Here is a 72089-nt window from a genome sequence, read left to right on the forward strand (position 1 = left end):
TGGGAAGAAATTGACTGGTCATTCTTTCCCCCTAACCAGTTCTTGACCTGTCAGGTGGGGGAAGAAATTGACCAGTCAGTTCTTTTCCCCCCTATCTGTATTTGACCTGTCAGGTGGGGAAAAATTGACTGTCAATTTCTTCCCCCCACCTGTACTTGCTGTCAGGTGGGAGAATTACGGTCATCTTCCCAGCAGTACTGACTGTAGTGGGAAATTAACATCATTCTTCCCCCCCATCTGTCTTGACATATGGGGAAGAATTGACAGTCAGTCTTCCCTATCTGTACTTGACTAGGTGGGGGAAGAATGACCGGTCAATTTCTTCCCCTACCTGTACTTGACTGTCGTGGGGAAGAAATGACGGTCAGTTCTTTCCCTAGCAGTATTGACCTGTAGGGGGGAGAAATGACGTCGTTTTCCCACGTATTATTTCGGGAGATTACGGTCAGTCTTTCCACCTAGCCAGTACTACAGTACGGTGGGGGAAGAAATTGACCGGTCATTTCTTCCCCCCAGCAGTATCACTGTAGGTGGAGGAAAATTGCAGTAATTTTCACTCCCCTAGTATGACTTCATGGGGGGAAGAATGACTGGTCAAGTTCTTTCCCCTCTGATGTCAGGTGGAAGAAATGACGGTCGTTTTCCCCACCGTCTGACTGTCTGGAAGTGACAAGTTTTCCTGGACTTGGGTGGGAAGAATTGACCGGTCAATTTCTTCCCCCACTGACAGGCCAAGACTGCTAGGGGAGGAAGACTGTTTAATTTTCCGCCTGATAGGTCATTACGGTAGGGGGGAAGGACTGACGGTCAATTTCTTCCCCCACATGAAAGGTCAAGTACTGCTAGGGGGAAAGACTGACCAGTTATTTCTTCCCCACCTACATGACAGTAACTGGCTAGGGGGGAAAGAACTGACGGTCAATTTCTTCCCAACCTGATAGACGATAGGGGAAATGAGGTCATTCTCCAACTGAAGGTCAAGTACTGGTGGGGGGGAAGAATTGACCGTCAATTTCTTCCCACACATGACAGGTGAAGTACGGCTGGGGGGGGAAGAACTGAACGGTCAATTTCTTCCCCACCTGACAGGTCAAGTACTGACTAGGGGGGAATGGATGACAGTCAATTTTCCCCACTCAGAGCAACTGCTAGGGGAGATGTTGCTTTCTCCCACTAAGGATATGCAGCTGGAGGAAGAATACCAGCAATTTCTCCATACATGATAGGTCAGTACGGCAGGAGAGATGACCGTCATTTCTTACCCCACCTGACAGGTCAAGTACTGTCTAGGGGGAAGAATGACGCAATTTCTCCCGAAGGTCAAAAAACGCTTGGAGATGACCGGTCAATTTCTTCCCCGACCTGACAGGCCAAGAACAGGCTAGGGGGAAAGAACTGACTGGTCAATTTCTTCCCCCTCCTGATAGGTAAATTACTGGCTAGGGGGGGGGGGAAGGACTGACCGGTCAATTTCTTCCCCAACATGATAGGTCAAGTACTGGCTAGGGGGAAAGAACTGACCAGTTAATTTCTTCCCCCACCTGACAGGTCAAGTACTGGCTAGGGGGGAAAGAACTGACTGGTCAATTTCTTCCCGAAACTGATAGATCAAGTACAGAATAGGGGGGAAAGAACGGACTGGTCAATTTCTTCCCCCACCTGAAAGGTCAAGTACTGGCTGGAGCGGGGGCGGAAAGAATTGACCGGTCAATTTCTTCCCCCACCTGACAGGTGAAGTACTGGCTGGGGGGGGGGGGAAAGAACTGACCGGTCAATTTCTTCCCCCACCTGACAGGTCAAGTACTGGCTAGGGGGGAAAGGACCGACCAGTCAGTTTCTTCCCCCACCTATCAGAGCCAGAACTGGCTAGGGGGGAAGAACTGACTGGTCAATTTCTTCCCCTACCTGAAGATAATGTACAAGCTAGAGGGGAAAGAACTGACCAGTCAATTTCTTCCATCACATGATAGGTCAAGTATAGGCTAGGGAGAAAGAACTGACCAGTCAATTTCTTCCCCCACCTGACAGATCAAGTACTGGCTAGGGGGGAAAGAACTGACCGGTCAATTTCTTCCCCCACCAGACAGGTCAAGAACTGGCTAGTGGGGAAAGAACTGACCGGTCAATTTCTTCCCCCACTTGATAGGTCAAGAACTGGCTAGTAGGGGAAAGAACTGACCGGTCAATTTCTTCCCCCACTTGATAAGTCAAGTACAGGCTAGGGGGAAAGAACTGACCGGTCAATTTCTTTCCCCACCTGACAGGTCAAGTACTGGCTAGGGGGAAAGATCTGACCGGTCAATTTCTTCCCCCACCTGCCAGGTCAAGAACTGGCTAGGGGGGGAAGAACTGACCGGTCAATTTCTTCCCCCACCTGACAGGTCAAGAACTGGCTAGGGGGGAAATAACTGTCTTGTCAATTTCTTCCCCCACCTGACAGGTCAAGTACTGGCTTGGGGGGAAAGAACTGACCGGTCAATTTCTTCCCCCACCTGACAGGTCAAGTACTGGCATGTGGGGAAAGAACTGACCGGTTAATTTCTTCCCCCTCCTGATAGGTAAATTACTGGCTAGGGGAAAAGGACTGACTAGTCAGTTTCTTCCCCCACCTAACAGAGCCAGTACTGGCTAGAGGGGAAAGAACTGACTGGTCAATTTCTTCCCCCACCTGAAAATAAAGTACAGGCTAGGGGGTAAAGAACTGACTGGTCAATTTCTTCCCCCACCTGATAGGTCAAGTACAGGCTAGGGGGGAAAGAACTGACCGATCAATTTCTTCCTCCACCTGACACGTCAAGTACTGGCCAGGGGGCAAAGAACTGACCGGTCAATTTCTTCCCCCACCTGACAGGTCAAGTATTGGCTGGGGGGGGGGAAACTGACCGGTCAATTTCTTCCCCCACCTAACAGGTCAAGTACAGGCTGGGGGGGGGAAAGAACTAACCAGTCAATTTCTTCCCCCTCCTGATAGGTAAAGTAACTGGCTAGGGGGGAAAGACCTGACCAGTCAAATTCTTCTCCCACTTGACAGGTCAGAAAAAAGTATATGCTAGGCGGAAAAGAACAGACCGGTCAATTTTTTTCCCGCACCTGACAGATATTGAATAGTAATGGCAATCAAACAGAAGTTAAAAAATTTGATTTGCCAAAAAAAAACATTGATTAAAAGTTACAAAAAAAGAAACATATAGGTTTATTCAAATGAAAAATAATACCTATTTCATCTGAAATTTAAATGGAAAATGAATAGACACTTTTATCCCTAATAACAATATGGAAAGAAACCAGTACTTAAAGGGAAAACTTGACTAGGGGGAAAGAACTGACTAGTCAGTTTTTTCCCCGAGGAAAAATCTGACTAACTAGTCAGTTTCTTCCCCTTTCAGAAAACTAATTCTAAGGGGGAAAAAACTGACTAGGGGGGGGTGGGGAAGAAACTGACTTTTTTCCCCGGGAGAAAGAATTGACTAGTCAGTTTTTTCCCCGGGGAAAGAACTGACTGGGGGAAAAAATTGGGCTGTTACACCGGTCCGCTGTAAATGATTCCATTGAAATGTTCTTTCGAGATTACATGAATTTGATAGTCATGTAACACTTTCTGAAACATTTTCACTCCTTCAATCCCGCTTGTTCCAGGTGTCGCATTAGCCAACTTGTGAAGTTCTCTAGCCAGGTCTCCTTGTATTTTATTACCATTTCTTACACTCCCCCATATTTCGTGTTGGTCGAGTTTAGCCTTTGCTGTCACAATATCCCTGGCACAGCACAAGTTATCGGTGTTTCATATACGTATGATACACCTTTTTCTGTCAGGAACTTCAGTATTCACGTTGAGGTATTGTTAGGAAAGGTATGATAATTTGGTAATCCAGCGAGGGAGTCTGTACTGTGAGCCTAACCAAATCTTGGCTTCTCTTGTCAAGTCCTCAAAAAGAGCAAAAAAAACCCTCAGCTTTTTCAGAGTTGACAGCACATCCTCCGCACTTCGATGTCTTGAAAGGTGACTTTATATGTAGAGGCCGTGGTCCTAAAGTTCGGTATACGCTGTTCCTTGATCTTTTTTATGGTATAAAATCTCTGGTATTATCCTCTTTTCTCAGTCGTATTATATAACCGTTGCCTGTGGTGTGATCGGAAGTTCTTTTTTTCCTCCACCCTGTTGGTGAGCATGCTCCTTGTGCCTTTGGAGGGTAAATGGACGACTAAATGCCTGCCCACATTCATCACAGTGCACATTGTTCAAACTACCGTGCCTCTTCCTATGCTGGTCCAAATTGCTTTTCCTGGCAAACATTTTCCACATATATCACACGAGTGTTTCTTCCAGTGGTTTCCCGTACGTTGGTGTTTAAGTAACTAGCATTGTTCACACTTGTAAGTCATCTTTTGTATCTATTGGGGGAGAAAACAACAGTTTATTTTATATTTTTAAAGTATTTAAATAATTGTTTTGGGGGAAAATGAGGGAACAAGACGGGTGGGTTATTACTAATACATAATCAATATGAGTTCAATAGATACTACGATGTTTTGAGGAAGGATTAAATCATAAATAACCTCTCTGATGATTTATTAAACGGAAACACCCTATATTTATTTATTTCACGAATTTACTTTTATAAACATTAATATTAGACGCGTGCCACACTTGTCAAACAGGTGTTAACAAATAATGTAGCATTTAAATAAATACACCATACTATTATATTGACCATAAAGAAATCATTCGGCAGTTTAAGCTACCTATTCAATAACCACCCATGTGGATAAAAACGTTCGTCTGCTTTTAGTTTAAAGATGTAGGAGCGAATTAATTCTAACGTTAAGAATTTTTTCATACCCTGTGAGCTTGAAAAGACATTAGTTTCCAAGACAAACAAGAGAAGAAAAAAAAAACAGGTCACCGAACTCGTTTTAATTTTATAGGGCATTTTCTTCACAAACTGTTTAAGCATTTCAGAAATTTTGTAAAATTGGAAAAATGGTGGTACTGTATATGTCACAAATTGACATACGGGCCTTATTGTATCTGTAGTGTAAATGCAGGTATTGCATCATCTTTTTGTAAATTTTTGAGTTATTGAGGTAAATGTCAGATTTCACGCATAAAATACCTTAAATGTTTTTCTGTCTTTCATAACTTAAATTTCCATGTAAATTTTATTAAATTCGGTTCAGTAATAAGAAAGTTGATATTTTATAAACTTCAGTTATTCATGTTTTTATCCCCAAAACCACTACAACGGGCCTCAAATTGTCAATTTCAATCCGCGCCAAAGTAGTCAGATTTCCCGGCTATATCATGATTCCCGTGGAAAAGCAAATAGTCGGAGTCCACGGCTTAGCCGTGAGTCCAATGAAATTTAGTATTTGGCGGGACATTACCCTACAAATAGACTGGACTAGATATGCCTAGCGCTCACCACATTCCGACATTAGACAAATCTATGTCAGATTGATTTTTCTTGCTAGAAATTTATGCTCGATCGAGGTAAAAAATTTATTTGTTAGATTTTTGTATGATTTTTGCATTACGATTTTTATTTGGTAAATGTTTGTGCATTCTACAGAATTCTGTAACATTTACTTTTCGGCATGTGATTTTGGCTAGCTTCGGTATGTCAGGATAATTTATTAAATTTTTCAGACTTTTGTAAATTATTTCGAAAGAGGAGTCTAAAATGTTTCGTTTATATAAGATGTAAGATTTGTACTGAAATCTGTAACATGATAATTGTAAAGTACTCTGTTTCAAAAACATATGTCAAACATTTCGTTGTTATGGAACGTCGATACTGCATTGCACTGTAATGTATAAATCTTTATGGCAAGTCTAGTACCATGTATGTAATTTATATTATTGTAATATGAAATATTGTGCCAGTCTATAGCATATACATACAATGTCCGTTTTGTTGTATGGCATTTGATGCGATATCGATACCAACTATGATATAACGTTTGATTTACATTGGATTTTGTTAACTTGTAGTTGTAAATAATAGCTGCAGTTTATCATTTCCATTACTATATTTTTTCATCATAAACTTTTCATATCTTTTTCATACTTTAATTTTAGACTTTTAAGTAATTAATTTTTGTAATAATGGAAGTAATAAGTGACGTATTTCAATCACGTGACGTCTGAACTTAGTAGCACATATATTTTGTATAAGTAGCACGTATTATTTATGGGAGCCTACGGAGGTATGGTGTACCCAAAGGAGCAGTTTTATGCCCTGACTTATTTGTTTTGCTACGGTGCTTACCATATGTTACATATTTTAGCTTCTTCCGCCAGACGATTTTTACCTGGTGATGATGTCACAACCCGGAAGTACAATACCCGAGGTTCATTTGTCTTCACTCGCCTAGATGTGATTTTCCCAGCGCAGAGCTTTCGTCCCATGGTTGTGCCGAAAACCGCAAAGACGCTGATTTTTGTTATCCTCTAAAGTCAGCTCAGGGATGCAATCACCTACCACCACAGGGAGCCAAAACGGAATCAACGTATTCACGGTTTAAAGGGACTTTATCTGAAGATATGTTATATTTTTTGTGCTACTTAAAGTTCGAAATTTACTGAAACAACTGTGCCACGTCACGTTACAACGGAATTGTCAGTGAACTTTGTATCTAGAGATACTGAACTCTGATTTCTTTTTTTTTCTTTCTTATAATCATTTTTTTCTATTTATCATTTTTTCATTGTTAATAATCATTTTTTGTAAATAAATTTGTAAATATTGTAAAGGGTGTTGATTTGTTCTGATAGTTATTGTCGCCGGTACGTCCATCCTTGTCACAGTATAAAACATATAATATCCCACTTAATATTATAAGAATTTCAGGTCTTACAGATAAATATGAATACAAGGTGATGTCAGTATTATATAAGCATAACTGTCACTAACAAATCTCTTTCATTTTTACATGTTGACATAAATACCCCACCCACTTTATTTTCAATTGAAAAAACGTATTTAGATCTACAAAAAAAATCTGAGGTAAAGATTTTCAAAAAATTTGCAACTTTAATGACACACAAACATGCTTCAAAATGGAAAGAAAAAAGTTGGAGTCACCGTGCATCTAAGAGATTTATTTTGAAAAAAACCTTGATAAAAACTGGTAAATTTTGATATTTTTTGTTCTTTTTTATTTAATTTATATTTTCTAAATATTATAAAGTGCAATCTTAAAAACTTTCATTTCAATGATAGCTTATCATTATATGTATCAGTCAGGAAAATATCAAAACCAAACCTGGTCTACTTTAATATATATTTGAAATTACCTACTCCTACCCCATTGTGAATCTTACGTCAGTTTTAGGCAAACGCCAGCCAAAAATAAGGGTGATATTTTTTTCGCAAAAAGTAGAATCTAATTGGTTAAATGGTACATTATAAGTCATATTTTAATTATTTAGCATTACTTTTTGGCAAAACTTTTGTTAGAAAGCAATATTCGAAGAAACATTTTTCAAAATGGCCGATATCCTGAAACGAAAAAACGCTCGTTCATCCTTAAATATTATCCCCCTTTATAATAAGAGAGGTTGTATGGTTTTACCTTACGCGTAAAGTGTTGTTTTTTTTTTCGTGTGCTTATCAATACTGGCGGTCCGCTCTAGAGTCTGTTTGTTTGTTTTGTGTTTAACGCTGTTTTTCAACAGTATTTCAGTCATGTAACGGCGGGCAGTTAACTCATTCAGGCCTAATCCCTTGAAAATCCGTGATATGAGATAAGCGCTCCAAGTCGGATCCCTTATTAATGCGTGATGATAACGATATAGCGTAAGTCGGGTCCCGTATTAATGCGTGATCAACCCCTTGTTAAAAAACGTTTGATTGGTTTAAAATTATAAACACAAAGGGCTTTCCCAAATATTTAGCCAATCAGATAAAAGCTTTAACTTCGCAATGATGTTAAAATTTTTTTTCGATTGGACAAGTATAATCTGTTTTATTCTTATGTAAATGCGGGAGTTTCAAAACGAAAGAAAAACAAAAATTGTAAACATGGCGAGCTTTCATGACAATGATTTTTCGGATATAGACGACACAGAAATGGAATATATGATGGGATTTAATGAAACCGTGAATGATTCAGATATTTCTATGTCTAGTGACGATGATTCTGACGACGATGTGCCTTTAGTTGACTTAATTCAGGGACAGAATGTGAACCGACGTGACGAGGAAGTGGGTGGGGTACAAGAATGGAGTGCAAATTTTAGACCGATAAATGTTAACGTTTTTAGTGGAAATCCGGGACCTTCCGCGATTATGGATGTAAATAAAACTGAAATGAATTTTTTTTAATTTATTATTCACACCCCAGATGATTCAACAAATCCTGGATGAGACCAACAAATATGCAACAAAAAAGCAGCTGGAGAAACCTGATGATAAATGGAGGAACGTTACATTTAGTGAAATAAGAGCCTATCTTGGATTTCAGATTGTGATGGGGATTATTGCAGCACCAAATTTGGATATGTACTGGAGTAGTGATCCTATGTTTAGTCCATGTGGAATAAAAGAGAGAATGACACGCGATCGGTATGATAAAATCAGTAAGTACTTCCACGTAGCTGACACATCATGCAATCCGGCACGCGGACAACCAGGCCATGACAAACTTTCACATGTTCGACCGATTCTTGAAGCCGTGCGTGTAAATTTGATGGCCAATTATAAACCGCACCGTGAAACGACAGTTGATGAGGCTATGATTGGATATACCGGTCGCTTAGGATTCAAACAATATGTGCCAATGAAGCCGACTAAACGTGGGATCAAAGTGTGGGTAAGGGCGGACCCTCACAATGGATATGTGAATGACATTCAAGTGTATTTAGGTCAGGAGAACCGTGACGGAGACAAGGGTTTAGGGGAACGAGTTGTGATGGATTTAGTAACACCAATTTTGAATCGCGGACATCATGTGTATTGTGACAATTATTTCACTACGGTAGGACTATTCGAGGAATTACAACAGCAAGGAACTTACGCGTGTGGAACATTTAGATCCAACAGACGAGGAATTCCGGACGAAATAAAACAGCAGAAGCTGAAGGAACAAGGGACATCTATCACGATGCAGAAAGGAAACATGGTTGCGACAGCTTGGAGGGACAAGAAGACCGTATTCATTTTATCTACAAACTTCGATCCAACAACGCCGAAGACAACAGTTCAACGAAGGCAGAAAGACGGAAGTCAGAAAGATGTTTCTTGCCCGGAGTCCGTACGAAATTACACAAAGTACTTGAACGGTGTTGACCATGCGGATCAGCTACGGGCAATGTACAGTCTAGCGCGCAAGTCAGCCAAGTGGTGGAAATATCTTTTCTGGTTTTTAGTTGATCTTGCCATAGTCGGAGCCTATATTCTGATGAAGGAATCATCAAATCACCAACAGAAGACAAGAACAGGAAAACCTAAGCCACTGACACAACTGGATTTTCGAAAGAAACTCGCAAAGCAGCTAATTGGGGACTTTATGCAGAAAAGGAAACGCGACGTGCTCAAAGAAAATACTCAGCTACAATGCAGGATATGCTGGCCGGCTAATTTGGGAAAAAGGCGAACCTGTAAGATGTGTTCAAAAAATGGAAAGCGACGCGAAACACAGTATGGTTGTGAAAAATGCGGAGTGAATCTTTGTGTTGAGTGCTATAAGCCGTACCACGTTGAAAAATTTCCGGAGCGATTTGGGAAATAGTGCTCAAAACCAGTGTGTAAATAAATTAAATCTCTGAACATCAAGAGGGCTTGTAATTCATTAACAAAATAATAAATAAAATAAATATAAATATAAAAATCTATAAATTTACTGCTTAACTTCTCTATTTACAACAGCATCTGTGTATGTATAAGCCGCATCATGAAAAACCTTACATAGTGTATTTCGGACCAGTATGGATCTAGATCAGACTGCGCGTAAGCGCAGTCTGGTGTAGATCCATGCTGGTCGCAGACGCGTTATGTTGGTTTTCTCATGGCGCGGCCCCTATATGGTATCATCATTACCTGTCAGTCAACAAGAATGGCATTTGATGTAAATATGTTTCATTATAATGTCTATAAATTATTTAACATTTCTGCATTTTAAAAATTCAAAATAATTACATGCCGTCTTGAAAGTGTGCTAAATTAGAAATGTGTGTTTATTGAGCCAATGCAGTGTCGCGACTAGTTATGCGAAAGTGAAATTGTGCGCGTTATTCATTATTCGATATGTGTAAAATACAGGAATATATAAAGCGCAAAGGAAAAAATATATAGTGAACATCAAGGAGTTGGTAGAAAATTTAAGAATTAAGCACCCCCTTCCCTACAAAAACCAAAAAAAAAAAAAAAAAAAAAAAAAAAAAAAAAAAAAAAAAAAAATACACATACATATTGTACTTTACTGTATATAAGTGAAATGATTTTATTTGACAGCATGCCCAGATTTTATTGTAAATAATGTACATACATGTATATATATACATATATATATATATATATAGCTTTTTTACATTTTTTTCTATATAAAATTAGAATAAACACTACCAGCTTCCTTGAAAGTGTGTTATTCAATGAAAATAAAAAGAAAATAAGTGAAAAGTCTGTGAAATCAGGAAAATTCAGTGTAATTGTGCAGTGTTTTGTGTTTATTCAAGCCTTGGAATTTAATTAAATACAAAATATATTGGATTAACTTACATCACAAGAAATTTACAAGTATGCCCAATATGCATATGAAGTTTGGTGAGTCTGTATTTCATAATGACCCAGTTACAATCTTTTTTGCATGGCATGTGCATGTTGTTCAAAATCCTTGTACAGGATTTATCAGTTTATCACTTTTGCTGTAGACTCCAGCTATAGATAAACCCTTAGACTCTTATCAGAGATAAGTTATCAGGCCTGAATGAGTTAACCTAACCAGTGTTCATGGATTCTGTATCAGTACAAACCTGTTCTCCGCAAGTAACTGCCGACTTCCTCACATGAATCAGAGGTGGAGAGACTAATGATATCGACCATGTCGTTAAATAGCCGAACTACGCCGCGAGGATCGAAGTCGAGATCACGTTATATGTAAGGGGGTTAGTGCTGAGGTATTGATAATTAATACATTCATAGTATTTTCTTATCCGTTGGTGTTAAGTATAGACGAATGTTAGTAATGACTCCTGTGCTGAAAGTTGTTGTAAGTTCTAGTGAGCGTCGCTCACTTATTTGAAGATAATTAGGGTTTTATGACAAGGAAAAACGTTTTAAGGCGGAAAACTACAGGGTCATGGATTCGGACATGGAAAGTCTAGGAAGGATACAATAATTAGGTGGAAATGATATCGCATTCAAAAGTTTAAAATAAATTCATAAGCACGATTTCGTTTCCGTTCAGCACGCGGAGGTGTGCGTATCGTTAAAAATGACTCACAATAAATGTCAATTTTGTGATAAGAAGTATGCATGGCTTCAAGATTTAAAAAAGACATATAAAGGTCAAACATCCAAGTTCATACAGAGAACAAAACATTATCAGTCAGCAGCAGCAGGAAAAGCAGCAGCAGCAGCAACTTCAACTTCATAAAATATTACAAGAGGACCCTAAGAGCTTTTCCGCTTGCGGAAAAACACTTTTGTGATGGACTTGTTGCCGCACCATACCACTAGAATCCAGTCAGACATACAGAGAATAGTGTGGCTTTACAAAAGGTGGCAGCACCTGTATACAGTAATTATCAGATCCGTGTTACCGCAGGTGGAATCCGTTCAAGGCATACCTGCAGACTTGGTGGACGACGATTTCTTTGATCCTAGACTCAACAACTTGCTCATTTTAGACGACCTGTTTAGTGAACCGGAAATGATAGGATGATTACCGATTAATTCACTGAGGGATCGCAGCACAGATCTCTATCTGTGATTTCCATCAACCAGAATTTATTTGCCAACAAGGATCCGACTAAAAAAGCTACCGAAAAATTTCAAAAAGCCTTCACCAAAGCTACACCGAACCCTTACGGGCATTTGCTCGTGGATTTGAAACATTTTACGCCAGAAAATGACAGGTTGAAATATGCCATAGAATGGACAGAAGACAATTTGAATCAAGACATAAACGTATTGACCAGTCAGATGCAAGAGCGCACAGAAGACTGTATAAAAGACCAAAACGCTGGAAGCATGGGTCATTTGTTAGTTGGAGTTCAAACTGTTAACATCGACGAAGAAAATATAATGGCAGATAAAGGGCAAGCCTGTGACGATTGTGGGCTCTTATTTGATTTAGTGCACGATGTTCAGAGACACGTTAAAAGTGGTTGATGTCCAGAAAACAGGGAATCCCCAGCTAAAAGGGCAAAATTAGAAGATGAAAATGAAATTGATGATGGCGTCGAAGATAATGATGGATATAAACATCTGTGGCACCTTGCTCAAGCATGTAACAAAGACAGGTTCAGTAAATTATACGATCAATATATTGACGATGGAGAAGACGAAGATGACGCCACAGACATGTCAACACAACGGACACAGCCATACGCAGAGAAAAATTTCTATGAAAGATACAAGTCGTTGCTCGAAATATACTGGTTTCCACTGTTGACAAATGCTACCCATCGTGTCATATTTGAACTAATTGACAATCTCCGGAGTAGAGAAACCAGCTTGACATCTGCGGTGAAAAGAGTCTTGAAGAAAAGCAGAAAAATCTTTGAAGAGCTGGATGTGGAGATGGAAGAAAGTGATAACAGCGATGATGACATGGAATAAAATCATGTTAACTTGGCAATTTGTATCATTCGTTCTTTGAACTGTGAAGACATGGCACCTTTTGAGGAATATTTGAGAAAAAAATTATTTCGATCCATCACATCCCGGAAGTTTCAGTGGACCACAAAAGTTATATAAAACTGTGAAAAGTGAAAGAAAATATGACATAGGAATGCAAAGAATAAGAAAATTCTTGCACAATCAAGAAACCTATAGCTTACATAAACCTGTGAGAGGACGGTTCGAAAGAAATCATGTCGTTAGTGCCGGAATTGACTTATGGGAAGCAGACCTCTTTTACATGAGCAAGTTCAAGAAATATAATGACGAAGTTAAATATATATTACTCGTAATCGGACCTTTAGCAAAATGGTCTGGCTTAGACCTTTAAAATCTATAACTGGAAATGAGGTCGCAGAAGCATTTGAAGACATATTCTCAAAGTCTGGTCGAACTCCTCAGCGTCTTATCACTGACAAAGGTATGAAAAGTAGTCAAACATCAACATTTAGATTTTAAACAACTATATTTTATAAATATACCTTTTCAATTTGAATGACAATTTATAGATATTAAAGTTCACTTTTCAAGTACTGATATTTTTTAGGTAAGGAGTTCAGAGCACAGCCCGTTAAAGTATTCATGAAGAAACACGACATCATTTACTCTCCGACGCAGAATGAGACAAAAAGTTCAGTGGCGGAACGGGCTATATTGACGTTAAAATCAAGGATCAATCGTTACTTTATAATTACGTATAAGGACGATTACAGTTATCTCCCCATACTACACGAGATAGCTGGGAATTATAACCAGACCTATCATAGAACAATTAGTACAACACCAGCAGATCGTGGGCTGAGCGCGAAACTATTGTATCTTGTTCTTTATTCAAATACAGTTACAATAGATTCGCGCTCAGCCCTCGAGATGTCAATCAACATATTTCGTGCAGAACAAGACACACAAGACATCAGAAAAGCTCAAACGATTTGAATACAAAACTGGTGACTATGTAAGGATTACGTATTTGAGAAATGAGTTTATGTGTGCATATAATCAAACGTACAGTGGAGAATTGTTCAGAATTTCAAAACGTTATTACAGAGGAACTTTGCCTGTATACAGGCTGAACCATTTGCAAGATGAAGAAATTAAAGGAACTTTTTATGAAAGCGAATTGCAGAAAATGGACTAAGATCCATACCAGGCATTTAAAATAGAAAAAACCCTCTCAAAACTAGAGGCAAAGGACAAAATAAATAATACTTTGTGAAATGGATAAACTATCCGAAGAAATGTAATAGCTGTATCAAAGCCAATGACATTGTGTGAATAAACATGTGGTACTGTAGTTAACTTTGCATGCTTTTCTAACATTCTTGTGGAAATACCCGTTGATTATATTTAAATAAGTTAGAAATAGAATGTAAAAAAAAAAAAAACAACAAAAAAAAAAAAAAAAAGAACAACAAAAAACAAAAAAAACTTTAACGTGTACTTTTTAAATTTTATTCGTCTTTTTGAGGACAGACTAATATTACAAAGCTGATATTGTACAACTTCACGCTCATTGATTATGAATGGACTGCGTTTGAATGATAAAATATAGCTAGGAAGTAAATTTGGAATATAGGTTTCTTTCGTGTTTTCTGAAAAGATTAAATTGCCTATCTCCATGGGAAATTCAATTTTAGAATAGAACGGCGATAAATTGACTCTACCGAGTGATCGAGTTTGTGTAGGATTTGCTGCTCTGATTGTTTGAAGTAAGTAAATGCTGTTATTTCACATTTATTTTTGATATTACTGTAAATATCATTTTTGACTTTTAGGTTTTACGAAAACATTATAATTTTGTGTTAATATTCATGTAAATTAAACTTAGTCATTTTGTTTTTGCTTGACAGACATGTGACTATTGAAAACGCTTTATGTACTGACTTTTGTTATAGTTATAAGAATGTACTTCATGCAATATTTTACTCTATATGAAATTGTGGCTTTGAACAGTTACGACTGTGTTAAAGCGTACATATCTTAAATTTGATGACTTTTATGAAGTAAAATGTTTGCCACTTTGTCGTTGTATTGTGACTGCTCTTAATAGTTAATTCGCTGAAGCTCCGAGCTGTATATTAAGTTTTTGTACAGGCATACGCGCTTCTCTGGTTTGCGCATAGTTAACGGGTGTTGCCTATACATGTTGAAAATGCTCGTCTATTATTGATTACTTGTTGACAAAAGATTTAATTTTCCGAAAAAACCTAGATTCATATTGCATATTTAGAGTGATCACTGTCCTATTCCACTACGATAATACATGTATTTCAACAGATGATTGTATTACGAAGCGAATGTACAAAATAAAAGTTTTATTAAATATAAATGGTCTTATGATAAATAAAGATGAATTTAGTTCTAGACTTACAACAAAGTTGATATTGTTACATTAACAGAAAGTACAAATAAAAGAAATAGATTATTCAATAATAATCTTAGGAATACGAAAATAACCGGTTTTACAGAACAGGGTTTTCTAAAACATCTATTACTATCAAAGTCATTTCGTTTAGTGACTTGCCTAGGGTAAAATAAGACTTGTAATCAAGCAAGAAATATTTTATGCTTTTTTTATCACTTTTAGAAAATATGATATTAATGCTGAAAGGTATATATAGGACCGTTGTCAAGGTAAAACGTAAACTTTACCAGACTTCTAAAATTAATGAGAAAAGGTATGGTTTCCACAGCCTAAAGAGTTCTGGAAATATCCTAAATATAGAAAAAGTGTTAAGAAATACAATTCTGTTGGCTTATTTTTAGTGTTTTCGAGCTTGGTTATGGTATATTTCAGTCTACTGATGGTAAAGATGAGGATTTTATATCTGGGCTTGATTTGTAAATAGTTTGGAAAATAAGCTGATTTGTTATTATCAGTACTGAAGAAATTATCGGGGCTGTTAAATTAATGAAAAAATATCCTGGAAATAATGTTTTAATATTTTTTTTTTATTTAGTCTGTTGATATCCTATCTTCACATGTTTGTGATATATTTGACTGTTTTTAGATAGTGGTTAATTTTCTGGATCGTAGACTGAAGGCGTAATTGTACCACTCCATAGAAAGGGTAATATTGACAATACGTATTACTATTGCGGAATTACATTAGTAACAAAAGAGTAATGAATTATTGTGAACAAAGTTTAACGTTTATCCAAAAATTCCGTTTGAGGGAAGGAAATTCTACTATAGATGCATTGCTTATTTATTTTTCTCTCTGGTACTGTTCATTTTATTGTATAAGGGGTTGTGTTTGTATACTATGAGCCTTGGAATTTGTTAATAAGTATTTACATCATGTCGCCCATACTTTGACCAGAGTGAAATACAGATATTTTTGTTTGAAAAATAGAGATTTTCAGGTAACAGTTCTCTTGTATCTACTTATAATGTTTTTAAAGACATAATTCTTGTATATAACACTCCTATAAAACGGAAAATACCAGAAAAGAAGATTACAAAATGAAACAACAACAAATACAATTGTTGGATGAATAATGTAATATCTTCTTTAAGTTTTTCAAGACAATATTCATTGATATATCAATAGCCGAGACTGTTCAACATTGACTAGCAAACTCAATCAATAAATACCGTAAATAGTCCTACGCGCTGCAGATCAATTTTCATAACTTTACCCAAATTCAGCAAACAAACATGACAACTTGAAAGATGAGCGTGCGTTTCATAATTACAGGTCGATTTTACGGTCTTTGACATTTTTGCTCATTATAATATTTACAAACGGAAGTTAGAGAGAGCACTTGTGTATTGATCAACAAAATCTTTTTATACGCATGGACGATATAGCAATATTGAATATGGTAACATAGTAGATTAGGCGACAGTTTTGTGTTTACAAGTAGAGAGACAAGTTATGAGAGATTTTCTTTTCAGGATTTTTCATTTTCGATAAATATAAGTTCTCGTGCGTGGAGTAAGAATTAACTTTTATTTGTATACCTTAAAAGAAACTGATTATATAAATTTATCACCAAAGAGCATGTATTTTTTTCATATGAAAACGTTCTAAAGTGTGTGTCTATCACAACATTGTGTTGATACCGAGTTTCGAGATTTGTCCAGGTAAACATATCAACTACAAAAAATTTCCAGGTAACAAAAATACTCACTGGTCGATTTTTCCTCAAGTGATTAAACATTTGATAGGAATAAGCTATAGTTTCGTAGAATTTTACCTTTCAAAGATTGATGAAAATATTCAATAAATTAAAATCCGCCAGAACGACGTTCGAGGTTTTCATCCATCAGCGACGATCAGTTTTTACCAAGAAGGGGGCAAAAGAAACTTAATAGATTTCAATAAAATATGATATAATTGCTTTATCTACCGTGATTTAATTGATAATGTAAAAAGAAGCTGCAGTCTACTATATTAGACATTTCGAATTAAGACGAAGGCTGTCTCAACATAATCTAATCATATTATGTGCAGCAGCAAATGCATGCCTATGACGGTGATTAGGCGTGGCTTATTATGCCACCTCTTTGCGGAGGGTGGGGATATAGATTTGGCTCTGTCTGTTCAAATGTCTGTCTATCCGTCAGAGAAAGCCTGAATTACACATATGGTTTAAGTATTTGATCTAACGCAATTACAATTTACTAAAATGTTATTCAACATTACAAGTTGTACACCTGAGACAATGTGCCTGAAATGAGAGCTAGAATGATCGTCCTGTATCCTTCGTCATCGTACGACGTTAAATGTTTCAATTTTAACACGCTATAGTAGTCACATTACTGATCTAATCGTTATGCAACTTGGTCAGAAAATTTGTCTTAACAAGAAGTCGGATGAGTTTGAAACTGGGTCAGAAAGTAGGTCATTATGTCAAATCATACAATAATCTTGTTAACACTATAGGTCATATTTTCTATTCTAACAATGTTTTCAGTGATTTGGTTCAGTTACCGGGATACCAAATTTAGAACTTGACCTAGATTTCATGCATCTGGACCGTTTTTACATTGATCAGGTAGGATTTATGACCACTAAAGTGTTTAGAATGGTTATTTTATAATTTGACATAGTTTTAAACCCTAGACAACTCAGTTACAGACTTCACATAGATTTTATATTAAGACAAACATTGACCAGTTTTGATATAGTCCATGTAGAATAATATGGCCAAAGGTTTTCTATGACTTAATTTCTAAGGTTTTCTATGACTTACATTTAAATTGAAAATACTCTAATGTTGGATTTGATCTAGACATCATGAAGACAAAAGTTCGGACTGAAATTTCATACAGATAAAGTAGAAAATATTGCCTGTATAGTGTTAAAATGTCTTTCTGTGATCTAGTGATCACAGATTTTGAACCCAGATGAAAGAGTTTCAACTCCACATAGACCGTATATAAAGGCACAAATTCTCACTAACTATATAGATCATTTAGAATTTTTGATGGTGGAGGAAGACCCCAAGTGCCTCATCCGGCACTATTTCTTGGTTAACTTGATATTAATTTATCGATATATTTTTTATACTCACGAGGGCCATTCTATGCCGTGAAATCCAAGAGGTGAACGCTGCAGAGTAGTCTCCTCTCGGTATGGTCTCAAGTAACTAAAAAATACCATTCTCAAGTGCTTTATTCGATAAATATTTGCGCCCAGTCAGAATCTTTATCAGCCTTGAAAAGAGGAAAAGAGGAATATGATCTGGTAAATAAGCGGAAGGATTGATTTGTACCACGTTTTTATCTCTCAGAAACTTTTGAACGATGGCACTTTTGTCAGCTGCATCATTATCATGAATATGGAGACTGCGAAGACCAGTCCTTGGGGTAATTTTTGTATTTTCGACGAACAGCTTTCAGTACTTTGTCTTTATAAAACTTTCTAATGACTGACTCTCCCTATGGTAGGAATTTACACAACAGAACCCCTTGAGTTAAAGAAGACGGAATACAAAACCTTTTTGACAGGTCTAGTTTGTTTTGCAATTCCTGGTCTACGGTCACCTGGTCCACGGCCGCTGTCTGTTGTCAACACGGTGCTGTGGCTCATAAAAGTATATACAGGTCTTATCTCCTGTTATGAAAGCCTTTTCAGCGTTCATTTAGCACGTTAGCCTTTTCCTCCTCGGTTTACATGTGAGGCACCCATCGGGCACAAACCTGTCTTAAACCCAAGTGCTTGGTGAGAATCTCAAGAGTTCTTCATTTTGACGTGCCAAGAAAAGACCCTATTTCCATCAATCATACGTCTTTCTGCAGCGATGAACTTTGACGTCGCTGCTGTTTTCGGCCTTCCAACTTAGAAGCCACTTATTTTTAATGTCTTCTTTGCTTACATTATCGAAGTCAAGGTAGGGTGTAACATTTTGCTATGTTGTTTCTTATTACACAGACAGGATCCTCTCACTCCAACTTCCTCTGCCCTACCGGCTGTCAGCCAATATCTTTTAGCATGTTAACAAGAACTGACCATAGGTGACGATCAAAGAAACACGTTTTATTACAATTGCAGCATGTTTGAGAATGCACTTGTTGCCACCTTTATACTAGAAGGCTAGCAAGTATGAAATTGACACTTGGAACACTTCTTCGGGCTGGATGCCTTCTTTTTATCGCGCCTTCCCCGGGAAACAAAATTAATACATTTCATAGCAAACAGTTATTTTGTAGTAATGATCAACTATAATGATGTTGAAAGCATATCAATTTTGGCACGCGGCTCCGCTGGCCTACAACATACATGTAAAGCAGGTGTCCATTTGCAAGTATTCCACGAAAAAAAAAACTGATTGATTTATGAAAACTAATAATTTCTTACCAGTTGTCAGTACCGGTGTCTTTTGATGGAATGGTTAAAGACCCGTTGACCGATACTATGGGTTAACAAGTGGATGCAAGTTTAAACGTTGAATCGACTTTCATTTCAAAGTGTTAATTTCACAATTGCCTGTCTTGTAGTATAAAGAGCACTGGTGGTAACATGCTGAAAATGTAATTACGAGAGTTTGTTTTACTGGATTAGTCTCTGCTGTTGATAAGTAGAAATCGGAAGGATAAATAAGTAAGTAAGTAAGTTTATTTAGGTACAAGTGACATAGCATGGCAATAACAAAATGCATAAATATCAGCAAAAGTAATAGCATATTAATATACACATTTTAAACACCATGACATGCACACCAATACCAAGGATAACACAAAAAAGTGAAAAGTAATTTTCAATTATTTCCATTGTGGTCTTTGTTACTGGTGGCGGTACCATGGGAAAATCATGTATTAATTATGATAAATATATCATTCTACATAGAGTGCATATTATAATAAATTATCTGCATAGAGGAATGTAATTATCACAGAGAGCTTAAATTATTAATTCCAGTATATGTATTACTGATAAAATTTGAGCATTATGCACGATTATACTTGAAAGAAATCAAAGTTATTGCACAAACTTACACATTATAAAAAATAAACTTTAGAGTGAGATTCTTACTTACACCTTGAGCATTGACAAAACTACATAGCAAAGTAATAAATTAAATTAAATACATTTTTATATACTTATCTATTGATAAAAAAATTAATAAATAATTGATAGAATAATTAAACCAGCACTGTACTTAATAAAAATAAATAGAAAAATAATAAATTAAATAAAAAAATATTTAAATACTTATCTATTGATAAAAATTTAATAAATAATTATTAAATTAATTAAACGAGCACTGTACTAAGTAAAAATGAAAAATAATTAGAATTAAAATGTTCCAATCAGTTAAAAATATATCTAAATGTCTATATGACAACAAATGCTTCTTGACAACAGCCTTGAATCTACTTTGGACAGGGATATCTCTAATAGACTGAGGGAGGTTGTTCCACAACTGAACTCCCTTTGAAGCAAAAGACCTTTCGCCAAAACCACGGACTCTGGGTTTGGAAAATCGCCCAGTATCCCTGAAATAATAACTACCACCACAATCAACAAGGTTGGATTGTGCATCTACGCTTGACCTTGTATTACGAGTATGCACAGTGTTTAATGGGACACAATTTTCCCCAAGGTAGACTGGGGCAGAACCATACCTGATTTTGTGAACATGACAAAATGTGATCTGATCAACCCTCTTTGAAACTGGTAACCAATCCAAGTAGACAAATTGTTCTGGCCCAATATGAAACCTGTTATCCAAACCTAAAAAAGCTTATTTTGAGTAGTCTGAAGTCTGTTTTTAAGATTCTGACTCAAACCAGTGTACCAGATATTGCACGCATAGTCAAAATGACATTGAACCAAGGCAAGGACATCACCAGCAATTTCCTAGTGTGAAATTTACCATATCTATACAGAAATTTTAACCTGGAGTTACCTTTATTGATTACAGACCAAGCAATTCTTTCACCTGATAACTGTTGATCCAGTGTAGCACCCAGGTACTTCACTGTTTCAGATGCTGAGATACCCACACCGTTACAGGTAATAGCCAAACTAAAACCATTTCTAAGTTTTGGCTTGGACCCAAACAAAATAGACTCTGTTTTGCCCAAATGTAAAGAAAGCTTATTATCTACAAGCCAGGCACTAATTATTTCGGGATCCTTGGATAAGATAGCTTCGATTCCGACTTACACTTACCGGTTACCAAAACTCCAGAGTTATCAGCATATAAGAGAACCTTGTCATCTACACGGCTGACATATCATTCACATAGCTCAAGAACAACAGCGGACCGAGGATAGGCTCTTGCGGTACACCACAGGTGACCGGTGCCTCAGAAGACATTGTGCCTGAAAAATCGACTAACTGATGTCTATCAGATAGATAAGACCTAAACCAGCGTAGGGCATTAACATGAAGACCCACAGCTTCGAGTTCCATTAGTAAAATACCATGATCGACCGTGTCGAAGGCCTTCTGCAGAACTAAAAGTACCATTCCGACCAAGTTACCTTTGTCCATTTTGAAGCGAATAAAATCAGAAAGATGAATAAGGCAAGTATCAGTTGAGAACCTACGTCTACATCCAGACTCGAAACTGTAGAGAAGCTCCTTTTTTTTATAAAAATAGGCTTCCACTTTGTCATATATAACCCGTTCAAAAATCTTAGATATAATACTGAGTATCGACAGTGACCTGTAAAGTGACTGAGTATTACGCCCAACAAAAAGGACACTGACGCCAAGAGGCAGACGAAGGGCAAGATGGCAGTCAACTCATCAAAACAACATAGTGCTTTGTCTTCAATATGTCAACGCCCCTACCTGCAAATTGTAACCCGGGGAATTAGTCTTTCATATTTACCCCCAAATACATGACTCCAACCCAATCAACCAAATCAACAGATGAAATTTTACAGTGTATATTACAAAGGCTAGACAATGTTGATACGATCAGTTGTTGTATCAGTTTTTGACATAACTTCCCGCTCGAATAGTATGGAGCTGAAAATAAGCGATATTGAAAAACAGTTTATTAGAGACCAGTCGTTTACACTTTCTACCTATACAGATGTAAATTAGAAAAAAATATAGTCCATGCATAAAATGATGTTAAATTATTAAAACAAGAAAACTGTGAACTGAGATCAGAAATTCAGAACATAAAAGAGGCAATTATCGATCTCAAGTGTCAAAACACAGGTTAAACCACTGTATCCGAAAGAGGGTCAAAATATAGCACATTCGGGGGAGATCAGAGCCTAGAACATTCAGGGACAAACAAACCCAACGACAGCTCTGCATGGTCAGTCCGTGAAGAATGTAGCATACATTTTAACAAGTCAGTCCATGGAATCCTTCTGAAATGCCAGATTTTACACATACATGGAAACTAGCGACAATAGTGTTGACGAATCAAAATAATTTGAACAGACTTTGGAGAGGATAACCCAACGAACATTTCTGTGACATATTTTAAAATTAGACAAATGATTTAGCAGGACATTTTGTATGAAAAGAAACTTACTTTCGTAGTTATGATTTTTGATGAATAGTTTGAACAATCGTTGTAAAGGGTACCCAAGGAACATTTGCTTAAATTTTCCACTAAATACAAATAGGCAGAAGTGCTAATCTTGAGACTAGCTTTTTGGCGAAACAGAATAATTTGAATATTACTTGTAAGAAGTCATCAAAGCATCATTTGTTTGAAATTATTTTTAATTGGACCAGAAAACTTTTAAAAGTTCCACTATGCACATGTACATTTAAAGAAAAATGGTCAAATAGAAAAAACGGAAAACCACAAGTCGCCCAACACGACATAAACGAATATAGTGCAGGCTCGGATTGAATGAGACTGTTCGTTGACGGTGGTGAAAATGCAAACTACCGTCCATGCCCTCTAGCCACGGGTTGAGCAGAACTCAACATTTAAACATGCTATAAGTACCAGCTGACAATTAAGAGACATCCGCAGATGTGTTCATACGGCAGTGCACATGGAAACTTCAAAAAGTCAAAATTGAAAAGCAGGTACCATATCCAAGGGGTGATTAAACATTTCGGGGAGTACTGGATCCACCCTAGCCGAAATATTTAACCTGAAACATTAAACAGTATACTTACACAAAATAATGTCGTGCTGAACAATCTGAAGAGATCGAAATATAACAGCTCAGACTGAAGGGGCGGGGAGACATTTTACGGCCCCCACACGGCACAAACAATGCTGCTGTGATAATAAAATAGAAAAAAGTGGAAAACCACAAGTCGCCCAACACGACATTAACGAAAATGTTGCAGGCTCGGTTTGAATGAGACTGTTCATGGACGGTAGTGGAAATGCAGCCTATCGCCCAAGCCCTCTTGCCCCGGCTTGAGACGAACTCAACATTTAAACATGTTATAAGTACCAGGTTATAATTGAGAGACATCCTCAGATGTATTCATATTATTCTAATCGGATGAACAGGGTCCGTTTCGTGTCCACTTCATAAATGCCAGCCGTCATGGTGTTTTAAATTGCTTGGCAAAAATGTTCGTCATAACAAGACAAAATGTCTCACACACAAACCACACTCCTAGCTTAGAGGTCAAGGTCTTATCTTCAGGTCAGGGGTTTAAGATAATGTTCCGTGTCCTGTAAAAAACTCTGCTCTGGGCATTTGAATACACCCGGTGTCGATGACCCGGGAAGCATATAGGGTTTGAACTGTAAATACGTCAGTCAATTCGTGACTCTCTTGTTTACTCAAATTCTCCTTTAATTTTCATCATCAACATGGAGTTGTACATATATTCAGGACTTGCATTTTCAATTATTTTTTTTTTAGTTATGACACTTTGCTGTACAATATATACTCGACTCATCTAATAATTTCCTTCCAACTAAAATTAAACTGAACATGCAAATATTGTCGGAACTTCAAATTCCAGTTATTTTTGCTTCAAGCTTTTGAATCGCGTCAGAACATTGTGCTCTCAACTCATTCTACCGTTTCATGAATCTGTAAATCATCCACAAGAAGTGCTCAAAGGCAACTGTTTAGGCGATAACAAGGTCCTGTATATGCATTTTCATAAGCATCAAACAAGACCTAATCTAACATTTACATGCATGTAGATACTGTACAAGAATTCTTCGCATACTTTCGTTTTTATAAATATAATGGGGTTTATACGTGCTCCGGTAACGAGTAAAAATGTGAACAATGGACTTCATGTCTAGGAATCATTGAAATGAATAAATGACAGTCGATCTTAGTCATAATACTGTTTGACAGCGAATTCTAATGATTTTGTGTTATACGGAGAGGTATTTAGTTTATAACTGAAATTTGGAATCGATTGAAATCCTCTCGAAACTTGTAAGATTATTGCTGAAATTCTGACAAAACCTATTGTCTTCGCCATTCGCTTGCTGCTAATAGGGTAAATATAAATGATTCGGTGATAATGATAGTTCACTGGTACTGCTAGTTAGTAAGTTGAAACACGCCGGAGAAATTTGGTCAGTATTTATATCTGGAGATTTGCATGCATTTCTAAGCCTTTTATCTTCATACCTGTGTTCTGAAAAACATAGATACTACCTACTATACATGTAAATCAACATAGAAGACACATGAAAGTCAACAGTCTTGTATTACAAAAAACAGTATGCATCATGAACTGGTGGATATATTCTTCCATATTAGTCAGCTGAACACGATCTGTTTAAGCCTGTTTGGGGGCTTGGCATACTTAGTTGTACTATTACAATGTTGATTTGGTATGTTTCAAAATGTTAGTACTGTAGACATGCCCACATCTTTTGTCACTCCCTGTGCGAAATTGTACAGCTGTAAAAGACCTGTATTTTTATTCAAAATTACAGCCGTGATTATTACAAATTTTATATAACAACATTGGTTTTACAGCTGTAGATTTCAATTAACATCTGTAAAACAGGTCGAATTATGCAAATGAGATACACGACTCGTTCTGAGTTAATTCGTAAAATCGCGCTCCAATTTTAGAATGTTATTGAAGGATAATATTATGTTTACCTGCATTTCTATGATTGTGGTATATTTCTATTTGCAGACATTGATAAGATATAAGGTATTAACAAACGGAATAACCTTCCATTTCTGAACTTTTTGTACATTCTTCACAGAACAAAGATGCCTGCCGTTCGATGTCCCGTCCCTGGATGTGATTATATCACGGATGACGTGGATTCTGCCATCGTTGTTGCACTCATTAACGCACACAGTGCATCACATACTGGTGGAGAAGCCGTCAAAGTCGAACACGTTGGGCGTCCAACAACGACTGCCGCTGGATCAGGCGAAGACGTCAAATCGCCAATAGCGACGGCACGCGGTTAGTAAAATAACTTGCACATATTTGATAAGTTACATATTTTCTAATTTTTACCTACTTTTGACAAAATGCAATAATCCGCAAAAGCTTTTTAATTTCCCTTGAGGAAGAGAAGTGAAAAGAAAAAAATACCATCAAATATATTTCCAGGCATTCTTTTTGGAAACACAGGCAAAATGAACTTGAAAGTCGTTTCATTTATGCCTTATTATTGGTATAATACTGTATACAGATCCGTCTCAAAAAGTAAATACACAGAGATTTGTCGCAAAGTTTTCGCTAATCCTTGCGACTGATGATGGACCAAGAATAATATCACATGGGTTTCTATACGGATTAACTCCAAAAACTGTAGACAAGTGCATGGAACACATTACATTTAACTTCAACTTCAGTACACACACAGGCAAAAACAAATGTATCAGAGTATATTAAATGTCTACACAGTTGTGTGTTGTGAAGGTCTTTGTGCTAGAGTATGAAAATCTGAAAAAACAATCATAATTTTCAGTTAAATACCGAAGGGTTATTATAAATGAACTTTAGGTGATATTCCTAACACCATTTTCGACAAACTACACAAACTACAACATGTTAGGAATACAGCTTCTAGCATTATATGACGTCCTGTCAATGACTTTTTACCTTTTTATTGAGTAAACTCCATCAGCTACTCTTGAGATACAGGGTCAAGAAAAAAAGTCTACACCCGCACACCCACCTCATACAATAATTTGCGTGATTATTTTCATGCCTATTTTAGGGACATAACATAAATATACAGGAAGGCTGGAAGCATAAGATCAAAAGACAATGTTTCTTTAGTTGTGCCAATGGCTTCAGCTATTTTCTATGGTAATCGGAGCCTTACGCACGACTATGACACTCACTCTAAAAATAAAAATTAGACATGCCAAAACATTGCCAGATTTAAAAGACTATTACATAAAATCTTTGTAAACAGAGACATAATTTTCTTAACTTTCAATGCATTATATCTAAATCCGTTTGACTTGTTTGTTTTTATGTCTGTATTTTTAATGTTCATGTACAGTTATAATTCATATACAGGCTGTTTGCATTATTGGAGGATCTGCAGAAAAGCACTGCAATTTTGAACTTAATGATATTTATATATACGAGGGTTTTATTAATGTTTGGGGGAGGGGGTTGAGGGGAGCGTTGGTCTGGTGGTAAAGCAGTCGCCCGTTTAACACGAATGACGTGGGTACAAGCCGTACTTGAGCCACGACCGAAATTTTTCATACAAATCTTTTTACAATGAAGTGGGCTCGAGACTCAACTTTGGATGATTTTATACATTTAAATGTGATATAAAAGTAAAAACTGTTATTTATAATAATAATAATAATAATCATAATAATAACAATAATAATAATGATAATACATTTTCTACTGTCTTATTATGAGTGTCGTTTCCCAGTTGCGGGTTTAGTGCTTATAACATTTGACCTATATTCGTAGTTACTGATTGCATTTAGCACGTACTTACATTTTACGGCGCCAGGTACAGACTCGGGATAAATTGTCGGGAGGACATAAATAGCTTGGTCACAGAATGTATGCATGTAAAAGAAAAATTCACATACTTGGCAAATATCCACCCTAGGGTGATGATTTGTCAACAACATACGCCATATTTACCCGTTAGGCACAATTTTCTCACTTAAACCACCGAAAGACACCATTTACGTCCTACCCCCTGGAGTGTTCTTGGTATGCTTCGGCATAAAGGCAATAATTGTTATGTTAAACATATGAAATTATGTTAAGATTAATAGGTTTAAGAAGGAGTTCAACACAAAAACTAAATTGTGTCCATAATACAAGGATGGCCCCGCTTTGAGATGTTAGGATACAAAAGTGTGAGTCCCATGAGTAAAGACACTGTGACAATAGAACATGTTTACTAAAGTCTTGGACTGAAAATGAAATATGACAGTACATATTTATTTCACATTTAAATGATTAAATATTATATTGTTTTTTTTATCGTTTAAATTAGTACTAAGTTATTTGAATATCCTTCTATGTATATAAAAGATATATACAACATTTAATTTTAGACCTCTAAATATTGTTTTCAACATTAATGTTAAGGTGACTAAGTCTTCCAGTTGATACATTGTATTTATATGGTAAATGTTTGTGTTGTTACTTGAATATCCATCTATATATACAAAACTGCATATGTCATAGACCCAAGAAGAAAGAATAAGCAAAAAATTTAACCTCTGTGACATTGACATTTGAGCTAGCGGTATAGATCTTAAACTCAACACATTGTCAAGTAATGTTGGATATTTGTTTCATGTTAAAGGAGCATCCATCCATTCGTACAAAAGTTATAAACCGGACACAAAAATGATTTTTTTTTACTTGTAAGTGTGACCAAGAATTTTCAGATAGGTGCATTGTTTTTAAATGAGACAAAACATCTTACTATGGTGAATGATTGTTCCATGATACTGGAAAGCCCATGCATGCATAATATGTTATACAGCAGACAAGTAAAAAGACCTTACATTTTTTACATCTAAGTGTGAAATAAATTATAGAGGGGATAAGAAATGTGACTCTAAAATATTAACACTATATGTACCCCTCCTCCATTGACTGAATTCATGTTCATGCTCAGATATTGTACTATCATTGTTAAATGGATGTAAGAATGAAAAAAATAAGGAATAGGAATGCAGACAGTTGAAGGAAACATATGTGTATGTTTACTTGTAAACCCTTCATGAACCTGAAATTGCAAACAGAAATTGAATAAATACTGTGTCAACGATAATATCTGTTCAAAGTCTTAAACTAAATTTTTGGAAATACTACATGATTTAAAGGACTGAAACATAGTTCCCTTTTTTGAGTCTCATTTTGGGATAATCAAGGCCGACAAATCACATGACTCTTCCAATTATGTTTTTTTTTTTATTTAGTATACTAACAATAAAAATACAAAGTTAAATGCTTTCTTCACAAAAGTGAAAATCTTTACTGTATAATCTAAACACCATTTTTGCTATTTGTTTACGGTTGTCCTTAGCAAAAACAGCAGTTATACACAAGTCAAGCTTACCTGTGTATTTTGTAATATTTCGCATGCGGGACAAAAAATCAAGCCATACAGCGGAAACACTGTTAGCTGAGATTTGTTTATATATATTGATAGAGAGATCAGAAGACATCTCGGGAAGAAACGCAAATCGCACGACATATCTAAAATTATGTCACAAATACAATGGCAGCGGTTGTGAAAGAGATGACTCTTGTTCTTACCTACATATGTGCAGGATTTACGTGAAAAGCACATGTGGAAACGAGTGTAGTAAAAATCACGACATCTTCGATCCCAGAGTTAAAGAAATACTTGAAAGACATGGTGTAGATATAAACAGAAACCCGAATGAAATACTTGCTGACATCAAGTAGTCTTAAAAGATGACAGAAGCAAGAGCAACCGTGACGAAAGTAGAACTTTTAAAGTGTAACCATGAAACGAGTATTAACGAGGCTGCTGTATTTATCGTTTACAACTTGCAGTGATATTTTTGCTTTCGACTATTTATCAAGTGTTGATACGATAAATTCATTTTATATGCATTTTTTTCAAATTCATTTTGTTCAACGATCTTTGAAAATGCAAGAAACATCAGAAGAGTCAGAATTTATATTTACAGAGAACAGACATTATTGCATTCATTTGAAAATAAAAATATCATTACAGATATCAATTATTTTCTTTCAGCTGAGAGTGTAGATGAAAAAATGTTAAAACAATCTGGCCTAAAGATATGCTTTAAATACAATGGCAGAGGTTGTGAAAGAGTTGGCTCTTGTTCTTACATACATATTTGCAAGAGTTACGTAAAAGGTGTGTGTGGATCTGGAAAGTGCAGTAGAAGTCATGATATCTGCGATCCCGCAGTAATATCAGCTCTTGACAAACACGGAATAAATACGAAGAAACCAAAGAGAGAAATTCTTGCTGAATTCAAAGCAGCCATAAAAGATAACGAAAGCATGAGCAGTCGTGGAGAAGGTGGAAATTCAGAAGGTACGAATAAAGAATGTTAATATATAACGATGAATGTTTCTTTTAATGTGTATGCAAAAATTACGTTCTTGGTTGGAAAACTAGGATTATCGAATACTAACCTATATTTTCGAGCGAAAAAAATATGATAACGGGCGTAAATGTTAGTATTCAAAAATTCTGGTTTATCGATCGTTAATCTTAGATTTTCGACCGTGAACCTGGGTTCACCTAATTATCGGACAATTGGCGTGCCATACACGCTCATGAACATAGGATAACGACGGATAGGAAAAGCTTTAGTTTACGCTATTTAACCAATGTTTATGTTCGTTAAACTAGGTTTCGATTGAACAAGAACCTATGTTTACGGGCGTGAACCTGGGTTCACGAGCGTGAACAATAGTTTACAAAAGTGAACCTATGTTTACGACCAAAAATCATAGTTTTGTTCGAAAAACCTAGTTTATCGAACGTAAACATAGGTTCACGCTCGTATACCAGACACCTAGCCACTTCTATAAACAACCAGTAGCTGCTGTTGAAAGCTGACAAGTGTGTTGTTGGGGCAACTCCATATTGATATACTATTGTTTAGGTGTAAGAAACAAAAACAGAAATAAAGTTACTTTTGATAGTTCATAGCCTTGCAAGTCACGGTAGAAAATCCTTCATCTGTTCATGTAGTCTGTAGAGTCTACCTTCTGTTTCAATTTGAAAATATTTGATCAGACAGAAGGTCAATTGCCGAGATAAAGCAACTGAAAACTTCGGTTTGTTTTTATATAATCTGTACGTCACCAATATTGTTTTACATAAACATTTATTACAATTTAGAATTGATGATGTGCCTGAAGCTGAGAAGGCTAAATTTTTCACCCATCATATCGCGAAAACAAATAACATTCACTTTAAATACCGATAGGCATAAAGCGAAAGAAATTGTACACGAACACGATTTAGTTTAAATTTCTATCCTTACTTTCTATGCTACAAAGAAATGATAGTTTTCCCAAATAAAACAAAGAAATGCTTCTATGCAGAAACTATGTCAACTTTGACAGTTCAGAATAAGTTATTTCCCTTGGTCCAGTTTATAAATAGCTTTTATTGTGGATGAAAACATTAAAAATACATTAATTTCAGATAGATATAACATTAACAATTATGTTTAAAGTGCTTTTATCTGAAAAACTACAATTGAATCGTACTCACACGCCATCTTGTTTTCTGATTTAAAACATTTCTTAAAAGATAAGACAGGGTGCTAGGTGACTTAACTTTAAGCAACAAATTGACCCTACTTAAGTCATTTCTTACGTATCTTAAGTTTAAGATGTTTTATGAATAGGACTCGAGTTTTTGACTAAGACTTAAGCTGAAATCACCACAAACTTAAGTAAAATTTTCAACTTAAGTCAAAACTTATACAGTGGAACTTCCGAAAACCGGACCTTCTGAAAACCGGAAACCTTTGAAAACCGCACGAAACTCAAGGTCCCGTTTTTTCTGTTCTTATTTCTATATATTTTAAACCTCTGAAAACGGGAACTTCCAAATTCTGAAAACTGGCCGATTTTTGAAAGACCGTTTATATTTTAACACTAAAATCGACTTCCGAAAACCGAACGGCAAAATATTTGCCAGATTAAAAGTGTCACCTTTTAATCCAAAAAACGCCCGTGGCAAGTTGTCAACATTTTATTCTGTTTATCTATTAGCAGCAGTCGTTTATTTTGACATGCTTTATAATCACAATGATCATTTGATGCAAAAGTAAGAAAGTAATCGGCGATTATTTTCATTGGTTTTCAATGTATAAAAACGTGATGAATAAAATATCTTATGTGTGAAAAATTTTCTTTATGTTTGAATGAGATAAAGACCGGTGTTTTAATTGATTTAGTTACATCGATTATACTATTATATGCATTATCAACATTAATTAAATATTGAAGAACTCGGGACTCCAAAGATGGTAAAATTATCATAGATATGTTTTTTTTCTTATATTTGTTATTTATTATCCTTAATGTTTGTAATTAATTAATTAACTAATCAATCAATTAATTACCTTATATAAACTTGTAAAATTATAAAGAATAATAATCTCCTTCATCCTACATAATTATAAGAAAACATAACTCTTGTGCACCACGTCCACTTTGCCTACAAATTTTCAAACTTCAGAATTCCGGAAACTTCCAAATACCGAACTTTTAGGCTGGTCCGGAGGTCGTCCGGTTTTCGGAAGTTACACTGAACTTAAGATGCTTTATGAATACGGCCCCTGGACTGAAGCATCAATTAACGCATTTAATGCTGCATGGTGGAGAAAAAAGTCTTTATCTGATTTAAGAATGTTCAATCAGATGCGTGGTATCCAATCAGAATTATATTGACCAATTAGAACCATATCAATATCATCTAAATATAGTTTATGATTCAATAACGAAGAAAATACCAGCGTGAAGTTAGCAGTAGAGCAGTAACAGCAGTATTACTGCTATTACTGCTATAACGTTCTAGCAGTAATAGCAGTAATACTGCTGTTACTGCCGGAACGCTATAGCAGTAACAGCAGTATTACTGCTACTACTGCTGGAAATTATAGCAGTAACAGCAGTATTACTGCTATTACTGCTAGAACGTTATAGCAGTAACAACAGTATTACTTCTGTTACTGTTGGCAGTTTTAGCAACAACAACAATACTACTATTGGAAGTTATAGCAGTAACAACAGTAGTTTGAAGTTGCGGAAAATACAATATGAAATCAGTTTTGTAAGTTTTTTTAAGTAATTTAAAGCATTTTTCAGCTGTCCAAAAATGGGCTCGAATCCTTATTACTGCTGTAAATCACAGCGCCAAGGTGGACTAGAGGATAAATAAATACATGTGGATATATTCCTGCTATGTATGTCCAAATGATAAGATATATTTCATTGCCGACGGTGTTTCAGGATGCCGACGGCATACGTCGAAAGAAGACCTCATCTGTAATTTGTAACACGTTTTGGTGGTCAGTTACTGCTGTATTCTGTGCGAAATCGATGCCCTCAAACCATTAATTGGTCATCTAAGGTCATTGTTGAGGCTTTATGAGATATAAAATGAATTTAGTTTCAGCAATTTATGCAATATGTGCCGACGAAGAACAATGAAATGTGTTGAAAATCGTAATTTCAAGCATTTTTCAGATGTCCGAAAATGGGCTCGAATCCTTGTTACTGCTGTAATCCACAGCATCCTGAAGGACTTGAGGATAAACTAGAAATTGCTTTTGTAAAAAAGCGCATGTCTCCCCCAATGCAAAGTCCTACAGGCAAGAAGTCAATAGGGGTCAGGAGCGAAAGTCAAAGAGACACTGATGGTTGGCTGCAAAAGGGATCATCTACTTGGCATGTCCAGTCATCCTGCTAAATTTCAACACTCTTGGCCTAGTGGTTCTCAAGTCACTGTTCTGTGACCTTGACCTTAGATCAAGTGACCTCAAAATAAATAAGGGTCATCTACTCTGCATGTTCAATCATCCTATGAAGTTTCAACATTCTGGGTCAAGTGGTTCTCAAGTTATTGATCGGAAATTGTTTTCCATATTCAGGCTCCTGAGACCTTGACCTTTAACAAAGTGACCCCAAAATCGACAGGGGTCATCTACTGTGCATGTTCAATCATCCTATGAAGTTTCAACATTCTGGATCAAGAGGTTCTCAAGTTATTGATCGGAAATGGTTATCAATGTTCAGGCCCCTGTGACCTTGACCTTTAACGGTGTGACGCCAAAAGCAACAGAGGTCATCTACTCTGTATGACCAATCATCCTGTTAAGTTTCAACATTCTGGGTCAAGTGGTTCTCAAGTTACTGACCGGAAATGGTTTTCAATGTTCAGGCCCCTGTGACCTTGATCTTTAACGGAGTGACCCCAAAATCGACAGGATACATCTACTCTGCATCACCAATCAACCTGTTAAGTTTCAGCATTCTGGATCAAGAGGTTCTCTAGTTATTGATCGGAAATTGTTTTCAATATTCAGGCCCCTGTGACCTTGACCTATGACGGAGTGACCTCAAAAACAATAGGGGTCGTCTACTCCAGCAGCCCTACAATCCTATGAAGGTTCTAGGTCAAATGGTTCTCCAGTTATTGCTCGGAAATGAAGTTCGACGTACGGACGGACGGACGGACAGGGCAAAAACAATATGTCTCCCCCAGAGGGGGGTTGGGGGGGGGGGTGGGGGGGGGGGGGAGAGACATAATAAAACCATGTGGATATATTGCTTGTGCATTTGTTCAAATAATAATATATACAACATTGCCGTGGATTTGAAGAATGTCGACGGCATACGTCCAAAGAAGGACTCATCTGTAATTTGGAACATGTTTTGGTGGTCAGTTACTGCTGTATTCAGCGCGAAAACGATACCCTCAAACCATTAATTGGACATCTAAGGTCATTGTTGAGACCTTTATGAGATATAAAATGAATTTAGTTTCAGCAATATGTGCCGACGAAGAACAATGAAATGTGTTGAAAATCGTAATTTCAAGCATTTTCCATGTGTCCGGAAATGGGCTCGAATCCTTGTTACTGCTGTAATCCACAGCGTCCAGGAGGACCTGATGATAAATCAAACTATGTGGATATATTGCAAGTATGTGTGTCCAAATAAAAGTACATATTGCATTGCCGACCGATCTTCAGGATGTCGACGGCATACGTCGAAAAAAAGCCCAATCACAAAATTGAAACATATTTTGGTGCTTAGATGCTGCTGTATTCTGCGCCGAAACGATGCACATGAGACACGATTTGGTTTCCTAAGTTCCTTGATGAAGTCTTTATTATATACAAAATAAAATTAGTTTTAGCAGTTTTTACTTTATATTCCTGCGAAGAACGGTAAATCTGTTGAAAATCGTAATTTTAAGCATTTTTCAGACGTTCAAAAATGGGATCGAATCCTTGTTACTGCTGTAATTAACAGCGTCCTAAAGGACTTTAGGATAAATAAAACCATGTGAATATATTGCTTTTGCATATATTCAAATGATAGTATATACAACATTGTCGGCGGATTTGAAGACTGCCAACGGCATACGTCCAAAGAAGACCTCATCTGTAATCTGGAACATGTTTTGGTGGTCAGTTACTGCTGTATTCTGCGCCAAAACGATGCCCACAAACCATTATTTGGTCATCTAAGGTCATTGTTGAGGCCTTTATGAGATATAAAATGAATTTAGAGGTTTTATGGAAAACAGAGGTGAAAACTGCTTTCAACTCATTCGAGAGTTCCTGGGCAACCATTTTGATATAGATCCCCGACGCATATACATAACACGCGCCTATAGACTAGGTGGACCCAGTCGACGAAACCAGTTACAGAAAAGGCCAATCATTGTCAACTTAAGAGATTATTGTGATGTTGAACATATAATGAGCAAAGTTACGATGTTGAAGGGTAAAACATTTTCAATAGATTACGACTTCCATGAAGAAATTTAAGAAGCCCGTTCAAAACTATGGCCGCAATATAAACAACTGAAACGAGACTTTCCTAATTCCAAGATCCAAATTGTGTATCCGGCAAAACTAATTCATGATGGAAAACTAGTTCAAGACGAACTTCCGGACTGGAATAAGTTCGCCAATTCAAATCGATTGTCGGAGGAAAAACGTGTTGAAAACACGCCATTGCACACTATACCACAAGAATCTCTACATACAGGAGGGCAACAAGAACCTACTGGAAGCAGCTTTATGCCTGGAGCGCCGACAGCAGCCCCTCCCCCACATCAAGTAGCGTGGAACAGAAATTTAGTGCCCACACCACCCCCACTTCCCCAAGCACCCCAACTTTTCACATTTCCACAAGTGTTCCCACCTCTACAGTCCCAGTTCATGCCGATAGGGCTACCAATGTCTAGTGCTTGCCAGTTGGTACCTCCATTACAAACAGTGAACAATGTCCCAAGCCCAGTATGTACGGGCCTTAGTGCAACAGTGCCAAGTGCAAAACAGAACGATCTGTACTCAGTGCAATCCCATGAATTAAACTGCGCCAATACACTGCAGGCAAATATTCCCACACGTCCACCTCTCCCCACAGCCCAGCAACAGGCTTGGGTCCAATCCACTGGCCTAATCGAGCAGAACTCGAGTCAGAACGTACCCATTCCCACTCCACAGCTAGACAGCTCTGTACATCGCGATCAGGCACAGCTCGTGGGAGTGATCCCTCTTGTAGGGACAGAACAGTGCTCACGAACACCTACCCAACCCATGACGGAAGAGCAAGAAATCACAGATTGCATCGGAGACACAGAGTTCTGAGTCCAAAGTGCAGGTTAGAATAGGAAATAAACTTACCGAGACATTAAAATCAAATGCATCCCAGCCACAAAATAACACTGTGAATTCATCTATTCTAGTTAAAACACAACAATCTATTAATAAGTCAAGTGCACCAGTGAATAATCCATCTGCGTCCTTGTCGAATGACCAAACGTTTGTAAAACAACGTGTCAATACACAAGATAAACACATTGTAAACAAACCTGTACACATTTCACGTGCTATTAATATGAGTGTAAAGCGTCTTCAAAGGTCACAGTCAGCGACCCCACGGATTAACAGAAGAGCATCTCGAGTCCTGAATTTCCCGACTTCTATAGATAACTGAGTCAACAACGAAAAGCTGTCATGTGACCCGCCTCCACCTGACATTAACCGTAACTAAGGTAGCGCGGAGAAGGTGCGACTGTGTCTTGCTTTGTTAAATATTAACAGTTTAATTTCAAAACGCACAAATAAACTAAAACAACCTGAGTTAAAAACTGTTTTCTGTGAAAACGATATAATACTATTAACTGAGACCTGGACGGCCCGCCCGCTTAGCTCAGTAGGTAAGAGCGTTAGTCTACGGATCGCGGGGTCGTGAGTTCGATCCCCGGGCGGGGCGTATGTTCTCCGTGACTATTTGATAAACGATATTGTGAAATTATTAGTCCTCCACCTCTGATTCATGTGGGAAAGTTGGCAGTTACTTGCGTAGAACAGGTTTGTACTGGTACAGAATCCAGGAACACTGGTTAGGTTAACTGCCCGCCGTTACATGACTGAAATACTGTTGAAAAACGGCGTTAGACCCAAAACAAAAAGATTTAAAAAAAAACCTGGACAGATGGCATGTCAGATTTATATGTTGAAGGTTTCGTTTTAAATAGGAAAAAATGTGAAAACTAGTTAGCGCAATTCTGGTGGTATTATTATGGACATAAGAAATGAATATTCATCGCCAGATACGCTATTCTTTACAAGCAGAAATGATATTCTATGGGTAAAACTAAGTGCGAACAATCTGAGAATTCAAAATGATTTATATATTTGTTTGTCTTATGTACTGCCAGATGATAGCAGCAGACAAGCATTAGCTGATGATAATATTTTCGATAGATTGATTGACTCCGTTGTTTATGTTGAAAATAATTGTTCTAATAATGCAAATATTGTTCTTTGTGGGGATTACAGTGCTAGAACCAGTGTATTACCAGATTATGTCATTGGGGATAATGATGCAAATATTGATATTTTACCGTAAGATTATAGTACAGACATTGAATTTCCGAGATGTTCTCAGGATCAAGGTCATGTTAATAATAACGGTTTATTATTGCTAGATTTCAGTAAACAGACAGGTGTTAGAGTTCTTAACGGTAGAACTGGGTTCGAGTCTTCAAAAATACGTTTGTTAACAGTCGTGGTTCTAGTGTCATTGATTATGTTTTATGTAGACCACATTTATTCGACTCAGTTGAAGATTTTACAGTACATGACCCAAATATTTTGTCTGATTATTGTCTTGTTACATTTTCGTTAGTATTTGATAAAAGGTGTGACAATGTATATAGCGCTGGAAACGAACAAGGGGAGGAAACTGTTCAGTCTAAATATGTATGGAACAAAGGGCTGTCTAAGCAATTTGTGGACGGTTTGAAAAGCACTAGTGTAACTAAAAATTGTGATATTTTACTGTCTGTCTGATATACAAACTTCTACAAATAATGAAAATGATGATGATTGTTTGCATAAATTCGAATCAATTGTTGATTCTGTAGCAGGACCTTTGTTTAAGAAGAAATGCAAATCAGTTAGTTCTTTTGATGATCATATGACGTCAGAATATAATAATAGTGATCAACCTTGGTATAATGATAAATGCCATGAGATGAGATATGAATTTTTACGTTATTCAAATAAATATCGTAATAATCCTTGCGAACAAAACAGAAAGGGCATGGTTAAAGCAAGATACGAGTATAAAATATTATTACGAAAATGTAGATATGCATATGACAAAGAAAAAACCGATGTGCTTTTAAATAGTTAAAAATGCACGTATGAATTGGAATTTATTGAAAGAATCCGCATGTGTTAAAAGGTCGGATATCCTATTGACAGAGTTTGAAATTTATTTCAAAGCTGTAAACAACCCGCTTGATAACTATTTTATGCCAGATGAAGATATTTTAGATTTTAATAATAGATATAGAAATGGAGAGTTTAAAGTAATGTTTGATGAATTAAATGTATGTATAAATATATGAGCACTGTCGATAATATTTTTATTCTACATGGCTTAATATCTCATATACTTAATCAAGGGAAGCAACTCTTTTGTTTATTTGTAGATTACAGTAAGGCATTTGATTACATTGTAAGAGATAATTTATGGTACAAACTTGTTAAACTAGACTTAAGGGGTAAAATATTAGATATAATTCAATCAATGTATGCTTCTGATAAGTCAATAGTAAAGTACTTAAATAAGCTGAGTGATGAATTTACATGTGTACTCGGTGTTAGACAAGGGGAATGCTTATCTCCCTTTTTATTCACAATGTATATTAATAGTCTAGAAGATACTTTTATAAATACATAGTGGCCTTGAAGGGCTAGCTATTAATATGTTTAAGATGTTTCTTCTGTTATATGCAGACGATATAATTGTATTTGCAAATTCTGCTGAAAAATTACAAAATAGTCTATTGATTTTACAAGATTATTGTAGTACATGGAAACTTAAAGTAAACACCGAAAACACGAAGGTTATGATTTTTAGAAGAGGCGGCACACTACCTTAAATTCTATTATAATGAATGTGAAACTGAAATTGTCAACAGATTTACCTACTTAGGAATTGTTTTTTTCTAGTGGTGTTTCCTTTAGTGCTGCAAAAACTACATTAGCTGGACAAGCCCAGAAAGCAATATTCACATTAACTAAATACGTACATAAATTTACGTACTTAACACCTTTACATAAATTAGATCTTTTCGATGAATTAGTCTCTTCTATTTTGAACTACGGAAGTTATAGGTAGCATTTGGTGATTGTAATGCTATAGAAAGAGTACATTTGCAATACTGTAAAAAGGGGTAAAGAAAACTACATAAAACGATTTTATACATGAGGAACTAGGTAGAATGTCATTCCAAACGATGCAGCATTATAACATTATAAAATATTGGCTGAAATGGATACATAGTGATGACAGCAAATATGTCTATAGAATACATCAAATGCTGAAAAGTGATTTTGATAATGCTCCTCAAATAATTAACTGGTGTTCTGCAGTTAAAACGTTATCATGTGCATTAGGTTTTTATGATGTTTGGCTACAGCAAAATGTTGGTAATATATTGATATATTGATATTGATATATTGATATATTTGTAGTTATTGTTAAAGAGGCACCACAAAATAACGTTATTCTTTTGTATTTCCATGATGGTAATTATACATGCTTTGCATGAAAAATTATTGCATGAAAAATATGAGATATGCAAGAATTCAATTTCAAATTGACATTTTGATAGAATTAGGCCAAGACAATGTGTATAATGTAGTAATATGTACATAAATCAGTGTATTTAGTTAAATTTCAATCACATTTTGTTTCTACATTGTAAGACAGTTATTTATCTATATTCTTAAAACTACACTGAAAAGAGACTGACTGAACAAGTTTGCAGATGAAGTTGTGAAAAACATTTATTCAGGTAGAGCCTAAATTGTCCACCTGAAAAGTTGTATATTACCGGTATTATAAGAACGATTTTCATGAAGTTTTGTGTGCGAAAGAAGTAGGTCACTAGGTCGTGGTGGGTCATTAGGCAAAGATTACGAGACAGTTTTGTACAGAATTGGAATAGTAGGTTAGAAGACTCGTCAAGAGCATTATTTTACAGAACAATATCTTGTTTCAAATTTCGCAAATATCTAAATATCATATATGTAGATAAATATAATAAAGCATTGTCCAGATTACGAGTATCGTCAGATAGATTACAAATAGAAGCTGGGCGCCGGACAAGGCCGACAAGTACACCGGTAAGTGACAGAAAATATACAATGTGCAACGTCTTAGAAGACGAATTTCATTTCATGTTTAAATGCCAACTATATAATGGCATAAGAAAACAGTATATACATGAAAAATATTGGAAATATCCAAGCATGTTTAAATTGATAGAACTGTTTAGCTGTAAAAATGCAGAACAAATTAAAAACCTAGGTAAATATGTTTATCATGCTTTTGTGCTTAGAAATGAAGCAGTGTATGGTACAAACAATACTTAACGTGAACGTATCTTTACTTGCACGTAAAGCAGTATATCAAATGTATAATTGTACTAGAAAAGTGTCACACTTATGAAACCAGACAGCTAATATAGTAAATGCAACTTCCTAAACAATTTTGACTTAAATACAGCTGGATATTATTATATACACATGCACGACCGTGAAACCAATCTTTCATCATTATTTGGAGTTTGTAAGATTGGTCCTACGCGGCTTATTTTATATTTACATAGTCTAATTTATTAGGTCGTTATTACCTTACATTTCGTTTCGGTAAGGTTAGTGCGGCAGGTTTTTTTTTGTCTAGAGTCTTGGATCTATACAAATCATAGTATCTACCTTTTGACACAAATGCAGTTTATTAAATATGACTCTGAGCTTATTAGCAAATAAATGTTAAGTTTCAGTTATTTTGCTCACTCGAACAGAGTAATCAGCCATACTCTCAGCAGTGAGAAATATTGTCCGACAATTTAGATATACAACCTTTGAAAAATTGATATATAATATGAATTGTAACTGTATAATTATGTCAAAATGTAATATGTCATACCTTCTCCACTTATATGTATTCACTGTTCGTCATAAAGTATGTTAATGTTGCCATCATGGACTTAAAGTCCAGTGGAATATGTATGAATAAACTTGAAACTTGTATATAAAAGATATATACAAAACAAGAAAAGCCCCATTTAATTGTGGACCTCTAAATGTTTTCAACATTGATGTTCAGGTGTCTAAGTCATCCACTTGACACATTGTATTTATATGTGGTTAATGTTTGTGTTGTTATTTGAATATCCATCTATGTATACAAAACTGCAAATGTCTTAGACCAAAGAAGAAAGAATAAGCACAATCTTTAACCTCTGTGACATTGATCTTTGAGCTAGCAGTATAGAGATTAAACGCAAGATATTGTCAAGTAATGTTGGATATTTGTTTTATGTTAAAGGAACATCCATCCATTCGTACAAAAGTAATAGACCGGACACACAAAAAAAGAAGATTTTAACTTGTAAGTCTGACCAAGACTTTTTTAGACAGAGGCATTGTTTTTGAATGAGACAACCCATCTTGCTATGGTGAATGATTGCATCATGATATTGGAATACCCATGCATGCATAAAATGTTATACAGCAGACAAGTAAAAATTCCCTTTTTACACCTATGTGGGAAAAAAATATAGAAGGGATAAGAAAATTGGCTCTAAAATAGTACCCCTCCTCTACTGACTGAATTCATGTTCATGCTCGGATACTGTACTATCATTGCTTAATGGATGTTATAATGAAAAATTATGGAATAGGAATGCAGACAGTTGAAGGAAACATATGTGTATGTTTACTTGTAAACCCTTCATGAACCTGAAATTGCATGCAAAGAGAAATTGAATAAATACTTTGTAAACGATAATAACTGTTTAAAGTCTTAAACTAAATTTTTGGAAATTGTTTTCAATACTACTTGATTAAAAGGACTGAAACATAGTTCCCCTTTTTGGGTCTCATTTTAGGATAATCAAGGCCGACAAATCACATGACTCTTCCATGTATGTTTGTTATTTAGTATACTAATAGTAAAAACACCAAGTTAAATGCTTTCTTCACAAAAGTGAACATCTTTACCCTATACTATTAACACAATTTTTTGCTATTTGTTTACGCTGTCCTTTGCAAAAACACAATTATACACAAGTCAAGCCTGCCTATGTATTTTGTAATATTTCGCATGCGGGACAAATATCAAACCATACAGTGGGAAACACTGCGAACTGAGATTTGTTTATATATATTTATAGATAGATTAGAAGACATCTCTGGAGGAAACGCAAATCGCACGAAATATCTAAAATTATGTCACAAATACAACGGCAGCGGTTGTGAAAGAGATGACTCTTGTCCTTACATACATATGTGCAGGACTTACGTGGAAAGCAAGTGTGGAAAAGAGTGTAGTAAAAATCACAACATCTTCGATCCTAGAGTTAAAGAAATACTTGAAAAACATGGAGTAGATATAAACAGAAAGCCGAAAGAAATACTTGCTGACATCAAGGTAGCCTTAAAAGATGACAGAAGCAAGAGCAATCGTGACGAAAGTAGAAATTCTAAAGGTAAGCAAAGAAGCCATTGAAAATAGAAAACAGAGACTTTGCAATGACATACGTATCGGGATCAGTGATATGTGTGAATAAACGTTTCTCATAACATATATATTGCATAATATTCGGAGGTATCATTTCGTGAGTGTAACCATTAAACGATTATTAACGAGGCCGTTGTATTTTTCGTTTACAACTTGAAGTGGTATTTTTGCATTCGACGATTTATCAAGTGTTGATACAATAAACTTATTTTATATGCATTTTTCCGAATTCGTTTTATTTAGCAATTTTTGAAAATGCAAGTAACATGAGAAGAGTCAGAATTTATATTTACAGAGAACAGACATTATTGCATTCATTTGAAAATAAAAATATCATTACAGATATCAATTATTTTCTTTCAGCTGAGAGTGTAGATGTAAAAATGTTAAAGCAATCTGGCCCAAAGATATGCTTTAAATACAATGGCAGAGGTTGCGAAAGAGTTGACTCCTGTTCTTACATACATATTTGCATGAGCTACGTAAAAGGTGTGTGTGTATCTGGAAAATGCAGTAGAAGTCATGATATCTGCGATCCCGCAGTAATATCAGCTCTTGACAAACACGGAATAAATACGAAGAAACCAAGGAGAGAAATTCTTGCTGACTTCCAAGCAGCCATCAAAGATAACGAAAGCATGAGCAGTCGTGGTGGAGGTGGACATTCAGAAGGTACGAATAAAGAATGTTAATATATAACAATGAATGTTCTTTTCGTGTGTATGCAGGTCAGTGAAAAAAAAACACATATATGGGTAAACATTTTCTTAGAATTTAGTCTTGCTTTTAATGGTTTGATGATTCTTAACACTGAAACAAAATCAACGAGACTGTTTTATTTCTGTTTCTGATTTCCAGTGATTTTTGTTGCATTTCAATATTATTCGACCGGATTTACCTGGGATAAAATTTTAATATATACGCTGCTTTTTTTTCATGTTCGTTTACTAAAACTTGAACATTGAAAAACGAAAGTGATTTTACTGGTGTCAGAATTTAGATTTCTGAGAAACTAACTACACTTTATTGCATTAATGTGTTAATATATATAATAAACATCAGTTTTTAAATGAAGTTTTGTTTCCTCAATGTCCCAATCAGACCAGCCTGCGCTTCCGTTCAGTCTGGTCAGGATCCATGCTGTTTGCTTTCAAAGCCTATTGCAATTAGAGAAACTGTTAGCGAACAGCATGATTCCTGACCAGACTGCGCGGATGCGGAGGCTGGTCTGGATCCATGCTGGTCGCAAACGCACTATGTTGATTTTCTCATGGTGCGGCTCAAATGAAATAAGAAAAAAGTCTTAGCTTTAATATTTGGGACAAAAGATAATTGATATTTATCAAGAAAACAATTAATACCAGTAAACGTGTTGTTTTATGTCTGTTGAATAAGCCTCTCCTTCCTAGTTGATTGATTTCATGATGGTAACTCTTTTCTAAGAAGTTCATTTCATAAATAAGTATGGTAAATAACCCATTTATTGTTCATTTCCTTTAGAGTACTTTACTTTCGTTTTTATTCTCACATACTTCAACACATTCTGTTAAGATCTGCTATTATATGGCATGGAAGTTAATGTTATGTTTTCAGCCACAAGAACTTCTTCAAGGAAAATAATATGTCTCTTTAACCTCCGTGGAAGATGCAGATGGAAATATTGTCCAAACGTTCATTCAGAACTACCATATCAATGGAGATGGAAAAGCCTGTCTGAGAAAGACTGGATTATTTTAAGCGAGCACGAATATATTCTAGTGGAACATACATACTCAGATCCATCTAATCGAGGATACACACTCGCTTCTGAGACAGGGTAATGCGAAAATTTTGATTATAATAGTTACCATTCAAGCTGTGACAGATCTAGTTTTGATATATAATGGAAACATAAAATGCACTACAAAACATTTTATTTTTCTGTCGTTTATCAACTAAATAATTACTGCAAGATAAATTGGAACTGTCCTGTGTTTTTAAACAATTTCGTTTTACATCTGTCGTTATTTATATCATACCAAATATTTTGCAGTGTCAATATAACCTTTGACTTTCAAACTATGACTGGAACCGGCACCGACAGACAGACTGACACAAGCTATATTATTCGCCGAATATCGACACCGTCGGCGGTGGAGTATACTCGGGATCGATGGGCAACTGTATGGCAATGGTACTGGAAAAATGAAGATGGAAAATGGATAAAATATGGAAATATGGTAGTAGAATTCCTTTTTGCCCAGCCCACAATGTAGTGAGAATCTGATATTATGAATGCTAAAACAACTCCAGATTGGAAGCAAATGCCTTTTTTTTCATGCAGGACAACAGTGTAGCAAACATAATCCAACGAGAATATCTTTATTTTAAGCAAAAGGAATATTGAATACCAAATACAATGTATTGCTGTAGGCATAAGCGAACTTTAAAAACACTTATGCAAGTACAAAACAAACAGGGTCGTGATTTGAAAACATAACAGTCACAGTACTGTTAGAAGGCAGCAAATTATAAAAAAATGATGCACATTTAAGTTTGCTTGTTTTGGGTTTAGCGCCGATTTTCAAAAGGTTTTCAATTATGTAACGGCGGGCAGTAACTCTGACTAGTGTCCCTGGATTTTGTACCTGATACTTACCTGTTTCTTTGCTGCTAACTTCTCCACACGAATCAGAGGCGTGGGGAACGTAATGACTTAAGACACAATGTCTGTAATCGATTTGATTCGAGAAACATTCGCCTCATCTCGGAACTCACTACCCCGTGATCCGTAGACCAGCAGTCTCCCTATTCCGTCTGCACATGTAGGTACTTTAGTCAAACTATGCTGGTTAAAAATACTCAGTACTAAAACTAAATACAAAACTTATTTAGCGGACTTTTAATATTGTTAAGCAAATGTCCTTGAATACACATTTAAATGCTACAAAAACCTATTATATCGGTATTAATATTGTTAAGCAAATGTCCTTGAATACACATTTAAATGCTACAAAAACCTATTATATCGGTATTGTACTATTTATTTAAACTGTCAAAACATGTTTCTGGCTTTCGTGTTAATCTTATATACGCGTGAACAGAATATAATGAAAGCCGGGAACATATTTTGACAGGTCAAATAAATAGTATAATACAACTAACAATAAGCAGGCTAAAAAGATAAACCCATAAGAACAAAGTGTACTACTTAGATAATTAGATAACTAGAATAATTTATATTGATAAGTAGAATATAAAAATATTCATTTTATGATAGAGCTATTTGTTATCTATTCTGAAAAAAAAAAAGAGAAAATTAATATTCTTTATACAGAGATATTTACATGTAATTTATTAATTTTATTGTGTTGGTTTAACGCTGAACCGACACAATAATAGGTCATATGGCGACTCTCCAGATTTCATGGTGGTGGAAGACCTCAGGTGCCCATCCGTGCATCATTTCATCACGAGCGGGCACCTGGGTAGAACCATCGACCTTCCGTTAGCCAGCTAGATGGTTCCTCACATGAAGAATTCAATGCCTCAAGTGAGGCTCCAACCCGCATAAATGAGGGCAAGTCATTTGAAGTCAACGACCTTAACCACTCGGTCACGGAGGCCCCATTTATATATAACAGAATACTTTCAAACTTGTAGACTGGTCCTTCTAACATTAGGCAAATATCGAATAATGATATTGAACAAGCCTACATCAACAATCCAGAAGGCCAGATAGCTTGTGGTGGGAAAAACAACTTTATTGATTTTTCATGGATGACGCAAATTGATGTGGCCGATAAAACCGTAGTAGAAGTTTGTCGTAGACCAACTTTCGTTAGTGAAAGGGAGGCAAAAGAAAAAAGGTAAAAGATTATTTTCAAATATAACGTTATCTTATTTTTCTTTCTCTGACTTTCACAATAATGGATAAAGATATCAAATATTTATATTTGTCTCGCATTAGAATTTTAAGGGTACATTCTGTATTAAATGTCTTAATACTAATGCGATTAATTAGGAAATAAATGTGAATTATTCTTACGAGTAAATACACAGACTATTTACAATTTATCATGTTTGTTGGGTAAACTTTATAGAGTGAGATATGCGGTAAAATACTTAATGATTGTAATAACCAACTTCCTCAAAAATATAAAGTTTTTTGTGTCTCGGCAAATGCCCTGATCTATGATATATTTGAAAGCTATTGCGGGGTTTGTCAGTTTGATCTGGTTATGTAACATATTTTTGTACACGACCGTATCTTTCCTCATTCATTCTTTCTTGATGCATTTTAGACGGCAACTTGACCTCAAACTAGAACAGAAAGTACCGGTATCTAGTACCGTGGACCTGTCTGCACTACCACCCAACTGGAAAGTGTCACCAGGAGAAGACATATCAGACCATCGTCAACTTACTACGGTATCCTACCACACTCTTTTTATCTTAATATTCACGTATGTAAAACCTTACGAGCAGCAAACTAGCTTTATTTTTTGTCACCGCTAATAAGCTTGTCTTTGTTTCCGTTTATAGTGTATTCAGAACGGGGATCCCATGCGATCGGAAAAAACGAACTTAATGGCGACATATATCAACTGTTAGACCATATCTTAATGTCACAAAAAGACATGTCGCTAGTCCGAGTTCCGCGTCATCAAAATGGCGACCAAGTTTGAAAATATAACTTTGCTTAATTCATTATCTAGTTACGTTACACAGCAAAACTTAATCTTATTATCTTTGGTTTTCCATCTTATAATATTTGTTGTCAATGTAATAACAATATTGAAGTACATTTGTATATAAACAATTTAATAATGTGAAATAATAAAAATATATTTTACTCCATCCACTTTATTTCAACAGATCATTTTCTTATTAATATGTTTGTTTGGCATATGCTATACAATCAAAATATACGAATATCATCATATTTAAATAGTGGTGTAGCTGTTCATTTGTGCTTTCTCTCTCTGCTACAAATGAACACTGTACCAATTTGCTGGCCCACCATTCGTATCGCGTTGAACTCCACGGTGACTTTAAACATTCGCACTTTATCAAATGCAATGATTAGAATTCTTCTAAAGTTTCTTTCCCGATAGATATGTTTTATTTTGATAGAAGTCTTTTAAATGTTAGGATTAATAGTTTCCGTAGGATCTCAAAATATTATTGAACAGGAGTTTTTAAACAATAAACTTTCCGTAGTCCATAGTTTGGATTTTTACCTTCATGTCGGTCATTTTAGCCCAGTCTGTGGCAAGCAAGTTTTGAGAAGGAAACTTTTCATGAAAGGTATCACGACTGAGTTATGAAACATTTGCAATCGTCTGACATTCTGATAACTCTTGAAAGTTCTGTGATAAATTTTTTCAATGGTCAAGGGACCAACATTTAATAACATTTTTTTGAGAATTTTTTATAACAGTTCTACGACAGAATTCTTGCTATCAAAAGTGTCTTTCTTGTAATCACAATTGTCAACGGCAAAGAACATATGGCGACGTTCACAAAGTTTCTAGGAATATAGGCAACCTAACTAGAGAACGGTTACCGTATGCCATTATGAGGTATCTGATTCAAATGGGCTAAGAGTTGTCTACTTAAATACGTTCATTTTTCATATGTATAAGATACTTTCTACTTTTCGTTGCTGTTGTTGTGACAATTATGTATCTTCGCTATTGACCCCTCCAAATTGATGTGTCGTCGCGAAACCCTTTAACCACGAAATATCACTCTTCCATAAAATATACACAGCATTCCGTGAAAACTGACATGATGTCTGTGGAGCATTTACAATCATTTCAGAAATGTTTAAGCCATTGTATGAAACACATTTTAATAAATGTGTTTCTAACATTTTCTTGACAATATTTTAACTTCTATTTGTTAATATCGTCTCTGTATTGTTTTAAGTATTGTTTTATACCTGTAAATATGTATCAAAATGTCTGATTTCAACAATTAAGTTCCAGTAGTACAACAATGCCCGATATTGAAACTATGTACGGGTATGATATATTAAACGTACGGTGGTAAAATGTGCCCTAGCATTTATGCACCTGTCTTTTCTACCATTCGAGAACGCACTTAATATGATGATCGTGATTTCTCTGACATAGACTGACTTTGCATCTTGATAAAAAGATTGTGATAGAGACGCTTAGGCAGGGACACAATGGATCGCGCTAAAATTAGATACGAAACGATTATTGTTGCTAAAGCAACAGAGTCGAATGTGACTTAAAAGTAAACAAACGTCCCTAGTACTAACTAGAAGTATTATAATGATTCTATTAGGAAACAAGTACACCGCAATGCGGAGCATTATACGCCCAAAGGTGTGATATTTGACCCCTAAGTGTGACCTTGACCGAAAAGCCAGCCATCCGAAATATGCACTCTGCATGTCGGCTCGGTGTGGTGAACATTTGTGCCAAGTGTCTTTAAAATGCTTCAATCAGTTCAGGAGTTAAAGAGCGGACACGAAACAAGATTCATATGATATTTGCCCTATAAGTGTGACCTTGACCTTGAAGCGTGTGATACAAAACGTGCGCTCTGCACGTCGTCACGATGTGGTGAACATTTGTGTCAAGTTTCTTCCAAATCCTTCAAGGGGTCCAAGAGTCATAGAGCGGACACGAAATTGCTTAGGGACGAGCGGACAGACAGACACCCGCGTCATAACATAAAACGCCCCCTTCGGACGTATCAAAAGCCTGTTTGTTTTCTGTCAAGACAGGAATTGTTGAAAGAGTCCAATGCTCTGTGGGTGAAAAACTACAAACGGCAATCAAAAAGTCTGACAAAATTTCAAATACGCCTAAATTCGGCAATAAAGACAAAATATGCCAAGCTATTGACGATGAAACAAATACATAGCAATTCAGTTTTTGGACGGAAAATTTCCATCTGCAGCTAAGTTATATAGGGAAAAACGATACTCATCCCAAAGGTTGGTACGTACAGGACAGTAACATGCAGTTGCTGCTGATAACCAAGATATTATTGGGGAGTTCATACCTATTTCATTTCACGTTATCTACGTTGGTGTATTCTGAGTCCTTCCGCGGAAAGCAAGAATGCCAATTTAAACATGTCAAGGACAGTCCCGTTCCCAGCTCGTCACAGAATCTTATGTGCTCGACCCTTACATGTACGCATACATCCACAAACCTACTGCAACTATTCGTGGTTATAACTAATAACATTTACAGGTTGCAGTCGGTGTATTATACATTAAACATCAGGAAGTATAGAACTAAAATACTTCTTACACGGGTTATTTTATACTCATTTATTCTATAGTTATGTCCAGCTGTGTTAAATAGCAATACAAAGGTGACTTGAAAGAAAATGGTCCACTCATTCAGAAAGATACGTTAAAAAGTCCAAATTACATTAATTACGATGCAGCATAGAATTTCCTTCAACAAAGCTTTTCTAAGCTATTTCACGTCCCTTTAAAAATGTACTATGCTCACCTTTTACATAAATATTTCATCATTGCATATTGATCTAAATCTAGAAAATCTTTATTTAACATATTTACATTGGCTAAATATTTACACTGACTGTGTAAGCTGCAGTCACAATTAAATGTCTGTAAAGTAACAACCATTTGTTTCAAACAATCTTCCCTAGTAGCGTAATGTATTATACTGTGTTTACTTACACATTAATCAGTATATATTATTTAAACCTTACATACTACCTTTCATACTCGCAAACATGTTTATTTTATAATTCCATTTTATAATTCCATACGTTCCATACGAGATAATTGTTCATATTTAAATATGAAATTTGGGCATAACATATCTTTAATATTGTATAATTAACGTAACTTTATTCCAAACGACATAATGCTAAATAATTAATACGTATCTGTACGATGTAAACTGTAACAAACTTCACTTTCAGCACTAAAAACAAACAACTCCTATCAGTCATTTGATGATGATGGCTTAGAATGAAACTCAGACATTACGGAACGGCTTGGTATATGTCGCCATTAATCTTTTTTCATTCGCACGGGAGCCAAAATATGGCTCTAAGAGAATACACTGTTACAGAAAATAGTTTGAGTAATATATTGAATGAGAGATTCTTGCTATAACCATTATTCTGTAACTCTCAGCATGAGGTGAAACATAAAAAAGATTAAAAAAAAAAGATGTTTCTCGATACAACCCAGCTAGTTTGTTTCTACTTTTGTTTCCATTTAATTCAGTTTAATGGTATTTGTCTTAAACATATTGGGCACGAATCTTTCGTTTAAAATCTGTAAATAAGTTGTTTATTTTACAGTTACAGGATTCTGACACCGAGTACAAGGAAATTGAATCATTGTTTTATGAATGTCCACCAGCTGCAGCCCTTATCAAATCAATAAAGAGAATTGAAAATGGTGATTTGTGGGAGAATTATGTCAGGTAATTTTATTTCATTTTAATCAACATGCTTTCTTACTAATAATATAGAAATTTACCCTAAGCCTTCTTTACGCAAGGGAAACAATCTAATTTTATAGTGAAATTGTTGAGTGAATACCGTTTCTTAATCCTAATCCTGCCCATGTTATATCAGTGCAAAGGAAAAGTAACCTATCTATGATAAATGCCATGTATAATTACCCAGTTATGCATCTAACAGTCTTGAAATTGATTTCGTCGATTCTCTCATATTTCTAGATATTTTTCCCATACTTTGACGCATATGTATGGGTAGTTGAGATTGTTCTCTTTCCAGCAGTAGCCTTTTCAACATATTTCACCTTGTGAAATTCTGTGGGTTTTGACTTTTTAAAAAAAAATCGTCTGTTTGTTGACAAATTTCACCACAAATTTCACTACTTTCCCCAGGGCAATCAATTATTTGATCTTTACATAGTTTTGTATTCAGGTTTCAAATCCATGTGGCAGATATGTACGCTTTTTTCATGGTTAGAGGTAAAAAGTGGGTAGTTTGGATGAGGTACTAGGTCAATTGTCACCTAAGCCTATCATAAAGTCTTTGCGGAGTTGTCTCCATTTTTTTCCAAATATTTCATCCGGGATCATTTTTTTTTTCAGCTCAAATAACTGTTTTTCAGGAAATTATATTTTAATAATTTTTTCAGTCTTTGTATTCTGATGCAGTTAACTTCACATATATATAATATAGATTGCTCCTACTTGAAGTTTGTATTTTCAGTTACAATGCCTAAATGCCTAAATAATATAGCACGATAGAAAAATGTTTTACTTACGTAATGTAGTAAAATTTTAGGATGGTATGCTGTGGCTCTTTTAACTGTCATTACCGTTCCGAGTCAATGACCCTGTTAAAAATCGGCATTCATTGTTCAAACTACGTGTGTTTTTGATTTATCTAGCACCTTGTCAATAGTAAAACCATTCGCATAATGAATTCATGTTTTAACTGTGTAAAGATTTCTTAGCGATACACTAGTATTTTCTGTACTCACTATCTACTTTTATTAGTTATGGGCAATGCTAATACAGTCTAAATTCATCAATACTACTTTTCAATAAGCTTTCACATTTTAAGTAAAAGGATCTTTTTTTCTAACAGAAGTTAAAGTGTAAAATCGTTTTGTATATTTTAAATACATGTGTAACAATGACCTTGACCTAAGCAAACAAAAAATGTTATAGAACCTTGCTCTTTGTACAAGATACCTAAACACAGAGTTCAATTACTAGCTTTTAAGTCTCATTCCTGAAGTAATATTCAATTAACCTTCAGTTTCTCTATACTTTTTAACACTGGCCTAGACCTTGACCAAAGCAGTCAAAAATGCAACATTGTATAAGTTTGGTCGCCATTTTTCCTTTCTTACTGAATCATTGATCAAAAACCATTTTGCTGTATTAAGTAACATTGACTTTGATCAATGCTGCCTAAAATACAGCCAAAAAACAACATTGGTTTCTACGAAACCGGATTTTGTCTACTCATTCTTAATTGAAATCCTTGTGACAAAAGAGCCATAAAAAACAACAGTTTTCTGTTTTGGTAGAAATAATCTTGACCATGACCCAAGTAACCCAAAGTACTATTATAAATATGACCTCCATGTATGCTTTCCAAATTCTCTGTTTTGACTAAAAATATAGAACATGTTAGCCTAGTGGTGGAGCGTCCGCTTCGAGAGCGTGGTGGGGGGGGGGGGGGGGAGTCGTTGGTTCGATCCCCGGCTGCGTCATACTAAATACGTAAAAATGTTACTAGCAGCTTCCACGCTTGGCGCTCAGCATTAAGAGGATAATGCTAGGACTGGTCAGCCCGGTGTCATTATAATGTGACTGGGTGGGATATCATGCCACGTGTCTACGGCGTGATATTCCATTGAGGCAGCATTTTAAAGTTGGGCATTGTGCTCACTGTTACAAGTAGACACCGTCGTTTATATGACTGAAAAACTGTTGAAAAAGACGTTAAACCCGAACACCCACACATGATAACAGCGACCTTGTCCACAATAATCAGAGCACAAACTGAAATTCACAAAATATATCAACATGATTTTAGTTGCCCGCAATATACCATAGCAAAAAAAAGAACTCGCCGACGGGTATTTGCAAATAAATACCCTGCATTGCAAACATTATACAAGTACTAAGGGGCATAACTCCTGTGTTCCTCAACAATTGCACTGAAGCTGACAGGGTCATATTTTTCAATAACTGTTGACAATATTACTATGTTTTATTGAAATATTCCTAAGGTAATTGCCTGGATGGACAGAAAATGGAAGAAAACGTTATATATTTACTATTTTCACAAGTATAAGGGCATAAATCCTGTCTTCCTCAAACAATCTGACTGAACTTTGCAGTTGACATTCCTACCGTGTTTATTGAGGTAGTTTGAAATATGTTTGAGATATGACCCCGCACGGACTTCTGGTAGTTAAACGAAACAGAAAATACACAGGTTGTCGTATTATGTTGTAGTAGGCGGACAAAGATGTTAAAGAAAAAGAGTAAAGAGGAGGTTGGTGAAAGACGAGTTTTTCACGGTACAAAGAACCAGTACATAGATCCTATCTGGCACCAGGGGTTTGATTTCAGGCTAAGTGGAGAAACAACAGGTAAAGCAGTACTTGTACATAATTACACAGCTATTAGTATTCATAGGTTAGATTTGTGTAGAGAAATATGTATTAGTTCTGCAGCGGAAATGTTGTGCAACTTAAGGAGCAGAATATTATTCTGCGAAGGAACGACCGAGTGCACATTTCTCAATGCAAATCTAATGATCTTTTCATTACATACGCATCCACATTTAAAATTGTTAAATAAATTATTCAAATTTATTATTAAGTTTATTAATTAGTGAAATTGAAAATATAGTCGTTAAAGAAATTTTAAAAGCGAGAGTATAAAATGACGTCACACCCGATATGAAATTTGGACGTCAATATGGAAAAATATTGACGTTTCAGTTTGCAGTGAAACTTAATGGAGTTTTTCAATGACAATGTAATAAACCAACATGATTGTACGTATCGGATTTTCAGACCCTTTTCCTAAGAATAAATACCACCAAAACTAGCGCAAACAAATGAGTGTTTCATTTTATATACCTGAATCATTGGTTGATGGTTAGTGGTCGTACGAGAACATGGTTAATTATACTAATGAGGTATAGTTACAGGCCAGATAAACATATTTTCTGAAAATAACGGTACAGGGATTGAAATTTTAAAAAATGTTACTAAAATTTTTACAGTTTATCAATGATTACATGATGAGTAAAATGCTCTTTCAATAAAATCAAATAAAAACGACTGGCTTGACCGAGAATGAATCCTTCCTCACATCTTCGGACCTCGATTTTACAACGAAATAAATAATTTTGGGTTGCATTTTGAATTGCGATTGTTTTGCTAGACATGTCCATCGAAAAGAGAAAACTCTTTAAAATGTTGAAATGATGATTATACATATAAAATGATAATAAATTCAGTTATTATATTTTAGGCACGCTATATGGTAAAGGATGTTACATTGCGACATCTTCTAAATACTCCGATTATTACGCAGATGTAGGGGAGGATATTGTAATGTTTGTTGCAAAAATCTTACCGGGGGCATATGTACGTGGAAAAAAAGAATACAAGCGACCTCCACACAAAGACGAGGGAAACTTGTCCAGTGAGCTCTACGATTCATGTGTTGATGATGAAAGCAATCCACAAAAATTCGTTATATTTGATAACAATCAAATATACCCGGAATATTTGATCACGTACAACTACTTGTACTAATCTAGTTTGATGTAAAATTAGTAATTAAAAAGATATCTATTTGATTTTTTATTTTATTAGAGTTAAACTCACATTTACAATTCTGTTGCAAGTCTATAAGAGGTGCAAAAATTATGACAAAAAGCCACAAAAAAATCAACTGTTTTAAGATTTAAATGGATCTTGGTGAGTGGTCGGAATATCGGGAAAGAGGCCCAAAATCAAAACTGTAAAACACATCAATTTCTTTCTTTTATTATTTGTTATTATGCTATGTGTTTTAAAAAAAGAATGCTTCAGTACTTAAGCGGTGAGCCTTCGTGCATGCGTCTGTGTATGTTTGCGCATGTGTATGGGTGAAAGTGCGTGCGCGCCTACAATACAAATGATATCGGTCAAAGGGTGGATAGATATGGGTTAATTAGCTGGGATATGGTCTGTTTTATTTAAAGCCTTCTCTGATTCACATTTGCTCGTTTTAGCAAAAACGTATCAATCTGTGTGAAGAAAGGTAAAAGATAATAAATCATGTTTCATCAATCACTGTTTCACCAAACATTGCATGTGTATCCATTTTTGTTGACCTCAATAGTTTTGTAATATTCCTTATATCTGTAACAGAACTTAAAGCAAAATACTTTAAATATTATGTTAGATGAACTCGTTCGCCTTTATCCCGATAAATTATTCATGACATTTGTTTTAGTATACAGGTGCACTCAGTGCCATCCTGGTATAGGAAATATAGGAAAACTAGATACACTAAAGGATTACATGTTTCATGTTCTAAGATTTATTTCAATCAATGAATGCACTTTTTGGCAGCTATATACATGTATGATGTATGAATTTGTTTAATTTCATTTGATTTTGTTCTATTTATTTCAGATAATCAATGTCTCTTTTTCTTAGCACGTATCAAAATGTGTAAATGTTTGTATAGAATTTTATGAATTCAGATAAAAATTCTCTTTATAGAAATTTGTTTAAATTATTTTCAAACGTGCTTAATCTTGAAAACATTAATATACATATCACGGTGAAGTATGGTATGAAAACTTTGGGATTAGTTAAAACTGAAACTCAGACGGCATTTAATTGATAAACTTTCAACAACTTACTATATATTATTGTAGCAAAGTCAAGTTCCGCTTGTATGATTTCAATTTATAAAATAATTCAATGTATGTGTTTGTATGTACATATCCTTCCATTTGTATTGTTTCTATTTTCTATATTGTGTCAATTAATTTTTTAAGAGAGAATACACTTTGATTTCTGCACGAATAACAACTGTTTGGCGGGAACTAACGTTTACACGGCTCTCTATACATCATACTTTAGAATCGGTTCATAGTATATGAATACAAGTTCCTAGCTACGTTAATTTAAAAAGCAGTTTTGTATTCATAGTAAACCGCCCTTTCAGAGACGTATCTGGTAAGATATTTCATTTGTAATTATTCTACTAGTAATAACCGTGAGAGATGCTGGCAAAATTTAGTTTCTCAGAGTAATTTACTTGAGAACAGATGTGTCTCGCATCATGTGTATGATGTTTTTTTTTTTATTTTATTGATTATCATATTTTTCACAACTATATATTACATGTTTTATACAGTTACCTAAGTTTTCTGTATATTCTTAACACTATTAAAATTGTTCAATTAGAATTTTAAACATTTATATTTTCACTTTTTTGTAAATATAAATATTTCTATGGCGGCATTCTACATAAAATAAAAAATAATTATAACCTCCCTTTATTACATATAAAATTTTGATAAATACCGTCTACAAATTTTGCAGGGGCCTCTGGGAGCTTCCAGTTGCTATAAAAAATCATATAAAGTGTACTAAAAAGAGAAAATGTTATTAAATCAAAACTTGATCAAATAGTTAACGATGAATATAAAAAAAATGTGATTGATAAATTACAAAATGTTATAGATCCTTATCTCGTTAGGAGTAAAATAGATTTATTTAAATGGAATTGTGGTTGTTTAATGTTAGAAGAGGAAAATAATATAAGATTATGTGATTGCCCCAGGCCATATAATCATCGAAACAATCCGAAAATAGTTATTGCCACCGATTGTGACACTAATGAAGAAATAATATATAGAAGCACTTACGCAGCATTTAAAGACATTGCTATTAATTCTGGGTGCTGTGAAGGGAAGAATAAAGTAAAAAGTGGAATATCAAAAACTAATGGAAAAAGATATAAATTTAAATATTTTATTCCTTCTTAAACTTTATTTATTTTTTTAACTTAGCGAGTTTTTTTCTAAATATAATATATAGATGCCTGTTAGAGAAATTGAGAGATCTTCAAATCAGTATATTAAGAAATTTGAAATTGAAATTACATATAGAGAAGATCCGGTGAATCCATTATATTTAACTATAAACGACTCATTTAATATTCTTAAATCTGAACTTAAAACTTTAAAAGGTATAAAAATAAATGTTGTTTTAAAAACAACTTTTGCGAAAATGAGTCAAACAGATACAATAAATAAATCAGCTTATTTTCAGTCAAAGGCTTTAATTACTAGAGTATTCTTATAAACAAAATAATAAAAAAAAACACTTTACGTCAAGCTTTAGATGAAATAATAAATAGAATTGGTAATTGGGTTTCAGAAGGAAGCGGTTGGAGAATAGAGTGAGTTGATGCTCGTTATATAAATAGATATAAATATAATCCCTTAGCTGCTTCTAGTTATTAAGAATTACAAAAACCATTAAAACATCCAATGAAAGGATTGGTAAATATAAAGGTAAATATAAAGAATGATGGTAATGAATGTTTCAGATGGTGTCATTTAGCTTACAAATTTCCTGTAACAAAACATCCTGAAAGAGTTTCAGTTTCAAATTACAAAAAGCATATAGAAAAACTCAATTATAAAGGAATAAAATTTCCTGTAACATTAAATCAAATACCTAAAATAGAAACTTAAAATGATATTTCATTTAATATATTTGGTTATGAAGATAATAATGTTTATCCATTGTACATTTCAAAATATCAATATGAAGAACACTGTGACATGCTGTTAACCAGTAATGATAGACGTGAGTCCCTGGAAGCTGAAGGTTCACACAAAATAACTGATGACGACTGTAAGTCCTCAATGACTGTAGTTCAACATTATGTTTGGATAAAAGATTTTAATAGATTGATGTTTAACAAAACCAAAGATCAACATAAAAAATACTTTTGCAAATCATGTTTACAAATTTTTTCTCAAGAAAGAATATTAAATGAACATATACCAAATTGTTTAGCTATTAATGGTATTCAAGCTGTAAAACATGCCAACAGAGGGAAGTAAAATACATTTTAAAAAATATCATAAAGGTTTAGCAGTAACTTTTGTAATTCATGCTGATTTTGAATCAATAACTAAGAAAGTTTCAACTGCTTTACCATCACCTGAATCTTCATATACTGAACCATATCAAAAGCATATAGATTGTGGTTACGGTTATAAAGTTGTTTGTTGTTATGACGATAAATATACTAAACCAACACAAGTTTACAGAGGTCTTAATGCAGTTTATAAGTTTACTGAAAAAAATGCTTGAGGAAGAGAAATATTGTAAGGAAATATTTAATGAAAACTTTAACAAAGATTTGAGAATGTCTAAAAATGATGAAGCTTTATTTAAAAAACAAACCTCTTGTCACATTTGTGGAAAAGAATATAAGGAAAATGAAACTAAGTAAGAGATCACCGTCATATAACAGGAAAAGTTAGAGGAAGTGTTCATCAAGACTGTAATATTAATTTTAGACTAACACACAAAATTCCTGTTATTTTCCATAATTTAAGAGGTTATGATGGTCATGCAACAAATAGGAAAATTCAAAAAAGAAATTAATGTAATCCCTAACAAAATGGAAAGATATATGGCATTTATGGTAAGTGATTTGATTTTTATAGATAGTTTTCAATTTATGTCTCAACCATTTGATAATTTAGTAAAAATATTCCAGAATTTAAGCACACATTTCAAGAATTTAGCAAAAGTAAACTTGCGAAGCTGAAACCTTCGGTTGCACTTAAATTATTAAAAACAGAAGGTATTTATCCATATGATTGCATGGATTCATTTAATCAATTCAAAGAAACAAAATTACCTCCTAAAGAAGAGTTTTATTCAAATTTAAACGAAACACACATATCTAACGATGAACATGAACATGTTAATAATGTTTCGAAAAAAAAAAATTAATAAAAACAATGGGAAAATATCATGATCTATATTTAAAAACTGACCTATTACTTTTAGCTGATGTTTTTAAAAATATTAGAAGGTTGTGTTTAGAATATTATAAACTGGATCCTTTTCATTACTTTAGTAGTCCCGGGTTAGCTTGGGATGCAATGTTAAAAATGATTGGAATAAATCTAGATTTAATAACTGATACTGATATGTATTTTTATTGAAAAGGGACTGAGAAGAGGAATAAGTTATATAGTTAATCGTTACAGTAAAGCAAATACATTATGTACCTCGACGCCAATAATCTTTACGGTTGGGCTATGTGTCGACCTTTACCCTCTGGAAATTTTAAATTGGTCACTGAAAAACAATATAAGAAATTAATTGCAAAAGGTAACATTAACTTTATATTTTAATGTGATCTTGAATATCCAAAACAATTACATGATCTTCACAATGATTATCCCTTAGCTCCTGAAAAGATACTCATTCAAGATCAATGGCTTTCTAATTATAGTAAAAATATTAAAGAAGAATTTGAAATAGGAAAAAAGGAATGTAAAAAATATAGTTCTAACTTTAATAAAAAAACAACAACAAAACTATGTTGTCCATTTTAAAAATATTGAACTTTATGCACAGTGTTCCGCCGAGAACTTTACCTCCGGAACATTTGTAGAATGGGGAATCTAAGAAAATATATATAGAAGAAAGATCAATCCTCTTTTCCAGCAAGTTTTATTTTATTATTTTCCTTCATAAGAAAGTTGGCAGAATGATAATCCCTTACATATTAAGATATATGTATGTCTGATAATAAACATAAACATATTTTGAATATACATATAATCCAACAGAAATTACTACTGATTTCTAGAATTAAATTTGCATGATATTTGCATAAGCAAAGTGACTAAGGTTACCCTTGTTATTTCATGATCTAATTATAAATAACCAAAATATAAAATGAGACGGATAATTAAGACTTTAGTTAACAAATGTTTGAACTGTAATTTTGTACCAAATCATTCACTTAACAATATTACCTTATAGATAATGAAATATTGTCAAAATTCAAGATATAAAGTTCTTTCAGGAACTTTCAAGTTAACATACCATTATTACATAAATCTCAAGAAATCACAAAATGATATCTAGAAAAATATATATTCACTATCCATGAAATGACATATTAACCAAATTCAAGATATTTAAAGTTCAATCAGGAACTTTAAGTTTATGTACAAACAACTTATTTACACCTATTGCTTCCAACAAAAATGGTCAGAGCAATGTCAGATAACAACTTAATTTAATTTTCATTCTGACTTTTAATTTTAGTTATTTTTCAAATATCAAAAACTCAAAGAGATACATAAGAACTCACTTACCTAAGAAAATATATATATAGAAGAAAGATCAATCCTCTTTTCCAGCAAGTTTTATTTTATTATTTTTTCTTCATAAGAAAGTTGGCAGAATGATGTCTGCCTGCTGGAAAAGGGATCTTTTGAGGGTTCCTCTCGTTGGCCATTGGTCCTCGGATCTTGACCAATCCAAACGCAAAATTTCACATAATTTACATAAGGCGGAGATGTTAAATTTTTAGTTAAGTAGTAGAAAAAACTGTGAAAATCTTTAAGATGTTGTACATGCCAAGCCAGACAAACTATCACCTATGTTTTTAGAACAATACAGCTTAACATTTGCTAAAACAGCTACATGTAACATTTGATCACTTCCTTTGAAAGTAAGGGAAGTGTTAAGTGGCTTCATACCTAGCTACAGATGTCAGGATATTGAGACTTCTTAGTGTGATTACAAAAATTTAGCAAAGTAGTGCTTTTCTAAAAGATTACATTCCTGACTGTGGGAATATTAAGAAATATTAAAAATGTAAAATATTTGTGGCTAAAAAGTAATATAGACCAAAGTTCAGAAACAAAGTATTTTACTAATAATAAATGAAAAATAAAATATAAGAAATTTACACAAAAAATCACAGCATAACACCAGAAACAAAGTATTTTACTAATAATAAATGAAAAATAAAATATAAGAAATTTACACAAAAATCACAGCATAACACCAGTTTGGATTAAAAATAACAAAAATACATAGAATATTAACTTAATTTTAATACTCAAAAAAGATCTAAAGCAAAGAATTCTTTTGAAAAAGTTTTTTTAAACTCATGAACAACTCTGTATTCGGTAAGACGATGGAGAATTTACGTAAAAGAATCAAATATAAATTAACACATGATGAAAATCTTTTATTAAAGTATATAGCGAAACCTTCATTTGTTAGTTCAACAATGTTTAATAAGAATTTGTTTGGTATTCATAGAATATAAGAAAGTTTGTTATTAAAAAGACCTTGTTATGTCGGAATGTGCATTCTAGATTGATCAAAATTTTTCATGTATGATTTTCATTATGATTACATTAAGGCAAAGTATGAGGGTAATTGTAAGTTACTATTCACTGACACTGATACATTATGTTATGAAATAAATACTGAAGATGCATATGAGGATTTTTATGAAACTTCATACCTGTTTGATAATAGTGATTACAACCCAAAATGAGAATTTTATTTTGAAGATAATAAAAAGGTAATTGGAAAATTTAAAGATGAAGCTTCCGGCATTCCCATTGTTGAATTTGTCGGATTAAGAAGTAACATGTATTCATATTAATCAGAAAACGGAAATAATATTAAAAAATGTAAAGGAATTAAAAAACATGTTGTAAAGAAAACAATAGTTCATAAAAATTACAAAGACACTTTGTTTAATTCAACCCAAACTAACAGTACCTTTAAAGTTATTCGTTCCGATAAGCACAATATTTCTAGTTATGTTATTAATAAAACATCTTTATCATGTTATGATGATAAAAGATATATTCTTGATAATGGTATTGATACATTAGCTTATCGTTAAATTACAGAACCATAAATTGTTAATTGAATATTGTTAACGTTTAAACCCATCTATATAAATAACTGAATTCATTTTAAATTGATCAGCATAATTAATAGAAATACATGTAGATTCATTTTTTTCTGCTATTTTTGGCATTGTAACTTTGAAGAATTTTATTTTCTTTGTTTTTTAATTCTAATTTAACTTCTCCTTTATCTAATTTAATTGCATCTATAAGAATAATTAAGATGCAAGTTTGTTTAAGTGTTAGATTATAGCCATTTGAACTAAACCAGGACTAGCATTACTAACTTTCCATTGAAATAGTCCAGCAACATCTTCTGTTGCAGATGTTAAAAAAACAAAGGAGGTTTTCTTGTTATTTGCCTTTCTGTTTTACTTACTTTTTCATTTATATTATTGAATATTCCCATTATATAAAAAATGAAAATTAATTAATTAACCAAATAGAATCTAACATAACTTCCTGGTTCTATAACACATGTATTTGATGTTGATAAACCTAGCAAAATTGCAAACATCATTCCTTTTCTCAGTTAAATTTCATTTTTTTTTTCTTGTGTTGCATTTTCCATTACTGCTCATGAACAGACTCAATCAAACCGAGTCTGCAATTTTCACTGTTTGCATTGTTCTCGGTGCTTCCGAGGGATCTACCTTTTTAACCTAAGGTGAAATATTCTCCTGCCCGCTTGTTTGACTCGGATCATCGGGATCACTCCACCAATCAAAATAAAAATAATCAATTTTTCCACGACAGAAGCCAATGATAATAATAAATTCGATTATGAAATCTCCATCTTGTTTAATTAGAAACCTATTGCAATTATGATATTTATGATTTGTTTTAATATTTTTTTATAATCTGTAATCTTATTAACTCGTATTCCAAACATAGCATAAAAATCTGTATCTATTACTTGTTGTCCTTATTGTCTATCTTCAATGATATATCTAAAACCCGTTACAGCCTTTACAGAAAGATCTCTGCTATTGTAGTATTCAAAAAGGATTATTTCATTGCCTACCATATCTAATGCTCTGTTCATTGTGTTATCAAGTTCTTTATTTTATGAAGATACGGTTCCATGTCCTTATTAAGCTTTTTTAATTGTTTTCTAGAGGCATAATCAATTAACCAATATCAAATTTAACTTTACTTATACTGTCGGGTTCACCTATTTGTTTTACATCATTAAAAACTCCCATTATATAATTATTATATAATTCATGTAAAGTCTTTTCTTAGAAACTTCCTTGGTTTGTCAAAATATAAGAAATCAGAGTTGTAATTTATGTTTTGTTCATTACGAAGCATATCATTTTCTCTCTTACCTGGACTTTCAAACAAAATATAATGTGAACAGTTACTAGTAATTCGAATATCTTTTGGGAGTTTTATAGTAAGACTGACTTAAATAAATAACAGAAGAGTTTTTATGACGTCCTTGAATAAAGTATCTTATTATTTCATTCTGAACCTTTTTCTCTTTGCAAATAAAATCATTAAATATTACTACCTTTTGTTTTTCTGGTTCAAGGCTATCGCAAGGTTCAATTTGGCTGGGATTAGCCGAATATTCAATTGTACTTCATTTGGATCTAATTTCATTTCATCTGCAATTTCATTTAAGTGATTTATTAAATCCTGATATTTAGATTGTTCTAGGTTTTTAGCATACAGGTATAATTCATCATTATATATAAAGGGTTTTCGAAGCGTATGCATTAATGTATTTGTTTTTTCTGATCCGGAAGATCCGCATATCAACATTTTAAAACATGAATCTGGCATAAAGGAAACATTTGCTTAAAGGTATTAGATTTATCGCTTTTTGTATCATAATTTGGAATTTCCATTATATAATAATATTACATTATCTTACATTATCTTATATTATTATGTAAATGCTAGCAAACTTAAAGAAATTGGAGAAATAAACAACCTAGTTTTGCAAAAAGTAAGAGCTAAAAGAGAAAAAATAATTAGAGAAAAAATCAGAAAAGTTACTGGTCGGGAAATGTATAAACCAATTACAGAAGGAATAGAAAGTCAAAAAGAAGAATTGTCAAGAGAATTAAAAGCATTACCTGGAATCAAAGAGCAATAAGCGTTAATTCCAAAAAGTATTTCAGAAGATCTGACACAAGGTATTACTGGATTAACTAAAGGAATGCAGGAAGAATCTTAAAAACAACAAGCTTTAAAACCGGCTCCTTATACACCAATAGATTGGAGAGATGAACTTGTTGGCTGGGTTCCTCAAGAAAAAAAATATAGCAGATTATGGAAGAGAAAAAGAATTTGATTGAATAAAAGAAAATGAGGATTATATGGATTATATTAGAGAGAAAAAATCCTAAAAAAGTTCCTGAAAAATTGGAGGTAATACCGAAAGAAGTTGAATTGAATTTTAATAAACCTGTTGATTTGGAACTTTTAGATATAGAAAGATATAAAACACCAAAAGACTTAAATGATATTAAAAATATTGCATCGGAGGATATTAAAAAAAAGGTCAAGATTCTGGCGCAATAAAGAGAATGAAAATCCCAACAAATACCGATCTAAAGCAAAGAGAAGCAATTATAGTTAAGAATGAAAATGTAAAAAAGTTAGAGATACGGTTGAATATCTGCGAAGGTATGTGGCAAAATATTCAGGAAAGGGAATAAGATATCATAATCGAAAACGAAGTTGTCCTAAAAAAATCAAATATTCTAAATCCATATAAAGTTTCACCAAATGGGCAATATGGTAATTTAATTATTGATCTTAATAAACGTTATGGTCAAAATAAATTGATTGCTAAGGATCAAAGAACTGGGAAAGAAGTAATTAACGTTAAGGTAGATAATGATTTAATTGATCTGATTAATAAAAGATATAATAATAAAAAAAATCGTTCAATACTTTCTAGAAAAATATTCAAAGAATTAACAGAAAAATCAGGATTACCTATCAATAAAGGTCTATGAAATTTAAAAAAGTAATTATGTGTGATTCCATCAAGGCCTCCGGCAGTCAAGGTTATGACGTTTGTCCATGCAATCCGGAAAAACTAGTTAATAACTTAGAGCTTATTTGTGGTTCAATTGATGCTGGAAATAATAATGAAGAACTAAAAATGAAGGTATTAGCATAATTGATGAACTATTAAAAATGAATGAATTGTTATCAAAAGAACATGAAATGTTACATAAAACGTACTTTTCTTGAATATATAAATGGAACAAAAATAGTATTCAGTTCTGAAGCTGTTAAAAACGATAATAAAAATACTTCAAGAGATTTTACAGTCACATTCAGTCGTTCCTTAATTTTAGATAAAAATACAACTGATACTGTTGGTTTGGATAGTATCTACACTACGACTTACTCTTGGCATAATATTAGTGATGAATACGATAATAAAAGAATTCGTTATAATAACGGTAAAGATTGGAAAGATATCATACATGTATTTACAAATGGTTCTTACAGTTATACGGACATTAATAATTATATCAGAGAAACATGAATAAGTAATGGTGATTTTGAATTTGATAAATCAGACATTGCTCCAATACGTTTGGAATTTGATTTAAGCAGTTTTACAATCTTAATTTCAATTCATGGTAATTTTATATTGACCCGCCGTTACATAACTGAAATACTGTTGAAAAACGGCGTTAAACCTAAACCCAAAACAAAACAAAATTTTATATTGGATTTAAGAATGTCAAATTTTCTCACATTGCTTGGATTTGAGAAAAAAGCTTTGAGAAATACTGAATGGGGAACTACAACACCAAATATAACAAACTCTGTGGATACAATTTACATTTATTGTGATCTTATTGATAATTCGTTTGTTGATGGCATTTTAGTGATATTATCTATGCTTTAAGTACTGCATATTTAACAAGAGCTTATCCATTTACAAAAGAGCCAAACAGAGTGTGATATTCAGAAATTAATAAAAATGTTATAAATTCAATATGAATATATATTACAAATGTATTTGGTAGAATTCTTAATTTTAACGGAGTTGAAACAAGTTCTACACTAATTTTAAAAGAAATATAAAGAAATATAAAATTTAGTTTTATATAATGTACAAGAAAGTTTATGATAAAATAAAGGAATATTTATTTATGTTGATGCTCAAACTGGAGAAGAAATTATACAAGGTTCGGGTATCTTTGACACTTTAACAAAATTATTTTCATCTTCTGTTGCATTTTCAATTAGCACTGCTTGAAAAACAGCTGTGGAAACTGCAGGAAAATCAGCGCTTGAAAGTGGAACAGAAAAAGATTGAAACGGAAGTCGGGAATTTAGCTGATGATAGAATTACAGACAAAATCAAAAGTTAAATAAAAGCCTTTGTTGGTGAATTAATTGCCCAGAAATTACAAGAAAAAATAATAGTAAAAATAATAGTGATAATGAGGAAAGTATTAATATAAGATTGAATAGATTATTGTCAGGATCTGGAACTTCAGCTCAGCGTAAACGTATTAACAGATTAATTTATAAAAAATAAAATAATATATAATATATATGTTTAGAACAAAACAGTATTGTGAAAGATACGAACTTACTCCTATTTAATTAGATACCCCCTTGATTTCTGTCTTGGGAAATAATGTTGAACAACATAAAAGTTGATATCATTTTATAATTAATGATAAAAGTTCATATTTTGATTGTTTTATTGTTTTTTGAAGTAAGTTTTAAAGTTATTAAACTTGCTAATGGTAATAATTATGGCGGTGATGATCAAATGGCTTTAATTAATAATGCAGCTTCAATAATTGATCAGTTAAAAATTAAACAAAATGGTAAAATTGTCAATGATTGTAATAATTTATATAAGGTAATAAATGTAAAAAAAAAAATGGTTGAACTATCTAAGGATTATGCAGGATCAATTGGAACAAATGAATTTATTCATATAGATACTACTGCTGTTGCTGAAAGAAGGGATAGCCAATCTGGATATAATAAAGTTTTTGAACTTAGAAAGGGATTAATCCAGGGTGGTAATAATGTAAATGCTAAAATTCCATTAAATAATTATTCATTTTTTCAAAGTTTGGAACAAAACATGTCACCCCAAGCCAAATACAAATACAATTACAATTAACAAATGATGATGAATTAATTTACAGAACTAATGCTGCTGATGCAGGTAGGTTAATTGTAACTAGATTGATTTTGTGGGCTCCACGTTTAATTTTCATATACATGGAATTAACTTAATTTCTGAAAGATATATGAAAGCAACAAGTTGGAAATATCTTTGAGAAATGATAACACAATCAACAGATACACAGCAAAATAATATAACTTTTAGAATAACAGCCGGTGTAAAAAACGAACATGTGTTTGTTTATTTACAACGATCTGATAAAAGTTATTCACAAGAACATAATCCACATTTATTAAATACATTTAAAGCTAAAGTAACAGATAATGATTGTCAGCTGGGGTCTTGTCGTCTTGATGTTGGTAATGGTGTTTTTATTCCGAAACGGAATATACAAGTATATCAAGAATTTACGATGGTGTTTTTAATTACTTTCATAAACAAAATAATAAAACCACTGGAAGCCTCTTAAATTTATTTAATTTTAAAGAATTATTTGGATTTGTTCATTTTAACTTAGAATTTAAAAAGGAAGGAATTACAAAAGATCTTAAGCATATTACATTAACAGCAAAATAAAATGTTCGGCCAACAGCTAATATCCGTTTTTATGCAATTATATTGTATGACGAAACAATTGAAATAAATACTATTGGAAATGAACTTGTTATTGTTTAAATAATATATATATAAAATATATAATGACATCAAATTATATTGAACATAAAGTAAATTTATCAGATGGGCAAAAAAAAAAATTACCACAAGGTTACAGTGATAAAATCCCAAATACTTTTAGATTAAAACATGAACAATTACGTGGAAACTTTCCTTTACTTTTAACAAAAATACAAATTAATCAAATTGAAAAGTCTATTAGGAATAAGAAGGGATTAGAAATTACAATTTCCAAAAACCAAATGTCCAGTCAAGGTCAAAATGGCGGATTCTTGGGAGCTTTGGCTGGTATGTTAGGTCGAACAGTACTTCCGGTAATTGCAAAAATAGCTCCAAAAATATTAGGACCGTTAGGCGTTGAAGATTTGTCAGGACTTGCTAGTACTGGTGTTAGTAATTTACTTGGAAATGGTACGATTTCGGTAGCTAATGATAAGAGAAATATGATATCACCATATCTTACACTTAATGAAAGAAAACAATCAAGGGGAACTGGTGTAATAAAGTTAACTCAAAAACAGAGACAAAACGGTGGCTTCTTAGGTATGTAAGCTGCTAATCTAGGGATACCTTTGATTACCTCCCTTCTTAGTGGAAAAGGTATACGAATGGATTCTCAAAGAAGACCTTACAGACGAATTCCTATTGTTAAAAAAATATAAACAAACCAATCTCTAACTTTGAAATTGAACAATGGGTAAAACAATTGAAAATTAAAAACTTTCGAGGTGTATTTAGTAGAAATAATCTACCAAAAACAACGTTAAAGAATGAATGTTGAATTAAAAATCTAGATGACTCTGTTGGGTCTAGAACACACTGGGTATGTCATGTAAATAAAATATACTTTGATCAAACTTTGTACTTTGATCTACTTGGACTTCCTCCGCCAAAAGAAGTAATCAATTACATTCCGGATGTAAAATACAATAACATACAATATCAAGACAAAGCAAGTGTATTATGTGGTTACTATTGTATATTTTTTATTAAAATGTTACAAGATGGTATAAACATTTATGATTTATTGTATAACATACTAAAAGTTAACAATGTAAAACAAAATGAACAAACAATTATAAGTTATTTTAATAAAAAGGGTTAAAACTATTCTGTAAATTATTTTTCAAACCGGGTATAAAGTTTTTAAGATATTTTGAAAGTTAAATATAAATTTTCTCAGTACTTTATCAAAAACCAAATATCATTGAAAACCTAATCTAACAATGGGATAAAAATCATTCACTTCTGTATGGTAGTCCATCTATATGTAACAGCATATATTGCACATACGTTACCTTATGTAATAATTATAATACGGGAATAAGCTATATCTAATTTTGCTTGGATATTCTGTTTATTTACCTTCAGTTAGTATATGATGAGATGCGCAAGTACACAATATTTCATACAAGGTTTTACTTTAATATTTACAATATTTTCAATGGGAAACGATTTTCGTCACGCTACCATAACTGAAATTTATTATGTATACTTATATTTGTGATAATGACGTCATACTTCTACATTGGTGCAGTGGTTACCGAGTTCGCGTTGAAAACCAAAGGTCGGGAGATCGATCCTCACAGGAAGCAACTTTTTTTTTTTTAATTTCTTTTTTATTTCAGTGTTTTTTTTATTACTTTTTATGAGTTTTGAAAGCATTGTAAAAAATAAAGTCATTCATTTGAAATTTAACAAGTGTTTTGTTAGTGATGTCAGGTTCCAATGTACATTCATTTATCTGTAGATAAAACTTATTTTTTAAAAAGGTTTTGGGAACAAAATATACAGGCATTGAACTATTAAAAGCACATAATGCTCTTCTCCCCGTTCACATATATTTCATCCACAAGCTTATAATCACTGACCAGAGTTTATTACTAGAAAAAAAAACAACTATTGGCTATGAATTATCAATTTACATCAAAAAGGCTCCTACTACCATTCCTATTCTATACCAGTAGTGCTAAAAGATTAACCATAAAAATGTCATAGACTGTTAACTTAGCAGTTCAGTAAAATAAAACAGGAGTTTTCGAGAATTTCGGCAAACAGTGATTTTCTCTGGGTAAAATTCTCATCACTAACTTTTAAAGATGGCTAGTCTTTTGGGTTTTAAACAAGCTTTGTACATGTAAATGATTTTCATTCCCCAATACCAGATATTTGCCTTAAAGTTGGACACATTCTTCCTTCTAAATAGAACCGTAACTTTCTTTAGTTCGTATATAGCATATGTGTAGAATTTTCGCATGTCAAGATTTAATCTTAATGCATTCTAAGACATTCATTCAGAAATCATGAATTATCTTCAATTCTTAAAATTTTAATAGATCTTAAAGAACATAAACTTCTTAAAACGGATCCATAATTCCAGATAATTCCAGCAGCACTCCTTTAATTTTCAAGGGGCACTGGTGATTTTTCAAGGGAGCTCTGCCTTCTAGGTAGCACCTAAATTCATATTATGATAGAACATTTTAGCGCTCACAGAAGGTTTTAGACTTTAGTGTTACTAATCTGTTTTAGAATGTTATACATGTATACATATGTAATAATGTAATTTAGTTTGTAAGAATGTATGTATTAAATACTTCAAGAAATGTATACAGTATATTTTATAAATCAATTGCCTTTCAGTAACATACATCTAAATTAGATTGAAACACTGCTTCTGAGATTGTGACTTGTATATTTATATGTTTATCAGAACATAGTAAGTGTCCTTTTGAACTGTTTGATATTGTTTAAAATGTTTCAAATATGTCTATGTTAGTATATTTAAGAATGTATTTGACATCATTTATAGCAGAGCTAACGGCACCGCGAAGCGGCGCCGACAGCGTCGCATTACGGTTAGACGTATGAACAAGAAAACGAATAGAGAGATCTAACTGTGGATACTATCGAGTTGAAAATTCGTGGTACTTTTTGGAATCGGTGCTGTTCGGATTTTTTCATGTGCACTATTCACATAGTAATTAATCAGTAAAGACGTCAGTAGACGCTTACTATTTACGGTTGACAAAAGCGTCCCGCTTACTGCTTTGAATATTGAATAAAAATGTAAATGCGCGTTTGATAATAAAAATTCACGCTGCCATTACCGAACTTTATTATATATACTTATGTTTGTCATGATGACGTCATAACTCCACAATGGTGTAGTGGTTAGCGAGTTCGCGTTGAAAACCAGAGGTCGTGAGTTCGAACCTCACCTGGACCTGATTTTTTTTTTCAATTCCTTTTTTTATTGCAGTTTTTTTTGTATTATTATTGAGTTTTGAAAATATTGTATAACTAGTCATTCATGAGAAATTTAACAAGTGTTTAGTTTTGATGTCAGGTTCCAATGTAGTGCCTGTGCAGTAGTCAGTAGACATAACTTAAAAAAAAAACAGCTTTAGGATCAAAATATACAGGCATTAAACTGTGAAAAGCAAATAATGCTCTTCTCCCCGTTCGCATATATTTCATCCGTTAGCTTTAAAATCACTGACCAGAGTTTATCAAAAAAATTAAAACTATTGGCGATGATTTATCAATAAACACCAAAAAGGTTCTTACTACCATCCCTATTTTATAGTGCTAAAAGATTAACCATAAAAAAGCCATAGAAATGTTAACTTAGAAGTTCAGTAAATAAACAGGGTTTTTCGAGAATTTCGGCAAACACTGTTTTTCTCTAGGTAAAATTCTGATCATTAACTTTTAAAAATTGCTAGTCTTTTGGGTTTAAACTAGCTTTGTACAGTCATATAAATGATTGTAATTTTCCCTTACCAGGCGTCTATTATAGCAGTATTTTTGACTGAAAGTTGGACACAATCATTCTTCCTTTCAGAAAGAACCAAAATTCGACAATAATGACATTTAAAAGAATTACAATAGTCATTTCCAGGATTACGTAAATTCTAATTTCTATTAACTTTAACTTTTTTACAATAAGTCCGTATTGCTAAACATTCACATGCAAAGAGACAGAATTCCTTTGGCTATTGGCCTAATGAGATTCTGTTAGGTTTGAAGCTTTTCAATTTGAAGGAGTTATCATTTGTGACTGGTTTCCAGTATGATAATAATTTTTGTAAAATTGTCGATGCAGTACGTTTTAATAAGAATAACAGAAATTATTCAAATACGTTTTTTTTCTTTATCTTGGTGCAGATTTTAATCTATATCAAACTTTCTTTTAATTATATAGGGCCTACAGAATATGAAGATTTAAATTTGATGCAGTCTAAAACATGCATTCAGAAATCATGAATTATCATTAATACTTATAATTTTAATAGATCTAATAGAACATAAACTTCCTTAACGAAT

The 72089-nt window shown here is 34.0% G+C and overlaps 2 protein-coding genes across 2 annotated transcripts; both read left to right on the plus strand.

Annotated features, from left to right (window-relative positions):
• Nucleotides 1–8024: 8024 nt before the first annotated feature.
• Nucleotides 8025–12782, plus strand: LOC128548212 (piggyBac transposable element-derived protein 4-like). The gene is made up of 3 exons (XM_053522664.1): nucleotides 8025–8216; nucleotides 8347–9641; nucleotides 12347–12782. The coding sequence occupies exons 1-3, from the start codon at nucleotides 8025–8027 to the stop codon at nucleotides 12780–12782; spliced, it is 1923 nt and encodes a 640-aa protein (XP_053378639.1).
• A 1562-nt stretch (nucleotides 12783–14344) lies between these two features.
• On the plus strand, nucleotides 14345–56072 carry LOC123527006 (protein mono-ADP-ribosyltransferase PARP12-like). Its single transcript, XM_053522665.1, has 12 exons — nucleotides 14345–14551; nucleotides 25434–25642; nucleotides 29415–29723; nucleotides 42156–42470; nucleotides 42866–43174; nucleotides 44096–44318; nucleotides 44535–44721; nucleotides 46145–46350; nucleotides 46786–46912; nucleotides 50813–50937; nucleotides 53464–53600; nucleotides 54493–56072. Exons 2-12 carry the CDS (start codon nucleotides 25441–25443, stop codon nucleotides 54777–54779), a joined length of 2427 nt encoding a protein of 808 aa, XP_053378640.1. The 5' UTR covers nucleotides 14345–14551; nucleotides 25434–25440; the 3' UTR covers nucleotides 54780–56072.
• Nucleotides 56073–72089: the final 16017 nt, after the last annotated feature.

Source organism: Mercenaria mercenaria, chromosome 14, assembly GCF_021730395.1.
Source record: "Mercenaria mercenaria strain notata chromosome 14, MADL_Memer_1, whole genome shotgun sequence".
NCBI classification, from domain to species: Eukaryota; Metazoa; Mollusca; class Bivalvia; order Venerida; family Veneridae; genus Mercenaria; species Mercenaria mercenaria.

Coding starts and splice junctions, on each gene's coding strand:
- LOC123527006 (XM_053522665.1), top strand. CDS start 25,441: ATGCCTGCCGTTCGATGTCCCGTCCCTGGATGTGATTATATCACGGAT. Junction 42,471..42,865: donor CGAAAGTAGAAATTCTAAAG/GTAAGCAAAGAA, acceptor ATTTTCTTTCAG/CTGAGAGTGTAGATGTAAAA. Junction 53,601..54,492: donor GCTAAGTGGAGAAACAACAG/GTAAAGCAGTAC, acceptor ATTATATTTTAG/GCACGCTATATGGTAAAGGA.
- LOC128548212 (XM_053522664.1), top strand. CDS start 8,025: ATGGCGAGCTTTCATGACAATGATTTTTCGGATATAGACGACACAGAA. Junction 8,217..8,346: donor GTGACGAGGAAGTGGGTGGG/GTACAAGAATGG, acceptor TTCACACCCCAG/ATGATTCAACAAATCCTGGA. Junction 9,642..12,346: donor GGAAAGCGACGCGAAACACA/GTATGGTTGTGA, acceptor TCCAGAAAACAG/GGAATCCCCAGCTAAAAGGG.